This window comes from Seriola dumerili, unplaced genomic scaffold (genome assembly GCF_002260705.1).
Source record: "Seriola dumerili isolate Sdu_G_001 unplaced genomic scaffold, Sdu_1.0 BDQW01000086.1, whole genome shotgun sequence".
Classification (NCBI taxonomy): Eukaryota; Metazoa; Chordata; class Actinopteri; order Carangiformes; family Carangidae; genus Seriola; species Seriola dumerili.
In genome coordinates this window covers 543,725-615,813 of record NW_019174341.1, presented here as the reverse complement: position 1 = coordinate 615,813, position 72,089 = coordinate 543,725, and the positions used below count along the sequence as shown (strand labels likewise).

General features: G+C 41.9%; 3 protein-coding genes across 6 annotated transcripts; 2 read left to right on the top strand and 1 right to left on the bottom strand.

Moving 5' to 3' along the window:
- Positions 1–26,740: 26,740 nt before the first annotated feature.
- hand1 (heart and neural crest derivatives expressed 1) lies at positions 26,741–31,816 on the top strand. 4 transcript variants are annotated; one of them, XR_002665087.1, is made up of 3 exons: positions 26,741–27,564; positions 28,673–29,074; positions 31,206–31,275. XR_002665087.1 is itself a non-coding variant. In XM_022744675.1 (3 exons), exons 1-3 carry the CDS (start codon positions 27,085–27,087, stop codon positions 31,398–31,400), a joined length of 714 nt encoding a protein of 237 aa, XP_022600396.1. In that variant the 5' UTR covers positions 26,741–27,084; the 3' UTR covers positions 31,401–31,816. The 4 variants fall into 4 exon arrangements, 3 of the variants coding, with proteins under 3 accessions (XP_022600396.1, XP_022600395.1, XP_022600397.1); XM_022744675.1 differs by having other exon boundaries at positions 28,673–28,711; positions 31,206–31,816; XM_022744674.1 differs by having other exon boundaries at positions 28,673–28,741; positions 31,206–31,816.
- sap30l (SAP30 like) lies at positions 31,534–39,143 on the bottom strand. The gene is made up of 4 exons (XM_022744677.1): positions 38,408–39,143; positions 36,507–36,629; positions 36,007–36,105; positions 31,534–33,650 (listed from the first exon to the last, which is right to left on the bottom strand). Exons 1-4 carry the CDS (start codon positions 38,591–38,593, stop codon positions 33,522–33,524), a joined length of 537 nt encoding a protein of 178 aa, XP_022600398.1. The 5' UTR covers positions 38,594–39,143; the 3' UTR covers positions 31,534–33,521.
- Positions 39,144–41,200: 2,057 nt separating this feature from the next.
- LOC111221326 (tubulin alpha chain-like) lies at positions 41,201–44,039 on the top strand. Its single transcript, XM_022744687.1, has 4 exons — positions 41,201–41,308; positions 42,420–42,642; positions 42,744–42,892; positions 42,994–44,039. The coding sequence occupies exons 1-4, from the start codon at positions 41,306–41,308 to the stop codon at positions 43,972–43,974; spliced, it is 1,356 nt and encodes a 451-aa protein (XP_022600408.1). The 5' UTR covers positions 41,201–41,305; the 3' UTR covers positions 43,975–44,039.
- Positions 44,040–72,089: the final 28,050 nt, after the last annotated feature.

Genomic DNA, 72,089 nt, shown 5'->3' with positions numbered 1-72,089 from the left:
GGGGGGGGTGGGGTGGGGGGGGTCATGAGGAGGAGTCGAGCAGTGAAATTTTAAAATAGAGACGAGAGCAGCAGCCAAGGAGTGAAGAATCTCAGAAGAACATAAAAAGGTGAAAGTTCAGGGCGCGTGGAGACATGTTCATTTATTTACTTTTCATCCTAAAGCATAAACTGATAATAAGTCACTCAGCCGGGACCTTTGGATCTCCTTCCAGACGTTTTACAGTAAAGGATTATGGGTCATTAAAAAGAGGAACTGGATCAAAACAATGTGTTGGGATGAGAAATGTTGACGCCTCCCAGACGCGATGTAGCAATCAAACCGAAACGAGATGTCCTTCCGTGACCGACCTCGCGGAACATACACGCAACGCCCTCGTACGACTATGTATCCCATGATTCTTTGTGTCCCATTTCTTGTAAACGTCAGTGGTGCAGAGACAGTGGTGGGGGGGTGGGGGGCATGGTGTTAAATCCTGCAGAGGCTGAACCCCGCAGAGACATTTTTCTTCCGCGCTTCACCTTGTACTGAAAAGTAAATGTTTAAGCGAGCTGCGATAAACACCCTTAAATCATCACCGTGAGCCGCGAGCGCACACCTTATGGGGGAATGGAGGAATTCTGGGAAATAAAAGTTGTCCTTTGGCTGTATCTCTGGGGGTGACAGAGCTGAGGTGTGTGTGTGTGTGTGTGTGTGTGTGTGTGTGTGTGTGTGTGTGGGGACAGAGACAAAGACATGAACACACACACACACACACTTTAAAAACAGATTATGTTTAAAGGTTGGAGCTGCCAGCCTCCCGCCCGCCGATGTTTCTGATCATGCCAAGATAGGACAGCAGGTCAACGCGTCTCCCAGCCCGCCGTCTCCGCAGACCCTTAATCCTGGCGGCACAAGATAGAGCTGTGGAAAATTGGTTGAAATTTATTTTAGAAAGCGCACACGTCTGTGGGAAACACTATCTTTGTCCGATTCATAATGAAAACAAATGCCTGCCTTCGCTCGGGATGTAAACACAACCATCGGACTTTTTGGTGTCTTCCTGAAACCAAAACAAATCATTACTGTAATCGCGGTTTTTCCCCTGTGTGGCCGGGAGGTTAAACGCCACAGTTACAGTAGGAGACGAGAGTTCCTCACGGCGCCTCCGAAGGCCACAGAGCACAAAACATCATTAAAATATTACACAGAAATTAAGGGAGGACAAATATACAAGCTTAAAAAGAAATAATTAAAGACTAATTTTCAGGAATCTTTTATTTATTTGCACATGCTGGAGCCTGAGTTCATGGATTTAAAGATATAAACAGATGAACATGCAGCTGTTGAAAGTGTTAAGCGTTAAAATTATGTTTCTGATAAGGAGCAAATCATCTTGGCCGCTCCATCTGGGTCTTTTGAAACCACAAATATCAGCTTTAATATTGTTATTGTTGTTTTTCTGCCAAACTCCTGTGAGCTGGAACGAGCCAGAAATATGAAATTTGGCACAATGACTGGAAATCATGCGCATCTGCCTCCCAAGAAGTATGAGCTCAATTCGGCCAGATGGTGGCGCTGTAATCGAAGGGTGGTGGAGTTGATTGTCGCTTGACAGGAGCTTCAAACTTTGTTGTATTTACAAGACAGGAGGTTATAAGCAGCTGTGTCGCCAGGGCAGATTGGAGGCTACAGTGTGTCGCTATCAGAAAGTGAGGAGGTGAGCCGCGGCTAGCTGGTTAGCATGCTAACTTCAATAGAAGAAAAGACGTGGTTGAGACAAGAGTTAACGAGTTTGTTTCCACCTCTGGAGACAGCTGTTGGTCAGTAAAGGAGTGAAGTTTGATGCTAAACCTGCATTTCTTCCACATTGGTAAGTAAACAGCTGCTAATGCTAATGTTAGCCACGTAGCAATAGCAAGATATACAAATAGCTCCTTTAGGGATCCAAAGTTTGTGTCTGATTGACTTGAAATTTGACACACAAGTCCAGCTCAATGTGCTCTACGAGAAAAGCCTTTTTTATTTGCTAATTAGCATGATGTGAAGAACAGTGTAAATGCAGAGGACTTAATGACATTAGCGACACTAAATCTGGTGGGACTGAAATGCACATTTCTATTTCCTCATGTTTTCTGCGTGGATCGTGATCATATGTACATTATACAATAAAAAAAAATTTACAAACAAATTTTAGATTACAATCATCATATTACAAAAGAAAAAGTCCCAATGTTTTATTATATTTTCATTTATGCAGCTACATGAAAGTGTACTGGATGTAACTGGATGTTTTGCACAGAGCACACAAAGACAACAGAAAACACAAGTCTGACTAAATAGTTTGCACTTGCATTTTAACTAAAACCTTATTGTTTGAGGTTTTTTCAAGCAAAATAAAACGTAAAAGTCTCGTGGATTTTCTGCCGACCTTCGTCTCAGGATAATCAAAGTCATGGCTCGTCCTCACCTCGGACACAGCGGAGTGACACACCCTTCGTGGTATTATTTTATTTGGCAGTCCCCCTGTATGGGCAGTACAGGGCACAGGGCGTGCAACCCCCACCCCTTCCCGACACACACCTCCCCACCAGCTCCCCCTCAGTATCTCTCAGCTCCCAGGAAGCTGCCGGGCTTGGCTGGAGCCAGAGTTCTGCCCCATCCATCATCCTTATCAGGGAGAGTCTGGCTGCGCTGAGGAGAGGAAAAGAAAAGAAGAAGAAAAGATGGAGATCAGCTCTGGAATTAAAAAGAAAAAGTGTTTTTTTTTACGAAATGAAATAACAAGAAGAAGCAAACATGATATTACAACCTGTGTGATGCACCAAGAGGAGTGTGGTGTGTGTATGTGTGCGTGTGTGTGTGTGTGTGTGTTGGGGTGGGGTGGGGGGGTCCTAAAACAAACAATAACAACAGGCACCATCCAGCCACATCAAAGCCCCCATTTAGATTGAGGTTCTGGCTGGTGGTGGGTGGTGGGGGGGGTGCTCTGCAGTTACGGTGGCTCATCAAAGCCTCGGCAGCAGTCTGACCCCGCACCTGGGCGGTTTTGTACCATCTTTTACAACTCCGTCTCAAATAAACACGACACGGCGAACAACACGCAGACAGCCGAGGAGGAATGTCCAAACCCCGAGCTGATAAAAGACTTTACGGTCTGCGTTCGGAGCAGCGGCGCAGATAACTGTCAGCCTGTCCTCAGATGTCCGAGGGAGCGCCACACACTTTTCGCCACGAATCACTGAAGATGCAGGATGTGCTGCCTTTTATCCCCATGGTGATAACGATCTCATCTGTGTCGCAGAGATGACTTTAAATTACATTAAATTATAAGATAGTAGCTGCGCCAAAGACGCCAGGTGGAATTACAAAAGGTGCACAGTGATGCAAAAATGGTGAAATTTACATTTGAATAATTCACTTCAGTTAATTTGGGAAACTCTTTCTAACGTCGTCATATTTCTGTTTTCAGATGAGCTGTTTGTGTTTGAATTATTGAATTAACTTATAACCAACTTGAGACAATATTTCATGTCCCTCTTCGTGCTGCCAGACAACTCGAGGGCGTACATGAAGTAAAGTGAAGTAGCCTACATGTACATAAGGTTTGTAGATTTATCACAGTTTTATGTTGAAGACTCACCCTGCGGCTCTGTGGTCCAACATGAACCAGAGACAACACGGGGAGCTCAGCTAAAATTAATTAAAACTGCAGCTTTAAGAGCAACTTACGCATCAGAAACGACCAAACACGAACAGATAAACATCCAGCTCCCTGGGCTAAATGAGGTAAAGTGATTTTGTTTTTTTGTTGTTAACCAAATGAATAAAATATAATCTGTGTTTATGCCCTCCTGATTCTATAGAGATACTGTAATGCAGGCACCATCCCCCCCCCCAAACACCAGCGCCAGAGGGAAACCTAAACTCATTCATCTTGATGATCACAAAACACAAGAGCAATCCATCTCTGTGCAGATGAATGGGCTTCTCCAGGGCTGGAAACGTAATAAAAGTGGCCCTCTAATGGAGTATAGTTGTATTAGGGCCCCGCTTATAAAAGCCATAAGGCCCATTGTCAGGCAGGCAGGGAAATACAGCATCATTACAGCGCCACACAGACGTGGATCAGTCTCTGATAACATTAAAGCAAAGCTTCCTTTGTGTGGCGGCGGTCTGCTCTCCACCACCGTAACTGGTTTTGGCGTGAGCCAGACGAGCAGCGGCTTTGAAGCTCGCGGCGCGTTGCAGGCGGCGGCGGCGGCGGCGGCAGCAGCAGCAGCAGCAGCGGCCGAGGCTCAGCTGATGGCGCAGAGCGGCGCAGCTGACAGGATGAGTGTGGGCTGTTTGAGCTTGGAGGTGCTCGCTCGCCGCGTGATGTAATTACAGCAACGTCCGGGCCGAGGAGCTGGTTCCTCTGACAGAGACGTAACGAGGAGCTGTTAGAGATTAAAGGGCCGAGCCACCAGTCATGCGTTTCTCTATTGATTTACTATCAGGAGCAGAAATCTACAGTTTGTCCTGAGGGAACGGCGGCCATTTTAAGACGTCTCCTCAGACTCAACAGCGTCTTTCACCTCAGGTGTACGTTCACCTGTGTGAAGGGAAAAAAAAAACTATTTAAAACTAAATTTGAAGCAGCTGAAAGTTTGGATGAAAACATTTTTAAAAATGAGATTTTGTTTGCGGCTGAGTTCAGACAAGCTTCAGCAATAAAACCCACCACAGCTGGAGTTCGTCTGGATCTGGACTCACCTCAGTTACTGAAACGCTTCCAGCATCTGAACACCACCCAACTGGTCCAGTCCACACTGCACTTCTACTATTAAAACCTCAGGAATTAAAAGATTCTGGTTCATCCAGTGAACTGGGAAGCGAGCCATGTGACCTCCCTTTATCTCCCCTCCATGTTTCCTGTCTCTCTCTCTCTCTCTCGCTGTAATCTCAGTCCCAACCAGAGCAAATGCCAAAAAAACTACCTCCTATCCTGAACCAATTAATATAAAAACCAAAAGAAGCAACTGTCTTATCACTGCTAATGTCCAAAACCACCTTGTTGCCTAGAAATTCCCCTCTGAATCACAAGCGTTGTTACTGAATGCATCTTAATTCATGTTTTTCAGTAAGATAGAATAATAATATTGCAAGAAATAAAGTCACTTTTAATGGGATAAAACCTGAAAACATGTTTTTTCTTCAGGAGGACAAAAGAAACTAAAGTGCAAATGTCCAAAATGTAGATTTCATTTCTCCAGCTGCTTTTCCTTTTCCTAATCAGCTAATCAATTAGTTTAGTCATTTAGCTTCTCTGTGACGCTCCGGGCCTTCAGTGCTGTAAAACCAGGCTAAACAATTGGCCGTGGGACGTAAGAAGCTCTCTGATTGGTTGGAGAGCTAACCCAGTGGGTTTTACCAGCACTGAAGGTCACAGAGAGGATGACGGGAGAAGCTAATTGACTGAGCTAATCGATGCTAACAGGAAAAGGAAAAGCAGCTGGAAAACAATGGAAATTGAAGATGAAATCCAGCTGTGTCCTGTTTTTAAAATTTCTGTAAATCCACTTTTAAATCTTACGTATATATTGATGGATTAATTGTTCATTTTTTAAAATTCTTTCAACAATTCCTGTTTTTAAACAGGAAAGAAAAATATGAAATTGAGGAAATGCTTCATTACTTTTCCCGTGACACCGCTGGTCCTCCATAGAGATGCTCCGTGACGATACAGCAGAAGCCGAGACATGGACGAGCATCAAGAAACCGGGTCTCGTCCAGACCGCGGCGGCCTCGCCTGCTCTTGTGCCACTCGTTGTTTTGGGTCGGGGGGGGGGGCGCTGCAGCTCGGAGCCCCCCCCCCCCCACAGTTACACAGATGTAATTGGAAGCGTCTGGCGTTGCGTGTCAGCCCGCGGCCTCAGTGCTTCTGTCTACACGTACAGAGAGATTCCGACCTGTACACACACTTAAAGTCGAGTCACAGTATATCATGACCCGACGTCACGGGTTCGCTCTTACACTGATCTATTGGCTGTGAGAGACCGTGGGAGAAGGGAGTGGATGCGCGTCTGCCCAGAAGGCTCGTCCACATTTGGTTATGAAGTAGTAAAAGAAAAAGGTAAAGCGCTGAGGAACGGTGAGGTCTGTGTCATTTTAGATTTAGAAAGTTTTATTTCTGTGCAACACACAGAAGACGTAGGTAAAGGTTTATACGGAGGATAAATCACGTTCACTAAGACGACTTAGAATTTACTGAAATTTATGTATGTGATGGTTTGAATGTAGGATTTACTACACTGTACATGCAGCGGTACAAGACACTAAGACTGTGTGGGAAATTTGAACTCGTTTAAATAAAATTAAAGCCGTATTTCATCACATTTACAACATGTCATTCCAAAATAAAGGACAAAACGCGATGTTTCTTCTCCAGAAGGACACGTTTCTGATCGGCTTCTTCAAACTCACTGCTGGAACAATGAATCAGTTTAACATAACGATGGTCACAGTCGGTTTCAGGTATAAACGCGACCTGATTCAGTTTCACGAAAAGTCCTGGTTAAGGTTTTAAGATTCCAGTTTTCACTCGTCTTCCTTCTTAATAAAACGCTTTGCAAGAACTGGTTTGTAGGACGTGCTGTCCGACCACGGCCGGGATCAAAGCCGCTCCTCTCTGGGAACGTGTTCGATGTGGCGTTGGTGTGAATGTCGGATCATCAGTTTGTGAAAAGTTAAGAGAAACGAATCGGACAGACCTGAGTCTGATCTGATACGGCGTTGGAAAGGAGCGGGAGGAAGGATGTTTCTAAAGCAATCCAACAAGACGTTCAGATGAACAGACGATTCCTACAGCCAGTGAAGGCTCCGTCACTTCGGTCTCGTACGTTGGGCTCGCTGCTACCACACCCCCGAAACACCAATACCATGAAACTCAAATGTGCTGCGTTAACTCTCGATATATAAACTGTGAGCTGAGGGTCAATATGAAATGCGGCGGCTGCGACCAGGGTGAGCAACCATCCTGAATCAACACATGGTGCAATTTATTCCATATCTTCGCCCGTGTCATTTCATTTACAAACCAAGTCCTCAAAGTGCGACTTCGACAGGTACAGGGAGAGTTACAGCGAACCTGATGCACGTCATCCTCTCTCTCTCTGACTTTTCTGTTTGCGCCACACAGAAACTTAAGAGAGATATTATCAGTATTTAAACAAAGTCATTTCATGTAAGTTGAAGCTTTAACAGTTAAAACCAAACAAAAGACGTAACGTCATTTTTAAAATCTAATATTTTACAGCAATTTCAGAAAATACGGGAAGAAATTTTACATCGAGGAAAACACCAGGAGTCACATTTTATTTCCTCTCTGAATATTTATTCGTCCAAGTTTCTTCCTGCTTCATCGCCGGAGACGGCAGCGGTTCACACCTGCAGCACGTTGCACAAAGTCAAAGACCATCTCGATACGCGGCGTTACTACACTTCAGCAGAAATCCCAAAACATCAGACGGGACGGTATCAGCATGAGATCACTGATAGGGGAGCGCTGGACTAAACAACATGTGACACGAGCAGAGCGGACCATAAATCCCGAGCAGGGCTCAGCGAGAATGAGCAACAATGAGTGGCTGGAGCGAACGGCCAGATGTGGAGCGGTGCTGCTGAGGAGGGAGACAGATTTATGGCCTCTTCTTTAATGAGGTAACATCCTTTTCACTCATAAGACTTTTAAGAACTTTTTTTTCTTCCTTTTCTTTTCTCCCACATGCAAGAAAAAGGCAATTCCTCTGGAAGCGAGGCGAGGATGTAGAGACCCGGGAGGAGGGGGTGAAAGAAAAAATATATATATATATATAAATGTAAAATTCAACTTCTTTTTTTTCTTCTGACGTCAGTGAGGCAGGAGGGAGTATCAGGAGTGAGAGGGAGGATGGACAAACAGATAACACTTTAACAGCGACATAAACAGTTCGACATGATCTATAACGTCTTATTGTGTTGTGTGTGAACGCAGTGACTTAACGTCGGGATTTAATGTTGGGAAAAATACAAAATTACGGACGATATTCGGACGTTGAGTGTTGAAAAATAAAAGAAGTAATAAAAACTTAAGTGAATATAAAATAAAAACATGATCCGGCCTGACTGTCGAGGTTTATGTTCATTATTGTGGATTAAATCAACCTTACACTGTAGAAACACTAAGAATAAAGTAATCTGATTTAAAATAAAATGTAATTAAACTAGATTATGACACAGACCAGGACCATGACATGGACAATTCACACTGAGGCTCTGGGCTGGGAGGCCCCTGGGCCTGTGACCGGGAGACCCCATTTACATGCTGATCCGCGCACATTTATGCTGCATTACTCACAAACCACGAAGGAAGTTTTACAGTAAAAGATAATAAAATGAAACATCACATTTCACACACGTTATTGAAATTAGTTTTTTCAGTTTCCAGCTGTTTTCTTCCTCCAGCTGTGGCCATTAAATGAATCAGTCCCTGCCCTCAGCGTCACCTCTTATCAAACCAAAGCCTCAACTATTAAAAAAATCCAGAGGAGTGATTAGAGCGGCAGCAGCAGACTGCACCGCATTAAACTGAAGCTTGTTTTTGCTGAGGCGGTGGGCGGCCATTTATGAGCTGCTAACATGAACGAAACAAGGTTTTAAAACAGAGTAGGTAACAGAGGATTTGTGTGGCTGCACTCGAGGGCCCCGGCCCCTAACACTGCTGCAGATTGTGCTCGGCCCCTGAATGGCAGAGTCATCACCCTCTAACTCCTCTGCTCATTATACAGCCTCTCCACTTTCACTGAGCGGTGTTTGAACGGCGCTGAAGGACCCTACAAGAATGAGAAACACCGATTTCATGAATGGGCACCTCCACCCCACCCCCTTCCTTCCTTTCAAAATAAATCTCAGAGAAAAAAACAAGGTGGGTAAATACGGCGGTGACTGAGAGCGACGAGAGTCGAAATTGAATTTCCGTGGAAGTGATGTAATCTGCCGGCCCGGGTCAGACCGAGATGTTATTATCTTAATTTGGGGTTCATTAATCGCCGGTGCGGCGGGCTGATGACAAGGTTTCCACCTTGTCCCAGCTGCATGGAGCTGCCAGCTGATTTAGGACGGCTCCCGGCCTCGGTATGTAAACCATTTGCAGCAGGAATGTATAAGCAAGCTGTAAAAATAGGATTTGGCCTGAGACATACAAGACAGATCACGCTGTAAAACAACGCGCTCCATCTCCACCGCAGCCTGGCGGGGGCGGGCGAATTGTTCTGGGAGGGGGGGGGTTGGATTGTTGGTTAGTTCTCACAAGCGGAGGGAAGCCCGCAGGTTCAGAGTTCGGGCCTTTGGCGACAGGCCGTAGATTTGAGGAGGAGGAGGAGGAGGGGTGTGTTTAAAACTGAGAATGGATTATAGGCTGCAGAACGATGTAATCCTCCTCACAAATAAACGATATATAACGCTCAGCTCTCACGAGGGGGCTTAACAGGGAGGAGACACTTTCACACGCAGGCGGCCGAAACACACCCACACCTCCATTTGCATCCGTGCACGTGCACATGCACAGCGAAGAAGAAGACACCAACAAAGAAGAAGTCGCTGCACTAAATCTGAGCCAGTAAGAATAAACCCTGCTCACTGAGACACCAGATCATCAGTATCCAGAGTGAGATAACGACCTGTGACAGCGTGATGCGAGGCAGCAGAGCAGCTCTACATCAGCTTTCTCAAATCAGGGTTAATTAGATTTAAAAGGCGATGTCAGCTCGTGTCCAGGTGCGTGAAATAATCTGTTGGTTTTATCTACCAGGACACGAGTCCGTCCATTTATTTTGTGTCAGTCAATGTGGGGTTCGTTCAGAGAGTGAAAGAAATTTAATTTTGTGATTCCTGTTCTTCACTTGCAGTTTTTGTGACAGAAAATAAAGATTTACAATAGATTATATTTTGTGTTCCTGGACACAAACTGAGGTGAGACTGCGTTAAAAACACATCAGTATCATGTCTCTGCAGCTTCAGGTCTTTCAGGTTCATGGTCCCAGGCTTCAATTTCTAGGACCCCAGTTTTTAATCACACTTTTCTTCTCTTATGTTTTATTATGTTGTTGTTGTTATTATTATGTTTTATTATTAAGTGTTGATCCATCAGAAGATATATTTGTGGTGTTAAAAACCAAAAACCATCTCAGTGTAGTTTTACATCTCCTCTCTCAGGCTTCTCTCTGGAGCTCTAGTAACAACAGGTCGGTGAGCCAATCAGAAGAGAGGAGGCTCTGAGCCTCTCTTCTGATTGGCTGACTGTTTTCTGAGTGATCCAATAAAAATAAAGCAGATTTCAGGTAAAAACACTCAGAGAAACCAAATCCTGCAAGGTTTGGATGGTGGGTCCAGGTGGGCGGGGCTTGGTGACTGCTTTGTTGTGACATCACAAAGTTCCAGAAGTCCTGACGGCTGGTTTTAAGGCTCAGTTTCTGAATACAGGCTGTGTGCATTTCTCTGTGGACTGAGGCTTTGATACTTTCACAGTATTAATATAGAAGCTAGAGCTGATCTATAATCACACTACACATGGACACAGACCTTTACACTGGATGGGACCTTTAAGTGGTGCTGTAGCGAGAAACTAGGGTCCTGAAAATGTGGCTTTAGGACTGTGGTCCTGAAAGTCCTGAAACAGCCTTCAGTTCTCCAGAAACATTATTGACACGAGCGTAAAAAATCTAAAGTGAGATGATTTATACATTGATCACAGTCCTGGAGTTGACATGATGAATTGAGTATAAGTTTAAAGATTTATAAACTGACACATAGCAGACAGACTCTGACAGACTGAAGAGGAATACATGAGCAGACGCGCTGCACGGATCTCAGTTATGTCTGCACAAGAATGTTTAAGAAACAACGACTTAACTTTAATCCTAAACCAAACAACCCGAAGCAAACCTCGGGCTTCTTCGACATTAACAGTTTTCTTCACCATGTTAACTGATGAAACGTCTTGGGGACGACGGGACGACGGGACGTTGGTTTTGTAGCAGAGGACATGAAGTGATCCCTGCGGTTCGTGCGGTTCAGCCGACAAACATCCGCAACTCTTCATTCGAGGTTTGATTCTCTGACACATTTTTTAAAGCTGCGTATTTCATTCCTCGTGCGTGATTCACCAGCTGATACGGAGCAGCGGGGCTGGAACCAGGACTTTAGAAACACTGAGGTCATGAGTCTGAAACCAAAGTGGACAGTGTCTCTGGTGGAGAATAACTTTTATTTCATACTTTTAAATTTAGTTTTTGCACATGTTTAAAGATCATACGAGAATCAGCTTTGAGAAGCTCAACATGTGAAAAGGTGGAATGTGAATCTCTCTGTCATTAACCCTCAGGAAACATCAGAGGACACGACCTCTGCGGTGGAAAAACAACAGACCTGCAGCGTCTGAGTACTTCAACAATTATTTGGTGTTAGAATTTTGTATTTTATTAACCTGTTATAATGAGCACTTTTGCAGTTAGGTGGTACAGTGTTTTTTTAAACCAACGCTATTTAATACGAATAAACAAATACAAGCAAAAAGCAAAGTAAGTAAATAAATAAAACTAACAATAGTAAATTAGCGAGTGTCTTCTGTTTGGGTTTATTTTGCTTCCCTGCAGTCCGTCTTGTCGTAGTCGACCCAGAAACACGAGCTGCCGCAAAAAGAAAAAAATGTAACTAGACAAACTGACGAGGGCAAAGTTGAGTTTAGATTTTAAAGTGTACCAGGCACACGCACGTTTGAGGTTCATACATGTCAAGACTTGAGCATTCATCACATCGCCGCGCTTCGTGTGTGCAGACGATATTATCCAAACAGCTGAGCATGTTTTTCTTTTTCTTTTTTTGAAGGACAAAACAAACTAATGTAGATTTGTAAGGGTTTACGTCGAGCGCCGTGTCACTGATTTTATCTGGTGCATCGTTTTCAACCGTCCTCACTCTCCTCAGCTTCCTGTTGTTAGGACTCGACATTCAGTCCGTGGCGTGAAGTGTCCACCGCCGCTCTTTCATTCAAACACTTTACTGTCCGAGTTTTAGATGAGCTGCGTGTCTCATTCTGTATGTGTGGTGATGATAATAATAATGATTAAAATAATACAGTCAGGACGGAGGAAGGACTTTGTGTCTGGAGAAATTCATGTAGAAAATTTGTACAGAAATGATCCAGAGACACAGTGTTAAATTAAAACAATAAAATTCTGCTTTAAATACATTAACGTTCCACAAAAGTTTCTGTTTTTAAGGACAAAATATTTGCCTGTCCCTTGACTAGATTCAACAGCAGATATTTTAGCTTTACGTTATTTGTCTCCTCTGTACGTACGACATCTCAGGCCGAATCCCTCTTTCATGTTGATTAATCAAGGCCTGTAAATTGATTTTTCCGAGTTGGTGAAATACTGAAACTTTTGGATCTTCCCAGAAATGTTGCACATCTCCCCAAAATGAATTTCAGATCTCGCTGATGAATCTGTTTCATTGCTTTCTTGCATGTGCAATAATAAAGTTTGTCCCTGTTTTCATTCGCAGGAGTTTATTTTTAATTAATCCTGTTTGAAAATCTGCTTATCTTTAAGTTTAGTTTACTTTTATTGTCAGAGTTTATCACATTTCTAGTTCTATAATCCAAATAAGTTCTGCTGCTCTTCGTGAGATTTCTGGGAGTTTTTCCAAATGAAGGGTCAAAGGTCAGAGAGTCCCATGTGTTGTACAGATTGGATTTTTGGCTTTTGAAGATCTTTCCTTTTTCTTCTCCGTCACATTTGCCTGTTACCTGGTCAGTGGTTCTGTCAGGGACTGTTTAGGAGTCAAAATGGCAGCATTGACCAAACAGAGAGGCCACAACTTGACAAAAAGCCGCTCTGCTGTAATGAGCTACTCCCCAACTTCCCAGCATCGCTCATAATTCAGCCTCCGTTATTTAGATTGAGAATAACCGCCGGTGTAATTCGTTCGGCTCGGCGGCAGGCAGCACAAATGCTTCTCATGCAAATGAGGTAAATGTGTACACCAAATTACAGCTTGTCATCCTGCATAACGCGACAGCGAGCCGGACGATGCACAGGGGCTGCCGTCCAGACGAGGCAGCACGAGCGGAGTAAGGAAAGAGCTGAATGAAAATCTCCACAAGGCAAAGATGATTTCTTGCTCTCTGAGGCTGCCGTTTGATTGGATTACAGTACAAATGTGTTTTGCAGAGAATAAATCAAAACGCTGTTATCGCTGCTGAGAGCTGGCAGAGATGAAGGTTTGGGGAGCTGGACTCCCCTCACAGACAGATCAGAGCAACAATACGCACGATCCAAAGCTCAGTTCCTGCTTTATCACATGCTGTTCTTGTTTTATTTTGTTGTGTATGGACGTGTACATGCAGTCTAATGCATGGCAGAGGTCATGCGTTAGAAGCCCTGCCATAAAAAAAGCCCAAGGGCATAAGGGGGGGGGCGGGGTAGAAGAAAGCCGGCAGTGGAGAGGACGGGGGGGGGGGGCGGAGGGGAGGGGGCGACGGCCAGCCAGAGGAGGCGTCTGTTTTTCCTCAGGAGCGTTGGCTGCAGAGCGAAGTCGACATGGAAAAGCCGGGAAATGGGAAAATGGCGCAGGGAGCGTTGGGATCGCGCCTCAGCCTCAGCTCCCAAACCCTGCACTCAGGTTTTACCGGACTCAGCTCTGCCGGGCCGAGTTCTGCTCTGATCAGCTGGGATCCGGTCGACTCCGCCGCTGCAACAGGTTTGTTTCAAAATCCCCTGAGACGAGTGTGAACTCTCAGATCTCTCCCAGCGCTCAAGTGGTCGCCACATGAGGTGGTCAGTGCTTATCTTTTCTCTCACATGAACTACACATGAGAAAAAAGAGACCATACGGTAGAAAATGATATTAAGATATGTCTCCAAACAAATAAGAATAAAGTGTAATGTATGTGCCTGTGTGGGATAAATCATAGTCATACCTGATATTTGTCAGTTTTCTCACAAGCTGCTTTGTGGACTGGAAAGATCAAAAGTCGTCCTGGGAAATGTAGGAAGTAGCTGCAGAAACAACTGTGACAGAGACAGAAGGAAAATATTCTACAATTAGCATTAAGCTAAAGTCTGCGGGTCCAAGGCTGCACCTAACAGCTTCTGGTCTATAAAATAAAACCCATCACAAAACCCAAAAAGATCATGAAACAAAAACAAAAGCAGTAAATCATCACAGCCCGGAACTGGAACCAGTGAACGTTACATTACAGTTAATTGATCCTAACTCTGTTAATCAATTATCCTGACTTGTTTTAGCGTAACAGTCGCTGTATTTCCTCCTCTCGATTCTTCAGTTTTAAAATGGCAGCTTTGAAATTAAAGACTCGCTCTTTGACGCTGAGGGACTGACACCAAAACCTCACATTTACGTAGTTAGTTAGTTTAGCTTAGCTAGCTAGCAAATGTCTAGTTTTGGTGTTAAGCTAGCAAGCTAACAAACTAACTACACCAAAACTTTATGTTTTAGTAGTAAACCATCTACTGAAACATCAGGTTTTAGTGTCAGTCCCTCAGCATCTAGCTAGCTACCTTTTTTCAAGTCATACTAAATAAACCAGCTACACATGGGATCACAAGACACTCGTGTCCACATTAAAAATATACTGTAACAAGACACACACAAAACCAAAAGCATCATAGCTGAAAAAGCTTATCTACTGTTTTCTTTTAGCTAACTTGCTTTATTGTCTCTTGACTTTCCACTTCTCTCCCTCTGACAATCAAACGGTTCGTCTCAGCCTCCTGTCTGACTTTGGTTTAAAGGTGTTTTCATGAGTTGAAAACTTACCTGATGCCATTACCTCTTGTGTTGCTCCATGCAAACAGAGTCTCTCTCTCTCTCTCTGAGACCATGTTTGACCTGGGTCTGATGTCAACACTGTCTCAGGGTCTGTCAGGGGAACCAGGGGGTCCACTGGCACCAGCAGGGCTTAGCCCAGATTGACCCCCAGTCTCTCATCTCCCTTTTCCCACAGGAGGACTGACCTGTGCAGCCACAAAGTACTCATGGTCAGATTTATGTCCCAGCCACAGAATCACACCCCACTATTCTGCAGCCAGCTACGTCTTATGTGCAGTTTAAAGCAGTAATCATTATCTTTAGAGTATTTCAATACAGTAAAGCTTCATAATAACATTAATAATGTGGTGAATTGTTGTTGTTTACAGCCAAACTTCTTCCCTGAGTGACGAGCTTCCAAATTCTCCTCGGTCAAACCAAGGGGCAGTCGACACCGTTGAATATTAAAACCAGTGCTGAAGTGCTTTAAGTAGGTAGTAACTTTGAGATATTGTCCCATTAAGAAAATATCTAAGTGGCACTTCACCTAAAACCCATTTTAATCCATTGTAATCAAACATCCATTTAAAAAGCTAAAAGCTTATTTTCTCAGAGAACTACAGCTGCAGTCAGTTAAACTGGATTCACAGTTTTCATGGTTAAAAAAAAAAGTGTCAAATGTCTTTTTTCAGCCTCTATTTTTTCACATTTTGGAAAAATCAACTATGAATTCAGCATTAAAGCTTCCTGTTTGAAATGCAACTGTAACAGGCGGGTGTAGGTTTGTAGTGACTTTTATTTATACGGAGGCTGTGGTTTGTTTACTGGCTGAGTGTGATCAGGCGCAGCTGTGTGACCAGGTGAGGGGGGCGTGGCTAATACAGGAAAAATGACTGACCGTGAGCCGGATGACAGGGAATGCTGAAGTGAGGCAGGTGACCTGAGATGCAGAACTGTGACAGGTAAGTAAGTAAGCGGTTGGATGTTGGATGTTCATCAGTGATAATGATCTTCTCAGAAAGTCTTAGTCGTACTGAATCTAACACGTCTTTTTGTTCAGAATCGGACGGTAAGTCCTCCAGGAGCTGTGCGTCTGCGAAACTACAACCGACTTCCTGTTGCAGCATGCACCTGTCCCTTTCACATTTCCCCCTCTCCACCTCCCCGTTTAAAGTTATATAACCAGACGTTTCGTAGGTAGAAACTACTGGTACAAATAGTTTTCTGAATTATACCAACCCACCTAAATCAACATTTACCCTCAGTATTAAACCAGCATAATTAAGACTCATAGTTTTAGCTAAATAAGATTAAATATGAACGAGAGACGACACCGTTAGCTAACATCAACCAACACCCAGCTGATCAGCTAACCGCTACATCCAGAGGCAGATTGCAAATGATTGACAACATATAACATCTTGATCTCTCACCTGGACGACTTCACAGACCAGCGGTGTGAGCAGCAAGCGACGGATGAACCGCATCGTACAGGTTCGGATGAATTAATGTGTACGTAGAGGCCGTTAGTCTCAGAGCCAGAAGGTCCAGATCATCAGCCGCTGAGAGAAACGTAAATACAACACAGCTTTTGTAAACTACGTTAAACACAGGTCACACTTACAGTCAGGCAATGCAGCACATTCCTGGGAGCCACAGACACACACACACACACACACACACACACACACACACACACACACACACACACACACACACACACACACGGTGAGTCTCAAGTGATGACATCAGTCAGACTTTGAAGAAATCCAGAAATCAGACTTACAGTTTAACTGTTATTTGTCTCTGAGCTTAATGAACACGTATGTTGTCACATGCTTCATGCAGGTCAACACGACCCATACATGTTGTATTTACCAAAAAGTTGCTCCAGTTTGTGGGATGAAGATGCACCATTGTTTTCTAATTTAACTGCAAGTTATTTGCTCAAGTTAAATAAATATAATAAAGCGTTGCACCAAAGACACTGAGCACAAACTCCTCCGATGCTTCAGTTTCTTGGTGCCTGAGACACAGACGGTGTCTGAAGACAGATGTCTCTGTGTGGGTTTGTAACGACAGCACTCGGTATCCTGATCATGTGACTGTTTTTCATGTGGCTGTGCAGTCGACCGCAGGTTCAGGTCAACATCAGAACCATAAGAACAACAACATCGGCTCCAAAGACACATTCAAACAGGTTTTCAGTTCGAGTTTGTCTCTCAGCAGGATGCCGCGACACAAACCCGACTATAAAATATGTTTTTCTCAAACTAAAATCACCTCAATTGTTTTATTTTTTACTTTTGTTGCTTTACATTTTGTTCCTTTCCTGTTTGACTGAAGGATTGAGATGATAAACCACTGAAATAACTTCTTTATTTAGTATTTTCTTTATCAAAAATCACTTTGACCACTAACACCAAACTCGTGCACAAGAAGCTTTTCTAAGTGCTGACTTGTAAACCAGCCCAGCGGCCATGTTGGAGGTACTCAGCAAAGAAGAGGCCTTCTCTCTTCAGATCCATGATGGTGTAAGATACCGTTGGCATTTTTTAATTTAGCCTTTTACCTTATTTTCGCAAAGTTTTCAACTCTGCAGAGCGTCGGTTAGTCTGATGATAAAGGTGTGAAAAAAAAAAAAAAATACCAGGGAAAATCCGGCCGAAGTCACCTCGCCCTGCGATGGCATCCCAGGCTGATACCGTAAAGGTCACTGCATGAGCCAACAACAGGATACGGTCATGATAAGCATCCATTCAGAGCTCACGCTGCTGTGATAAGCATCCAATCTGAGTCTGAGAGCTTGTGGCTGCATTCCACAGGCTGATCTGACACTATCATGAGGCCTGATGCCAGCTGGGACATGGAGCTGCGAGGCTATTTTAAGGGTCTGCACAGATAGGACAGAGTTTCGGCATGGCTGAGACAAACGGAAAGAAATCTGACCGAGCCGCACTTGAAACAAGGAGCTGTGTTCCTTTAACCCTTTCTGATCTGAGCCGAACTATTTAAAGGAGCTATTTGTACGTTTTGCTATTGCTACATAGCTAACGTTAGCATTAACAGCGGTTTATTTAGCAGTATAAAAGAAACGTTTTGAGTTCAGCATCAAACTTCGTTCCTCTACCCATCAACAGCTGTCTCCAGAGGTGGAAAGCAACGCCAACGTTAACTCTTGTCTCTATAACGTCTATTCTTCTACTGAAGTTAGCATGCTAACACGTTAGCTCCAGTCCGTTTCACTGCTTTCTGATAGGTAATCACTGTAGCCTCCAATCTAAGGATGCTAACTAGCTAGCCCCGACCCGTGTCGTTGCTTCCTGATAGCTGAAGACGTAGCGCAGCTCAGACGACGTATTATAACCTCATGTCGAGCGACAATCACCACCACCCACCGACAAGAAACCACGTTTGGCGGCAGAGAAAACTCACATGTAGCCCCTTTAAGAACTTCAAGGTTCGCCACTAACTAATATAAGATACGTTAATTTCGGAAAACTGATTTTGGAACCTGGCTTCATGGATTTGCTTCCACTCACACCCAAGAGCATGCTGGGTGATACGACCTGTATTCTGTCCGGCTTCAAGACTCATGTTAGACCATGAAAAACGGGTACAGGTATGTGGACGAGCGACACATGGACTTCAATAATAACTTCTAATAACTACCTTCTTTGAGGATCTGTGATTCTTCTTCCAAAAAACCTGTTAAAAGAATGAAAAACCTCCGCTGAGGATCAGCGCTGGAGATGTTGCTCCTCACTTTGTTCCTGTAAGTAGAACCAGGTTTAAAAGATTTGTTTGTCGGCCAAAGATTGATGCAGGACTTTGGAAACACAACCGTCAGATTTGTTAAAAAAAAAAAAAGCCAGTCTTTGAATCTCTGAGAGCATCTCCAGAGGACGTCTCCTGGCCAGCGGCGTCTACGAGCCGCAGCACGCTCTCAGACGCGCTGGGGATGGCCCCGGCGCGGGGGGGGGGGGGGACGGGACACGAAACCCTCAACCTGGTGTTTAACTTCGCTTCCTTTAACCTCACCTCTCCCAAACCAAAGCTCCTTCCAGGTAAAAGTAATGGGCGACTCCACATCTGTGGCCCATTCACTGTTTTAATGAGCAGGGGAGCGAGGAGGTGCGGAGAGCTGAGTATGAATGGACAAGCGGCAACTTTTAACTAGCTGCCTCTGCCATTAAGAGCCTGAGGGGCAATTATGTTACCGAACACAGTGACCTCAGCACCACTGCAGCGTGTGACCGTACACAACAGCCGTCTCACAGATGCAGTTCTTCATATACATCTCTTTCCTTTTAATTCTTCCTGTTGCTAACCAGCTATACATACTCCAGTTGTTGCCATGGATATAGTCGTTGAGCGCGTATACGACGACTTAAAACTTTGTGGTAGGTCTGAGAGGAAATGAAAGGAATTTTTTTATTCACTTTTTTAATGTTTCATTTCCTTTTAAAACATTTAAAAACACTATGTTTTTATTTATTCATTAATTTTCTTATAATTTCATTTTTTCACTTGCAGTACCTCCGCAGCCCACATGTTGGGAACCACTGAAATATTCCAAACAAATAAACGAGCTTGTTTAACCCGTCAATATTTTTATATATGAACATATACATATATATGTATAAAGAGCATAGCTATCTCTGTTGTACTGAAATGTAGCTGAAAATTAGCAACAAGTTCCTCCAATCTGAACAACCATCGGAGCGTCTCCTGAAATAAAGGCCAGACCTTGGTTGTCATGGTTACAATAATAAACACACGGACTGTACCGACAAAGGCGTGTCAGCTTTCTTCACCATGGTTTACTATAATGACGGTCTTGGCTTGGTTAGGTTTAGGAAAGGACTGTGCGATTTGGGTCAGACTATCTTTGTCGTCATGGTTACAACAGCAACAACAACAACAAACGGTTATGGATAATAGAAACAACATAAACAGCCGGTTTCACACGGGAATCGAACACCCGCTCTCCATCCACCCCCACCTCCTCCTGACGTGTACTACGTCACCGACACGTTTCCCCTTCGCTCCTGTCATCATCACTACGACCACTAGATGTCGCTTAGCAACAAAACGTAACTATGGGTCATAACAACCTGCTGCACAGACGAACACTGGGCTGGTTTTTTGTTTATTTTTACGGGGCAGACTCTAAATTAGCACAGCGTCTGAATGCTGAGGAAGTCTTTCACCACATCTTTCATTCACGTTCATAAAAATCATATTTATTCTTTTAAAACCAAACTTTGCATTGTTCTGCAACTCAAGAAAATACTGGAAAAAGAGAAGATCAGTAAGAAAGAACTGATCTGAATGTACGAGAATAATGAGAAACTAAAATCAGAAACTTTAATGATGGTAAATAAAACTCGAAGGGGAAACTGTGAGAAGCTGCCGTCCCCGCTCAGGTTATAAATACAGTTCAAGGCGTCGGTCTCTTCAGGTATGAACAGCGCCGCGGCCTCGACAGTGTTAACGTGCTTTCAGAGGAGTCGGTCCCTGAACCGTCTCCACCTCCACATTTCTCAGGGTCAAGCCTTCGTGCCGATGTTTTGACTGTCAGACTCTCTGAAGCCTCTGGGGTCGTCTGACACAGAGCAGCCGCCCTCTGTTAAATCTGCTGCTGTGAAATCATTAGAGCCCGACCTGCCGGTGGTCCACGGGCCCAGAACCTGACTGTGTGTGTGTGTGTGTGTGTGTGTGTGTGTGTGTGTGTGTGGCTTTGGTTTGATGCTGTGTGAGTATAAAGTGAGGATCAACGTGGATAAGTGAAGCTTGTTATCGACACGTGACTGATGGTGTCACTCCTGCTTCTTAGTTCAGACTGAATTAAAAGGACAAAATAATGATTTTCATTATCAACTAATCTATTATTTATTCTTTTAATTAACTATTAATCAATCGTTTGATCTTTAAGACATGAAAAACTGGGTTTATATATGGCTGTATTTATATGCATGTATATTATCTTCACTTGCACTGAAAAGCATTTTACAGAAACAATATACCAAGAATGAATTCTATGTTTATTTAATTCAGAAGAATATATGTTTTGTTGTTGTTGTTTGTTTTGTCAAAATGTCTTAATGAAAAATAATATGAGTAATAAAAAACAGAAGTGAGTGTCCGTCATGTTTCTTTTCATGTTAGAAGTTCAAATAGTACATTTTTTAAATGTCTTATTTTTTCTGAATCATGATAAAAAAAATCTTCAAAAGTTCAAATATGAAACAAAAAGAACTTAAAATATTTAGTATTGCAACTTGATAAATTGCCAAAATGATCAATTGATCATCAAAATAATCACCATTTAACTACTTGATTATTTGAGGTATCGTCATCACTAATTAATTATTTTGGGATAAAAACAGGAAACAGTGAAAGAAACACTGAGTATTTTAGCACCAACAGAAAATCAAGAAACATCCATTTTTACAATGAATTTTCCCAGAACAAACATCAAAACGTTTCCTGTGCGTCGTCTTGACAACTCGTCTTTATTTTCTCACTGTGAGGTGAAAATCTGTGTCTTTAAACTTGTAGCCTCAATATGTTTCTGTCATGGGTGACGTGCATGTATATATACTAGAACATAAACACACAGCCATGCAGTGTATATTTATTTAATTTACCATTGGCTTAATTATTATTGATTAAAAAATGCAGATACTGGATGAAGATCTTTAGACGTCACCTTTGGAAGTTTTAAGTTTGACTTGTTTGTTTTGCTGCTGAAACAAGTTTCTCTTCTATTGATGATGTTTAAGTTTCTGATTCTTTATTTTAATTTATATATATATATATACACACATACAAATATAACACTTCTTTTCCTTTCCTTCTTTGGGAACTGCTGCAGCTGTGAACTGTTTATAGTTTGAATGAGTTTTATTTTATAACTGACATTATAAAAAGTGTCCAAACCATTTGTCAGATAAACAAGAAAAGGTAAAAAAGGTAGTTACGGGACGTGTTGGCGTTTACGTCCCTTCAGCTCGTCACTGTCACCTCTCCGCTCCACATTCCAGCCGTCCCGCTCTTATCTTTATGGGCTGAGGACGGGCAGAATTACAGCAGTCAGAGGACGGTTTGTGGAGCTCGATGACCAGAGAGAGCAGAGGGAGCAGACGCCGGGTGGAGACGACAATCACTTATCAATGTAGAGATGACAGAGGAGAAGACGGTGTCCGACAGAAGAAAGCAGCAGATCCAGTCGATCAAAGACGCAGAGAGAGTGAGACAGAAAGAGAAGCTGCAGTAAAAGTCAACGGTCTGGTAAAGCTCCTGAATGACAAACAATAAACTTTAACTGGAGTTTCTACTGGAGTCAGCTGACGTCACTCGGAGTGAGAGACCGAGCAGCAGAAAGCATCTGCCTGTTAATATCTGATCAACAGCTGCGATTATAACCAGGTAAACGACACTGCCGAGGCCTCAGAGGATGGATCTGGTCATGTGATGTGATCATGTGATCCGCCACATGATGGTTAATGACTAGTAACTTAAACATGTGGTGAAGCAGCAGGTACAAACGCTGGTGACGGAGAAAACAAAGAGATGTGAGGCTGAACGGCCACTATTTGTTTGTGTTATAACAGCTTATAAATGATCATTAATAAACTAGTTATACACCATTCATAAATCCTGGATAAGCCGAGTCTTATTGTAAAGCTAAAAAGTTACAGTTACAGAATTTAACAATGAACCAGTGGCTAAAACTTCGATGTGAAACTCCAAAATAATATTGTGTTAGCTGGATGAGATCCGACCTCAGTGTGACCTCGCACACAGAAGAGGAAAGATCAGGAGCCGGTGACACACAACACCTTCAGTTTTCTACTTAACACATGAAACTTAAGATAAGAAATTTGCAGCAGTGAAAGAGATTTTACAGCAGTAAAATTCTACTGTTTCCATGGAGACACCTGTGATCTCATCCTCCTGTTGTTTTGAACTTCACCAGGTGAACTTTAAGGTGCAACGGTTTAACTGAGGTAAAGTGATTCTCTAAGTTTAAGACTAAGATGAGGAGAAAACCTTAAATTAAATATTTAAATGAACATTTTAGAGAAACTTTAAAGAGAAAACTGTGCAACTGTTTTAAATCTAAGGACACTTCAACTCACACTTAGATCTTAACTTGAGGTGTTTTGTCCACCCGGCCTCTGGGTAACGCTGCTCCACCGTGTCCAGAGCCACAGAGGCCTCGGAGCGGGGGTTTCTTCTCCCATCATGCACTGGGCCTCTGAGGAACTCCTGGCGTGACCCACACATTTCCCAGAACGAGGAGGAGCCGCCACGACTTCATTCTGCCCGGTGGGTTCAATTAGCCTTAGCGTGACGGCGTCGCCGCACGCCAGAGGTGGATGCGTCCACTGTTCTGACAAAACACTTTGGTCTTGAGCGTGCTCGGCGGCGTTTTCCGTGCCGAGCCCGAGGCCCCCCCCCGGCCTTCGGAGTGGCGGGAATATTTGTTTGGAAATGTGGAGTTGAGGGTAAGCACTCTGAAGAGGAGGGAAGCAGCGACTGTTGAAAAATCTACATGATGACACAAACAATTATGAGGAGAATTCATAACACGGCCAAGATGGCTCCTCGTGACCTATTTTGGATGTTTCCCCTGGCAAAGCAGCGAGGAGAGAGAGGGGGGGAGGAGAGGGGGAGGAGAGGGGGAGAGATGACTGGAGTCTATTGGGGTTGAAAGCAAAGTATGAAGAGACTATTACTGCTGCTCAGGTCTTTCAGCACGTCCAGCCAGAGCAGGTCCGGAGGAAGAAAGAGAGAGATCAAAAAGAGGGAAGGTTCTGGTTAAAGGTTCGAGGAAAGCGATGAATTGAAAAGAAAGAATGACGAGAGAGAGAAAGAGAGAGAGAGAGAAAGGTAGAAGAAGAAGTGGAGAAAGTGGTACAGAGAGAGATGGAGAGAGTGGAGGAGGGAGGAGTATTGTATTTCATCTCTGCGTAGTGGACGTCTTAATCAACAGTGTCAGGTTTTCTTTCAGGAGGCCGCATGGTGTTTTTCAGGCTGACAGCAGAGGCAACATGACGGAGGAGGATGTTCCTCCACCAGCAGCAGAAACATGGAGGATAAATACAGTCACCGTCACCCGAGAGACATCCTGCGTCAAACACATAAAGTGTCCGTGTGCAGGAGCTCCATTTCCTCCCTTACAAAATAAAATAAAGTCCAAAAGTTACACTCATATTATATATTTTTTTGACTCATATTACAGTTTGTGAATGTGAAATCAGCACCAAAAGAATTCACATTATTATAGAGGAATAAAAGAATATTATAGTCACACACAAATGCGATAAAGTCTTCTATCATCCTTTTCTTTTACACTCTTGTATTTCACGTCTGAAACTAAAATCTTTGCAGGTAAGTTAATGAAATTAAAATATTCATGAAGCATTTCTGTGCTCTGTCATTTTACTGGTTTGTCATGAATTTTATTCTGTTCTTTCCCCTATGAAGCGCTTTATTTTGAAAGACACAAATAAAAGCTGTTGTTAAAAGGTTATTATTATGTTGTAATACATCATTAAAAAAAATGGTCCAATTCTGCTTTTCAAACTGTTACTGGAGTAAAAGTCAAAGTTAAACTACTTACCTTTAAATTACATTTAAATCTGAGTCTAAGCAGCTCATTCAAAAGGAAAATAAATTAAATGAAATGTTGTTCCCTTTAATCTCTAATAGTGGAAACTAAGTTTAAATAATCACGTTTCACTGTCTTTACAATTTACAAATATGTGCTTAATATTTACATTATAGTCACATCACAGTTCCTCATGGTCTTATAATAACATGAGAGATTAAAAAAACATGTGAGATAATGAAAATGAAAATACTGAAGTATTATAAGAAACATGAAATTGTATTTATTGTAATTTATTTTGTATTTTATCTGACTGTGTCCTTAAAGGCGCCTTTAAATAAAATGTGTAATTATGAAAATCTATAAGATCATTAAGTAAAGTTGTGATCCTGTTGAAATATCACAACAATACTGAGCGAATGTGAAAGAACACAACAGAGAAAGAGGTAAAAAAAAATAAAATAAAATAAAATAAAATAAAAACGTAAACATGTGACAGTGTTAGAGAGAAATAAAGCGACAGAAAGTGACGGATGGTTCTTTACGGTTCCTCGTGGAGGTTGAGCTGAGCTGTAAACACGGAGCAGAGCAGCGGAGCTTTATGGAAAACACGCAGCACGTGAAGGTGACACCTCCTGATTTATGGCTGTATTTAGATAAGACTCGCTCCTAAATGGTTTCTAAATAGCGTCAAGGTCATGTAATGTAATGGGATAATGTTTTTTGGGCGATGGAGATAAGATGATGTGTTCAGTGTGTGAGGAGCTGTGCGGGGGAATTCGTGCGGGAGATAAAAACCCGCCGCCGCCGCCGCCGCCGCCGCTGCAGAGGTATGACGACAGCAGGCCGCGGGAAAAGAACCAAATAATTCATCAAACCTTTCATTCGCACTTCTCACGGAAAATCAGATCGCTGATGATAAATGACTCAATTCAGCCGCTTGGTGCAAAAATAAAAAATAATAAAACACCAATTACGCGTTTGAGAAAATATGAAAAAAATCTTACAAAACAAGCATCAGGTCGAAGGGAAATATGGGAAAACAATCTCTTATTTCCAGAGTAAATTAATTAATTATCGAGATAAAATGAGAACGTGCCTCTATAGAAGCATATAAAGTTTATTGATACGTAATATATCATCGTTTTTATTATTATCTTTTGTCAATAGCAACAATCTTTAAGAGGTCGGTTTTTCTTTCTCTTTGAAATCGCCATGTGCACCTTAAAAATCTTATATTTCGACACTTAAATCATACAGAAATGTAATATATGACATACAGGCCTATGTCACCTATAGCCTTTATATCTCTGTGTATCTCGAATTTGCCCTAGGGGGTAAGTAAAGTATCTATCTATGAGCGGATATATTATTATCACATATAAAGGCCTACATCCTCTGGATTTATGAAGATTTAAGTTTATAAACTACATGAAATATAAAAGTTGTACGTGTACATACATTAAAACTATATGATTAATTTTTATATGGTATAAGATGTTGTAAACATATATGTTAACAATATATATTTAGGCTTAATTTATATATGTAAGTTAATTAAAACAACTTCTATATGTTTATGTATGTTTTTCTTATTCATTTTAAACGTGTCTATCTCAGACTTTTGGATCCTCGTGTGTATAATATCAACATCATATATATATCATCATGTACTGACAGACTCTGAGGTGGATATATATTTCTGTAGCATATCTACAATATATAAAACATATATATTTGTATGGGCTAGACACTATGTTAATATATGAAAATAGTTCCAGTTTCTAACAGGTTTTATATATGATTTTTACATGTTTTTTATCATATATATATGTATGTATATATAAATATATATAAATATATATATATATACACATATATTATTTGTATGGGGTTGCATTCACGGTCCAGTTCTCCACCTCATCGGCCTCGAGCTGATGAGTAAAACAACATCATTATTCAAACAGCAGCCCCTAATTAAACAGGTATGTCCAAACAGATGGTGCGTAAAGTCCGTGCGTAAAACCTCTCCAAAACTAAGAGAGGACATTCAAACCAGAGGTGTTCTAACCCCCCCACCCCCCACCTCCTCCCCACCTCCTCCCCAGCCTCCACCCCCCAACCAGTAACCGACTCCAACCAGTCAGATATCTGCTGCTTGAGATTCTGGCACCATGGCGCATGTTAGTATTACAGACCTCTCCAGACTCTCCTCCCATCCTGGGCGCTCTCCTCTATTGGCTGCCTCCTTTCCACGCTCACATCCAAATCATATAAACCTGGGGGCCTCACACCTTCAGCCGGGGTCAAATTTCTCGGGCGAATCGGAGCAGCCTCTCCGGGAAACGGATCTTCACGAACCAAACACACAGTGGAGTCCAGCGCGACGCCGAGACCCGCTCTCTGGATGTATACGGTTTTTCTGCGGCCTTTCTTTCCCCTCCAGAATGACGACGATGTAAAACTCGGGGTCTGGACTCGTTGGTGAATCCAGGAGGATACAGATTAAAGTCGTGAATGAGTCCCGCTGGCTGCAGATCCCCGAGCAGTGACCGTTTTGGGGCCGCAGCTGAGAGAGACCGAGGGCGCCGGACAACGCGGAAACTGCAGTGTTTGCTCCCCCGCTCGACATGAACCTCATCGGGGGCTACCAGCATCACCACCACCTGATGCACGAACCATTCCCGTTCGTGCAGCGGTGTCACCAGGACGCGCCCTACTTCCAGAGCTGGGTGGTGAACCACGGCGAGGTGCCCCCGGACTTCCAGATCCAGGCGCCCTACCCGGCCGCGGAGCTCGGAGCGCCCGGAGCGACGCACGACGCCCGGCTGGAGGGGCTGCAGGCGGGGATGGGAAAGAGGAGAGCGTCGGGGCCGAAGAAGGAGCGCCGGAGGACTGAGAGCATCAACACGGCGTTCGCGGAGCTGCGGGAGTGTATCCCCAACGTCCCCGCGGACACCAAACTGTCCAAAATTAAGACTTTACGCCTGGCGACCAGCTACATCGCCTACCTGATGGACGTCCTGGCCAAAGACTCCGGGGAGACGGAGGGCTTCAAGGCCGAGATCAAGAAAATCGAGAACCGGGATCTGAAAAGGAAACGAGATCTGGTGAGTCGGTGTGAAGCCGCGGAGGAGTCCGAGCTGATCCAACAACTGATCCGTTAATTCACATTAATGTCTCAGTGTAAACACACCTGCAGGTTTGATGCCTGTCTAATTTTTATTTTATTTTATTTTAGGTAGAAGTTGTTTTTATTTTTTTATTTTATTTTTGACTAAATTTAAAAACATATATTTTTTTTGAACCACTTTGAATTAAATTGACTTTCCCTACAAAATATAAGTAAATTACATTTTCAGGACTTTGATACAAGAGTTTATAAACAGCAAATATAATTAGATTTTTTGTAATTATGTAGACTATTGTAATGTCATTCATTATGGAGGTTGAATTATTTTAAAATCAACGCTTAAATTAACAAAATAAAACTTCTGGTCCAACCTATGCAAGTCCTCGGCCCGAGTCTGGCCCATATATACCTCCACACCTGGGCAGATTCTGGCCTTTATTCTTTCTGGAAAAGTTTTCTGTGTGTGCGCCAGAGTTGGCCCAGATGTGGAAGCAGCATCTGACAGTCATGGTGTATTTTCGGGCCAGATTCGGGCCGTAGAACCGGGGCCGACAATGGCCGGTTTTATTTTTACTATTGTCACAAAAATAGAGGTGTTAAGGAGTTACATTACATCTTTCATACGCACTGACGTCACACTCTTTCACTTTAATGTAGCCTATAGTTAAAACAGCTCATGCACAAAGTGTTGCCAGCAGCTAATCACCATGACAACCACCCCTCACCACTTATACAGTTATAAATACATAGTTAACATCCAGGTTTTTGTTTATAACATGTTCATCTCACATCCTGTGTAAAAAAAAAAAAAGTAAAATTCAGTTTCACACATGTAGCTTTAAATTTAGATTTAAATTATGAATTATTATTATTATATATAATATAATGTATATTATATAGATTATAATATTATAACTATATTATTATGTCATATGTCTGGAGAAATATTTTCTACTGTAATAAGTGATATTAACATAACATGTAATGTTCAAGAAAATATTGTTAAATGATAAATATCCATATAATATATATTTATATGAGATAAAAAATACCCAGTACTAATGCCCCCCTCTCCCCCCCAACAGACTGACGGGCTGCAGGACTCTTTAGGAGCCGAGAAGAAGGTGAAGGGCCGGACCGGGTGGCCGCAGCAGGTCTGGGCTCTGGAGCTCAACCAGTGACCCCCCTCCCTCCTCCTCCTCCTCCTCCTCCTCCCCCTCCTCCTCCTCCTCCTCCTCCTCCTCCTCTTCATCCCTAAAACCGATTCAGAGACTCTGGATCAGATTGTTTTGTTGTTTGTTTTTTTTAAAAACCACTGACTGACTGAACTTGAACACACCGCTGTGCACGTGCAATGATGCGCAAAAAAAGGGGGAGAGAATGAAAGGAGAACACAAACTGCGGACGCAAGCACCGCGGTGGACGCTCGTTTTGTTGACCCTCGTTTCTCCTGGTGTGGTTTCTGAAGTCCACTCACAGATCTGACTGTAGGTGTTTGCTATTTGTGGTATTTCTGCTTTGTTGATGTTTCCACCCCTCCAGTACTGGAGACCACATGTTGCCATTGTGTCAAAAAAAAAAGTCAAAAAACATCTGTCTCCCCCTGAAGAAAACGTGTTGACCTGGCTCTGGTGTGGTGGCTGTTTTCCACTAATCTGATGCCGCTGAAGCAGAAAAAGAATAAATGATGATAAACGATAAGTGGAGTAAAAGCAGAGTAGGGGTCTGAGAAAAAACCGCCGATGCAGAAGTTCAAAAACGACCTTTTCTTTTATTTGAACTTTATTTATGGCGCGTAAAAACCCGCTGTTTGGCGCTAATTGTGTCAGAAATAACACAAACACAGCACAACAGATTTCATTACTCATTATAAACCTTACTGCTTCTACTGGTGGATTGTTGTGCAATCAGAAACCAGCTCAGTTATCTTAAGTCTTAATTATGTTTCATTAATTTCAACATAAACAGCTGTGTTCTAAATACATCGCCTTCTATTTTAGCGTGTTCGAAGTTGTTTAATTTCCATTTGGCATTGGCCGAAATAAATTATCACGGCGGGAAATATTGTTGCACAAATCCTCCTATAGGCTAATTATTTTGCAGTTAAAAATTTACAAGTGATAACATTTATATATATATATACGTATGGCATAAATGGTCCTATATAGGCCTATAGGCCATGATATAAATGACAGATAGTTAGGATTTGTGCAAAAATAAAGTCTATATATATATATATATAACAATTACAGTGGAGCATAAATGACATATACAGGATTTATCCCAAAAAAATAAAAAGGACAATGAATAAAAATACAAAAAGATGATCTTAATTTTACAACATTAATTAATTGACCACTCAGTCAGTTAACTAATACCTGATAATGACTAATTTATACCGTAATAACCGGATATGTTCGATAGGGTTAGGTTACGTTTTTCTCTGACGTCATGCCGTGTCAAAATTGAAAAAATAAAATAAAACAAAATAAAAAAAAATGTAAACACTGTATCTGGCGGGAACACAGAGTCCAGTGGAAACACATTTTGAGGGGAGACTTTTTTTTTTTTCATCCCACTGAATTTGGCGCAAAAACATGTAAAACACGTGACGATGATTATGAATCCAGTCAGTCGCAGTCAGATCTCAGATGGAGCCCGGGCTGTGTCAACTCTTGAGGCTGTTGTTGTTGTTGTTGTTTGCTGTTTGTTGTTTGTTGTAGAAAATGACTGAATATACTGAACTGAACTGAATCTACCTCAAATTTAAAAATGTCACTGTCCGTTTAGAGAAGAGGGAAAACAACATTTTGACACCGGATGTTGAGTTGACGCACAAACACGACAACAAAGAAGATTCAAGGTTTATTACTGTGCGACATGTTGATGGCGATGTACATTAGATGTGAAGTTATATATAGTTCCGTAAATAAATGAATTATTTTAAGACACTCGAGCTGTGGTGAAGGCGACGTCTTCATTTCTTCTTCTACGTTTTTGTTGGAGCCACTAACTGAACTGACGGAGAAGGAAAACACGAACCTGAGACGTTTCATTATTATTATTATTATATATTATTTTTTTGTGACTTTTTTTATTATATGAATTTATTCTCATAACGGTCTGTATTTTTTCTTCGCAATCCGAACTGTTTTTAATATTCGTTATTTTTCACTTATTTTCTTTTAATTTACAACATTTCTAAAGATTTTTGAGGATGAATTTTAATTTAAAACCGATATCAGGAAACCTTTTTTTGTTTGTTTTTTAAAGTCCTGTTCTCCTCAGTGGCTTGTTGTCATTTATTATTCATAAATGGCCAGAAACTCAGAAAACTAACAGCTTACATCATATTTGCACTTTTTTTGTTTAGTTTGTTTTTTATTTCCTATTGATACATCTATAAAAATGTATTTCTAATCCTCCTGTGCTGATTTGTAGTGGAAACATTTTATTAAGGGTGGGTGGAAATTAAATAATAACAGAACTGTTCTGTAAAATATAAAAAAAGAGATTTGCTTTCAAAAATAATGTCTCACCCCCTGTGATAAAAAAGAAGAAAATCTATTCTTACAAAATGTTTGACTTCACCTTCTGTTGATCCTGTTTCCTGTGAAGGTCTCCAGGTGTTTGAAAGTCCAGAGTCCAGGCTGCCTTCATTTAACAGGAGGATCCACAGTGACACCTAGTGGCCGAAGTCTGTTACTGAAACAACAGCATGAAGAAACTGATGACAAGTTCTTTTTAGCCTTGATTCTAAAAGATTTAACACATTATTTCCACATTTATTCTGTATATGTACTAAAGGATTAAGGGCCACATGTGACAATTATACATTAATACATAATAATAAACAATAATATAATTCTGATAAATAAAATGTGGCCCCAACTCTCCGCTGTAGTTCAGACATACATACCTGTGTAAAAAGACAAAGGAGAGACTGTTGCTTCTGCCTGTACAATACATTTATTATTATTATTATAATTATTATTAGGAGCAATAAGCAGCCATATTTAAATATGTTCTTTTCTAATACAATAATTAGGTTAATGTGGCATGGCCTATGTGTTAATAAAGTTGGATGTTATCTACATGACACTAACGAACCTACAAGCAAAACTGAAAATACAACAGACGCTAAAATGATAACCTTGTCGAAAGGAGACAAACTCAGTGTGGTGGACAGACTTAAATATGATGCGACAGAAGATGGTGAGAAAAAAAAAGAAAAAGAAAACAACTCCATGTAGTCACAACCATTAAAAACAGAAAAAAAGAAAAACAGAGTTGGAGTTGGAGAGAGGAGGAGGGGTTTTACCTGGAGGTGTCAGCAGTACAATGAGAGTTTAAATCAACTTTTGGATGCTTCATGTTACATGTTAACGGGTCACTGATAGTTTCTCATCACGTCGTTTGGCTCAATATTAATGAAATTTTTTTAAAAAGTTTCTCTCCTCCACGTCACTGAGAATCTGTGTGAAGACGAAGCCTCACAAACTTACCAATTAATCAATGACAAATCGATTACAAATCAAGAAAATAAATCATCAGTAGTTTTGACAAACTTTTGGTGCCGAATTAGATTCACGTTAGACTTTTTACGACAAACATAATCAATGTGCATAAAACTGTGCAACTTCACAGACATGGAAGTAAGGCGTCTGGAAATTACGGCAAATTCTTGCTTTAATTTGATTAATTATTCGGGGAAAAAAACCCCCCAAAAAAACAACTTGTCAATCCAGCTTCTTGAAATACATCCACGCTATGATGAGAATCAAATCAAGAGTTGAACCTTTACTATAAACACTGCTCTTAAATATTAAAATGGCGCTTATAATTACTCTTTACACTCCTGTCACTCACACGCACGCACGCGCACACACACACGTTTGATTTCAGGTGGGAAAAAAAGGACGAAGAAAAATAAAAACAAAATCATAAGCAAATAACTTTATACAACTTGTAAATTAAGGCTCAACTAAAGAGGAAGGAAAGAAACTTGTATGTTTAAAAGAAAAAAGAAGTAGCTCCCGACACCTGCGATGCACAGAGAAATGAATCAGTATGACAGTGTTCATACGCAAGGAAAAGACTCACTACAATCGGTCTTTGAACGCATCACATCCAGCTGGAAAAGGGCGACGTACAGATTGAGGATTCATTCATTTTAGACATTATTAAGAAAGAAGGTTTTTCTAAGTGAATTTTGCGCCTTCAGCAGCTGGATGTGGCGTCAGTGAAGGTGGCACCTCTTTCCTACAAATTCATTCATTCACAATAATAATAATAAAAACAAAAAAACAAACAAAATCCCACTCAGCATCATTCAGTTCCTACACGCTTCTGTTTGGCACAAGCATTCCTCACGGGCGGTGGATGTGTTAACAGTCAACTCGGCAAAGAAAAAAAACAAAAAAAAAAGAACTAAATTTACCAAAATGTGTTTTGCTTTTTACTCTTAAGGCAGCTATATCGTACATTGCATTCAACCAGGTTACTTGAGATCGGACGCGGTTTCTTTTGTACATATCGACAAGTTACATTACAGCATGACGACGTAAAAACCCTGCGGAGTGAGTCCTGGTCCTGGACAGTCTTTTTAGGGACCCGGGCGAAAAGAGGAGGATCGACCGTCGCGACGACATGTGCTCAGACTGTATTCGTGTGAAGCGGAGGCGGGGGAGGGCAGAGACAAACTCATCCCTTCCTGGATCCTCCTCCAGTTTTTCTGTGAAACGTCCTTTGAGGACAGCGAGAGTTCAGGTTCTGGTCTGACGGAGGAGTGGGACGGTGGCAGGGCTGCAGGAGGAGCTGGTTCTGGTGGGTGGAGCTGTTGTTAGTGGTGTCCAGCTTGTTGTTGCCGTTTGTCACTGTAGGTTCTGCTGTGGCTACTGCTGCAGTTGTTGTTGTTGTTGTTGCTGTTGAAGCTTAGTCCAGCGGTTTGCCGCCGTCCCCTTTCTGGTCCAAGCGGCTCTTGCTGCTCTTCACCATGTAAATAAAGTAGGTCAGAGTCTCCTTCTCGTTCACCGGGATGTTCCTGAAGTGACGACTCACCGTCTGCGGAGGAGGAGACAGTGACGGTTAAACACAAATGTTTGTTGTCATGATCTGATCTCTCTGGAGACCAGTTTCAGAATAATGATCCATCTTAGAAGTTATACAACAGTTAGTTCTGACTAAGTCATTTGATTGGACGATTGGAGTGCTGATATAGAGCATAACAGCACTGGGATTTTAACTACATGTATCATTCTCTTTAACCGTTAACAAGCGTTACGTTAATGGTCGTTATCTATGATAGATTGTAACGGACTTCAGCACACACCTGAGGTAATGTGTAGACAAGGGAGCTAGCTAGTGTGCACTGTGCAGCTCAGGAACATGCATCTTGTTTAACTAATATGGCGCTCGCAGAACTGTGACTGCGTCCTCGTACCTACGACCGAAACACAGCCGTGCTGATATTCAGTACATCACTCCCAATATTACACTCTTGAGTATTATTGCTTAATTAAAGCTCAATATTTTACACTTCCTGTGTTCTATATTCAAGTATTGAAGATATATTTGTGGTTTTAAGAACCAAAAACCAAGATCAATATCTGCCGAGCTGCAGTGACAGTGATGTCAACATGATCTTGTGTCATCTGCAGCCATTAAACCACCAACAGAAACTGCCGTATGACTTAGAAACGACCTTTCCATTTCTGTGATGGTGGATTTTCTTCTTTAACTTCAATCAGTTCTTAAAAAGCAGGTAACAGCTGAGAAACGGTAGAAAACTACTGGATACTGGATCCAGTAGGAGACAGTTAATGTGGCTTTAACTGGAGCTTGAATAATGGCTGTTTGGATTTTATAAAGTAGCATCAGGCAGAAGAAAACAAACATCCTGTGTGCAGCCTCTCTCTCTCAGCAGCCACTGGTCCTCCTGAACGGGGGCCGAGCCCGGGGGCCGCAGCTGCAGCTGGTTGTGGGGCTGTTGACTGGCACTTTATTAATGATGTGGGAGGCTCATTAATAGCAGGGTCTGAACCTGAGTAAAAGCCTGGGGAAACATTCAACTTACAGCCCCAGTTTCATTCATTCCTTAACTCTACAGCCTGGTCACATCAGACCACCCCCCCCCCTCCACCACAGGCAGACTGAGAGCGCTACATACGGGAGGGATTTGTGAGGACGAGGGCCGAGCCAGCTGCACGAAGTCCACCTGTCGATTTGGCAAATTAAGTCTAACAACCTCTGTATGACCAATTACTGCGAGCGAGGACCCGCGACACTGCGTTTGTCACAGTAAATGAGTAACATGGAGGCGAGGGGTCGAGAAGACGGATGCAGGGAACACCTAACGAAGGCAGCTCAGGCGCCTTTAATGAACTACTGGTCTAATTATTCCACAAAGGATTCAGAGAAAAACCAGTTTCCTCCCAGGACGCTGCTGAGGTTTCTGTTTCTCTGTCAAGTTTTTAAACCGACGGTAGAGAAGTAAATGTTTTAGTACCAACATAATATCATGATTAAAAAAACATTAAAAAGATGTACTGTTCAGGAAACAGGGTCACAGTCTCTTCTTCTGTTCCTCAATAATGGCCCGAAGTGCTTTTGCTGAACATTATGATGTCACAGTGAAGCTGACCTTTGACCGTTGTCATCACTTAGCATATTAATTCTTGAGCTGCGGCCAAAAACGTGTCTTTGAGGTCACAGTGAACTTTGACCTTTGACCACTAAAATAATGTTGTTAACCATAATAATTGTTGAACAACATTAAGTAATATTCATTCATATTAATTGATGATTTTGTTCAAGGCAAACCAAAAAGTAAAATGAAAGTAAAGTAAGAATTGGAGGTGGAACTGTGATTCATTTTTTTAATCACAGATTAATCTGGTGATTATTTTTCAGGGTTTCAACAAGTTAAATTTAAGACTTTTTAAGACCTTTATGGATGAAATTTAACAATCTGAAATTTAACAATCTGATTTATGATTATTTAAATTTCACTATTGAATCAACAAAGTTTGTCTCCATGTTCTGTCTCTCTTGTTCCCTCGTGTTTTTTTTACATCAGAAAAGTTGCTTTTAATATCAATAAACTCAGATAAATGAAGCTGTACTCATGTTGCAGCCGCCTGATTTTGTGTTCGACCAATCGGTGACATTCAGAAAACCCAGCCCTGACAGTTCCTGGGCCATTAGAGGGCACCATGCTCAGAGCGGGAAGTTTCAGGACTAACGTAAACCCCGTTCCCTCTGGTCAAAATGTCAAAACACAGGTTAAGGTTCCTGAGTTCCTGAAACAGTTCCTACTGTGGAAACAGACGTGGTTTCATGGTCCACACTGAACAGAACAAACGTTGTGTCGCCCATTAGTCAGCAGGTAGATACGGTGAGTCGGTCAGCGTGCTCTTACCTCTGCCAGCTGGGCCTTGTTGAGGCCTGGTCTGGTCTGCAGCTTGTAGTGTCGCTTGTAGCGTCTCAACGTGTTCACCTGCAGCTGGAAAAGGTCGACCTGAGGACACAATACGAGCAGGGATGTAGTGAGACACTCAGTTCAGAGAGAGGATCGTTTTTTTTAACTCCGACACATCTCAGTGATTTACTGAAGGCTCGCAGCTACTTCTGCCTCTTTTCCAGCTTTTAACGAGGATGAAAATTTAATGATCTCTGTGGAGAAATTGGGTCATTGCAACAGTAAACACTGGAAACCCCACAAGGAGAGCTAAATACAGACGTGCTGGATATGAATTTCTTTAAAAGAGTAATGGTGGTTATGTAAGAATATTCTTATTTCACCATGAGCTGGTGTTTTTAAGCTTTCCTCTCTCTGTCAATGTGTTTTTACTCTTTCTACACCCAGGTGTGACTCTGTCCCTGTTGAATGTTGTGAGTAGACACTTTAGTCCACGTTACCTCGGGCACCTCCACATCATGATCTGGGGATTCCCCTCCGTCATCGCTGGTCTTCCTCTTCCTCTTGTTGCGGACGCTCTGGATGAAGTTCTTGTGAAAATCACAGATGTAGAGGTGTCGCACCTGTAAGGATGTTAATGAGCAGTGAAGGATTAAGTTTACCACGTACATATACCTCTGTCTCCCAGGATCACAGCAAAACACAAGTCAGACTGAGCTGGATATCAAGTTTAACAAGTTTCAATCTTGGTGCCACAAGAAAACTTGAAGGAGTAAATTAAAACCTAAAATCAAAGCAGTAGCAGAGTTTAATGTCATCTTAGAACAACTAACCGTTACAATAACTTCACTACTTTTTATACGTTTTGTTTGCAACTCAAAATGTATTGAGGTATGATGCCCGGCCCCGACAACACATTGGTACTGAAGTCAATAACTGAAAAACACCTGCAGCCTGCTGCCACCGCTGAAAACCTCAAACACAAAAAGGCTTACCTCGTTAAGACATCCTTGAATTCACTGATGACTCTGCTGCGTGTTAGGAGGCCCAGGAATATATTCCTGCATGTGGCTTCAGGTTTGTTATCGTATTCTATTGTAATATTATTTTAGGGCTGCACAATATGCAAAAGAAATAATAAAAATATTATTGTCATTTCAGTTGGAATCATATTTTTACTAAAAAAATTTATAAAATGATTATGTGATTTTTGTTGGTCTGTTCCAAACAAACATGTTTCCTCTGGAGAACATGATTTTATAAAAGCTTATGGTGATAACAACGCACAACAATGTTGTGACACATCTTGCCTTTATCAGAAAACTGCAGCTGCTACTATTTGGATATTGCACTTAGCCATATTGCAATTTAGATTATATTTTGTTTAATTGTGCATCCCTACTTTTTTGTTTTTAATACTGTTCAGAATGTGTATTATTGAGATGATCTTTACTCCACAATTTTCACAATTTGCGACTTTTTTCTGTTTTACACCACTGTAAACTAATCAGTTTGAGATTTGAACTGTTGTTCTCACATCACTCTGGGCTCTGAGAAACTGTCTAAATCCTAATTATAGACAAAATGATTAACTGAGACAATAATCAGCAAATTAATCATTGGTTGTAGCCCTAAAATGTTGCATCAGTGGTGCTTATTTCCTAATAATTTATATACAGAAAAGTTCTCTAATTAACTGCCACAAAGGGAAGACAGGGACTTTAGGCTGCTAAAGGTCTGAGGCCTTGAGACACCTGCCTGGTGGGTGAATCACCTTTCGATACCTGTCAGTTTCTCTCCCTGACACTGGAAGTGAGCCACTGAACAATACAATCAACTTTGCCGTTGATAGCAAACCAGTGAGACTAATTCAAAAACCTATGCAAAAGTAACCACGAGAAATAAAACTGTAGGGCAGAGTTGAGTAAAACTGTCTGCTACTTCGACCAATATTTAACTGGTAGTTCGTTGTACTTTGAAAAAGAGAGGCCGGTTGTTGTAACCGGGCAGGAGGAAGCTTCCCTGGCAACAGCCATTTTGGAGGAAACTGTTGCACTGCAAGAAAGTTGATGCGGGCAGGATCCTGCTGTCCCGCACGTCGTCCAGGTAGCTCAGCTAGCTCAGCTAACGCTAGCTTGACATTTAAACCGAGTGAGAACAGATTTAACTACAGACAACGCGGACATTCCCCGCTACGGTAACGCTAGCAACTAGGGGGACGCTATGAATGTGTCCTTTTTGTTTACTCACGTAAACTAACCTGCTAACTAGCTTTAGCTGACAGCTGAAGAGTCTGAGCAGTTTACCCGGCAGCTAGTCAACTTCCAGTCGTCATCTCGCACTAACAATCACTGATTTAAGTGTCACAACAGAACTGAAACTGTATTATAGTTCCACTTACACTCTTGTCAATGTCCAGTTTCAGTTTCTTCTGCGATATGCTCTTCTGGATCCTCTTGCTGAAGGAGGCGTTTCCAGCTGACCGGCCGCAGCGCTCCCCGTCCTCGATCAGACAGCAGCTCTGTCCATAAAACGGCGGAGCAGGCGGTCCATCGTGGCTGTCTTCCTCTGTGCTGAATCCATTCATTCTGTACGGTTGTAATGCTCTTCGTGCTATAGCCCAGGCGAAATCACTTAAAAGCCAGCGTTATGTTGGCGACCAAGTCTCTTGTTCACGCGTTGCCCCCTTTGTGAAAGACAATCCGGTAGCGTTAGCTAGCTAACTAGCTAGGTTAAGTGGTTCGGTTCGCTAGCTAACAACTCCTGGTGTTTTACCCTGACTCCGGCGACTTATTTCGAAAAACGACAGCCTCTGGTTAAATACATATTCCCGCCGATGTCGGTTAGATTCACACTAAAAAAACAGCTGCTGCTAACGTTAGCTAGCCTCGGTGCTAGCAGGACCGCAAGGTGGCTCAGCTGCCGCTAACGGACAAATTCCTCTGGTGAGACCGCAGCTGTTTGTCCCTGTAACAACCCGCTGCTTTTTGATACGATTCAAATATGACAATAGTCTCACGCGACTCTAAGATAAAAGGCGTCAACCGGCGGCAACAGATGAAACAACTTTGAAGAAATCACGCATTTAACAGCCTGCACCGCAACAATCGCGGCACTCTTTGAGAACAGCTCGTACAATGGGACATGCTTCGTTTCTGTGGCGGAAGTTCTCATCCCGAGCCAGGATTGGCCAATTTTGCATGGGGGCGGGCTTAGCGTGCAAACCTTGCTTTTCCATTGGCTGTAAGAAACATCGATATTCAAGCGGCTTCTTCCTGTATCACTCGGCGTCATATGTTTTCTACAATGAATAGGAGTTAAAGGTGGCGTCGCAGCCAGTTGAAGTAGCTTGTAACTGCCCAGCAGAGACTTGGCGACCTTTATACAGAATAAGTTAGAAAGAACTAAAGCAGCTCGACTACCTGTTAAATTGATTTAAATACACGTGGATGAAGTTTTCAGATAGACCAACTGTAGTCAGATTAAGGATGAAAGGAACTGACAAACCTATTAATTAAAAAACGTATTTAAACTTATTTCCTGAATCTTGACGTATGCAAATAGAAACTACCAAGTAGTAGGCCTATTTAGGATTACTTCATGTCCTTTAACTTTCGAGATGATACAAACACTTTCTTCCCTTGTAAAGATCAGACGAAGATCCTAGAAAACAACCAGTAACGAATATCATCGCAAAATACATACAGTCATAAAACAACTGATGAGTTGACTCAGTGTTTTCATTTAGAAAATACAGCAGTTACAGCCTAAGAAATTCTCTTGTGACATATATTCCTGTAGGTTTTAAAGTGAACTTCATTTGTTTTTGGTGGAAATGGAGTTTGATAATTAGTTTTCATAATCATTTTTTGTTTGATTGAAAGGAATACAATGCATCCAAATAAGATATTTTTGAAGTTAAATTCGTGAAATCATGTCCATTCACCAGGAGCCTAGGTCTCTGCCTAAGGGGTCATTGGAGCCATGGACTGGGGCGTATAGAATTAAGGATAATGCAGAACTCTTTATGATGTCACAAGATTTCATCTTACTTAGAACTCATGACATAAAAACCTTCTTTCATTTATCATGTGCATCATAGGTCATATTCCTTTTTCCTTTCACTTGTTATTGAGCAGTGATTTGTTTAATTTTCACAGTTATCTTTACCTAACAATATCACAATTTTAAATTACTCAATAAACTTACTTAAGTACATTCCTGTCAGTGTTCTATTTTTATGTTATACTATTAGATTATTTTTGCTGACCATGTTACTGACGCATCAACATGCAAGCAGCATTTAAATATTGACTGAGGTAGAGCTGATTTTAATCATTTATATACTGTCAGGTCGCTTAATTTACTGTTTAAGAATATATTTGTTTTAGTAATTACATTCAAAGTTCTAATCTTCTGTAGTACAGCAGAGTGAAAAGTAGGCCTACAATATTCCCCCCTGAAATATTGTGACATTGAAGTAGAAAGTAGCATATCATTAAAATACTCAAGTAAAGTGCAAGTGCCTTAGAATTGTATTTGAGTGAATTTACTTAGTTACTATTTTTATACTCTTTTATATTTACATAATTTGTTACCTAAGAATGTTACTCTTAATGTTTTGTAACTTTTTTCTTTCTTTCTCTCTTTGTCTTTATTGTGTTATTACTTGTATGTATTTTCTTTATTATTATTATCATTATTATTATTATATGGTTTAAGTATAGAGTACAAGTAATTTATGTTTAAGTCTACGGGATGTATGAAGTTAAATAACCTTCTAGGAGGCGTGATACACTCTTATCTTACTCAGTGTTACTTGATATGTACAACAGCGAGGTTGTCATTGTTACTGCACTATGTTTACAATATAAATATTTGATTTAATAAAAAAAAACTTTGATGTGTCACCAACAGCTAGCTCTATAAATGGAAGCATATATAACCTTACATCGGTTTTATATGCTACACAAAATAACTGAAACACCGGGATAGTTAGAGGTCGACAGCCGGTTCATACTTAGGGGGTTAAAATAAAACACACGAACACCCCGGCACCAACTGTCAACGTTTCAAATAAGATGACAGTTTAATTTAAACCAATAGGAAAAGGGCTACGTGACCCTGCCGACCAATGGGATTGAGCAGCTCTTTTCCGAGAGTATAAAAAGCCCCGCCTAGCTGCTTCGCATTTCAGTTACGTCTTACACAGGATTCTTAACGTCCAAACAGTGAGAGCTAACGTTAGTTCTTCCCTTTTCTTAATTCGACCGCTACAGACTCCACATCTTCGGTAAACATGGTGAGTGGGAAAATACAGGTTTTGTTTTATTCCTCATATGTTAATTTAACCAAATTCAAAACGTGGAAGTCGAGTTTTATTCATAAAACCACGAGCTAAAATGTCGGACGGGTAACCAAACTTAATTTTCAATGGTTTTTTGACGTTGGAGAATTAAACATAACTCGATAGGATGCAGTCCAAAATTGAAGTTCAGTCGCGGCTGCCATTTTCTGGGTTTTCCCCGTCGGCGCGTTGACCCAGTTAACGCCTGTCATTGTCCTTTAATTCAGCCTGAAACATTCCTCTGTGTGAGGAGGCCCGGCCATTATGAATCTGCAACCCAAAACCTATTCAAGAAAAAGCTTTACGGGGCTTTCATGTTTAATCTTTGTGTAAATCTACTACCTCTTTTGTATGAAAATATTGAACTAAAGCTGTGTTTGCTTTGTCTCACCACACCGTTTTGATGTTAAAATGTTTGTCCTCAACCCATGATTATCTTTCGGCCTTAAGCATCCTTTTTATATAAGTATCTGAAATGCCTCTAAAGCCTTTTTGAGTCTGGCTCTCACGATTCAACACACTGCAATTTAAGAAAACGCATGCAAATGGACAAAAGGCAAGCAAATAATGGCCTAACTGTGTTAAGCATTTCCAGTGGACACTAAATAGTGGTTGTTTTCTCACATGTTCTCAAATGTGTGAGAATGCTTTTGTGTATTTGCATGCTTTCCTAAATTGCAGTGCAATGAGCTAGTAGGCCACCGTAGTCGCCCAAGTTCAGAGACTAAATGAATGTGCAACGTGTCGGTTGACTTTAGTCATGGTGGTCTGGTATTGGCTTCTTTACAAAAGAGGCCTTTTTCTCCTCTCTGGATTTTTGCATTACTTCCAGAGCAGCCCTCAACATGTGACCAGCAGCCTTCAGCATCTAATGTCATTAAAAATGACATAAGAACCTTATTTTTTTACCCCCCCTCCCCCAAGCGGCTTTTCAGCCAACCAACAGCTCTTAAATCAGCTGTTTGCTCATTTTTAAACATGCTCTATAAATAAAAAGCCAATTGATTATAATTCTGTATGAGAACTTGTAGTAATAACTTTATTTTTATTTTTTCCTCCCTCATAGCGTGAGTGTATTTCAGTGCACGTTGGTCAGGCTGGTGTCCAGATTGGCAATGCCTGCTGGGAGCTTTACTGTCTGGAACACGGGATCCAGCCGGATGGACAGATGCCCAGTGACAAGACCATTGGAGGAGGAGATGATTCCTTCAACACCTTCTTCAGTGAGACTGGAGCTGGGAAGCATGTCCCCAGAGCTGTGTTTGTGGACCTGGAACCCAGCGTCATTGGTAAACTTATTACATATGAATTTTAAAAAATAGCACTAGTTTCTCATGCATGTTTTTTCACTCAGTCCAACCATCTTGGTATTTATGCTAATTTTCTGTAGATGAGGTACGAAGTGGGACTTACCGCCAGCTGTTCCACCCTGAGCAGCTGATCACTGGTAAAGAGGATGCTGCCAACAACTACGCCCGTGGGCACTACACCATCGGCAAAGAGATCATTGACCTAGTGCTGGACAGGTTGCGCAAACTGGTGGGTAACTTTATCAGGAGGGATCTATTCCTAACTTTGACCTTGCATATCAAACAGAATCATATCATACCCTTATTGATCACTGTCTCCTCTGTCCTCAGGCTGACCAGTGCACTGGTCTTCAGGGCTTCCTGGTTTTCCACAGCTTTGGAGGTGGCACCGGTTCTGGTTTCACCTCACTGCTGATGGAGCGTCTGTCTGTCGACTATGGCAAGAAGTCCAAGCTTGAGTTCTCCATCTACCCAGCCCCCCAGGTGTCCACCGCTGTGGTGGAGCCCTACAACTCCATCCTGACCACCCACACCACCCTAGAACACTCTGACTGCGCCTTCATGGTGGACAACGAGGCCATCTACGATATCTGCCGCAGGAACCTCGATATCGAGCGTCCCACCTACACCAACCTGAACAGGCTGATCAGTCAGATCGTGTCCTCCATCACTGCTTCCCTTCGCTTCGATGGTGCCCTCAATGTTGACCTGACAGAGTTCCAGACCAACTTGGTGCCGTATCCTCGTATCCACTTCCCTCTGGCCACCTACGCTCCCGTCATCTCCTCTGAGAAGGCGTACCACGAGCAGTTGACGGTGTCGGAGATCACCAACGCCTGCTTTGAGCCAGCCAACCAGATGGTGAAATGCGACCCTCGCCACGGCAAGTACATGGCCTGCTGTCTCTTGTACCGTGGAGACGTGGTGCCCAAAGATGTCAACGCTGCCATCGCCACCATCAAAACCAAGCGTACCATCCAGTTTGTGGACTGGTGTCCCACCGGTTTCAAGGTTGGTATCAACTACCAGCCGCCCACCGTGGTTCCTGGTGGAGACCTGGCCAAGGTCCAGAGGGCCGTGTGCATGCTGAGCAACACCACCGCCATCGCTGAGGCCTGGGCTCGACTCGACCACAAGTTTGACCTGATGTACGCCAAGCGTGCGTTTGTTCACTGGTATGTAGGTGAGGGTATGGAGGAGGGGGAGTTCTCAGAGGCCAGAGAGGACATGGCGGCTCTGGAGAAGGATTATGAGGAGGTTGGCGTTGACTCGGCTGATGGGGAGGGAGATGAAGATGGAGAGGAGTATTAAATATTCCCTTGTGTTAATCTCTAATGTGAGATTTAAATGTTGAATAAAGCTTGTTGGTTAACTGATCTATTGTTTGGTCTCTTTAATGATGTCATTCTACAGGGCAGAGGGAGGGGAGACGGGCATGGTTCATGTGTCTGTATCTTAAGCCAGTGTTTTCAAAACTTAATACAAACTAAGTTGCACATCTGCCATTAAATCTCACAACACAAACACAAAATGTGGTTTGGTCTCAAATGCAGGGAGTGAAATGTTACAATCCATCCCACAGTTGTAATGTAACATGATGTAATTATGACTAAGTTGATATTGAAGCTTTGATTTCAACAGTTAAATTATATTGTTAGTTGCTGTCAGTGACATTTGTCTGGGTTACTTGCATACAGACTCTTGTGGCCATGAACTGGGTTAACTAACAGCCAAAACATCAGCACTGACGACTAGCATGAAAAATATCCAAGACTCTCAAACATGACTTGAGTGTGACGAGTTTAATGACAAAGCAACTACAAAAATAAACTCGGAGTGGGTGGAAGATGAACTATAAACAGACTGACAGACAACATAGTGGTTTACTCAGCAATCCCAAATAAGGACAAGTTTTTCCTTCTAAAACAGTCTGTACCTACTAGGTTTAATCCTTATTCCATGAGGAAGTAGCTCCCTGTGACAGAGTGAATCAGGTGATTTGTAACTTGTTCCTGATTGGAGAAAAGGGAAGTGTTGCAATGCTTCCCCTACTGTAGCCATGTTGCTAATAACAGCATCTTTAATGGAGCTGTGTATGTTGTTGCCCCGTTTCCATCACTAATGCTAAAAGCACGCTGCCCTCTCTCTGCAGGATCTCACTGGATTCAAGTAGTTTTTTTTTTTAGTGATCTTCTAGAGAAGCTGTTACTCTACTCATGCTCTGCTCTGAGCCACAGCTAAACATTCAACACACCCTCTCTGCTGCTGAGAAAACACCTGCTTTGTCACAGAGAAGCTCTGATAGTTTGACAGTGTGGAGATGATCCTGCTGCTCTACTCACTCCTGTCACTTGGGGGCAGCGGTGTTCAACAAATGTTTGGACTCCACCGTGATGAAGCAAACTCCTCAGTCAGAAGTGTTGCAAACACTAGGTGCAGCATTTAGTAAAACTAAATGACTCTTACAACACCGGACATTTTCAGTACAAAGAGCAGATCACACATTTACTAACTTAAGGTGTGATTTGTGCTTTTCCCTGTGAGAACTGAGAATGAATGTTTTTTATTACTGTTATTAATCATTACATTAGACATACAAAATAAGGCTTATTTAAAGATAAAAAGGCTGAGATATCCTAAAGTCCCTAGTATAGGTAAAGCTTCAAAAATTCTGGATCCTACAATTCCCATAATGCATTAAAAATTCCCTCATCTTTCAAAGTTCCCCCCTCTCGTTTAAATGTAACTGCAGGTTTTCTGTCCAATATTCAACATCTCCAGCTTATACAGTAAAATGTAAGTATAAAAAGTAAAACTACTCATTATGCAGCAGAAAGGTCTCTGTCTGTGTTATTGTACAGTATATTTATTATTACTAATTCATCGAATTATGCAGCAATTTTAATGTTTTAGCTGGTAGTGGAGTTAATCTTACACTGCTGGGCAGTTTTATCTATAACCTTGCATTGTGCTTTGTCAGGTGTTGTATGTAAAATATTAATTTGCAAAAGAGTAACTGTATCTCAGATCAATCTAGTGGAGTAAAAAGAACAATGTTAAAGAGGAGGGGCGTGTGTAGAGCTGAGACGGCTGGTTTTAAGGCTCAGTTTCTGAATACAGGCTGTGTGCATTTCTCTGTGGACTGAGGCTTTGATACTTTCACAGTATTAATATAGAAGCTAGAGCTGATCTATAATCACACTACACATGGACACAGACCTTTAGACTGGAGAGACCTGCACAGAGCCATGACCTCAACCGTATCCAACCAGACCTCATCACCCAGCGTCAGTGTTGGGCTTCACTACAGCAGCCAGGCTCTGAATCGTGTGGAACGCCTGAACCCAGAGGGCTGTTCCAGCAGACTGGACCGGCCCACATTATGAGCTGTAATAGTTAATTTGGAGAAGCAGCCAGTCAGCAAATCCAGACACTTTAAAAGCCCACTTAAATGTGAAGCCATCTGTATTATGTGGGTTAACTAATGATGCTCTTTGTTTGTCGTCATTCGTCTAATGTGATATTTGCTCTCGTGTGCAAACACGCTAATAGCTGAGGACGAGGATGAAATACAGAAAGGAGGGAAAGATGGAGAGAGACGGGATCATAAAAAAAGTATTAAAAGGAGTAAAGACAATTGGATTACCTTTTTTGTTGGTAATGGTCCTGAGACCAATAAAGACTTTTTAATGGATATCTCTGACAGGACACTGTGGGAATGTAATAGCCCTTGTATCTCTCCTCACCCATGTATGGCTCATAAGTGGAGGGGAATACTGATTGTGTGCTGACTGACTGACTTTAAAAGAGGAAGATGATGGAGTGCCGAAACATTAACAGGTTTTTCACTTTGCAATTTAGAGGTTTATGTCATCAGGGAAATGTCTCTAAGAGGCAATAACATGTAAAGTGGTCTTTCGATGTATTCAAAGTTGTCCCAGCACCTCTCTCTCTCTCAGAGCCGGTGTGACAAGTTGAGCGTTATGACATCCCAAGAGACTCAGGGAAATGGGCCACACCGAGGAGCAATATCACTTCAGAGATGAATGAATCACTGCTGGCTAAAAGCTATCCGAGCTTGGTGTTGTCAGATGAAATGATTATGAGATTAACATTTAGTAAAAGTGTGTTTTAGTGCCATCAGTCACGGAGATGATTAAAGTCATAAAAAAAAAGAGGAAAAACACATAAGAGGTGACAAGAGAGGCGAATCAGAGAGCTCGGGGCAGGGACGGGTTCCCAGGATTTATTTAGGGAAGATAATAATAATTATAGCTTGAATGAGCAGCTTCTCCTTGAGTGGAGCTATAAAGTAGGGATTATAAACAAAAAGAAAAACCCAGCGTCACATGAAAGAGCGTTAGGAAGGCTATCAACCTGTCCACTCAGGTTGTAGTGCAGTGTAGAGGAAATGAGGTTTAGACGCAGTCGTTTTTTTTATCAAGTTAATCACAACTTCAGGTTTTAGTTTTGCCCTGGATGTCACAAATTCAATTTCATTAAAAAGCAGAATCACCTCCTCATGGTTGTATCCCTCCGCCACTCAGACTAGTTTCAGGTTACATCTGTGTAGTGTTTTGTGAGGTCACCCTGACCTTTGACCTTTGACCACCAACATTTAATCAGCTCATCCTTGAGTCCTAATGAATGCTTGTTCTAAATTTGAAGAAGTTACATCAAGGTGTTACTGATGTATCGCATCCATGACAATGAGACTGGCACTGTGATATTTACCTGTGACCTACAAAGAGAATTAAATTAGCTAAGTTTTGCTATTGCTACATAGCTAACATTAGCATTAGCAGCTGTTTACTTACCAGTCTTGTCAAGAACTCCAGCCATTGTTGATGTTGTAATACGTCATCTGAGCAGCTCTACTTCTTCGGGTCAGACTGAACACTACAGTGACTCGGTATGGGAACGTTACGGACCAGAGCTAGCTGGTTAGCATGCTAACTTTAGCAGAAGAGAGGACGTCATACAAATAGAAGCAAAACAAGAGAGTTGTTTTTCACCTCTGGATACGGCTGTTGGTCAGTAAAGGAATGAAGTTTGATGCTTAAGTCACAACGCTTCTTCTAGACTGGTAAGTAAACAGCTGCTAACGCTAATGTTAGCTATGTAGCTATAGCATAAACTTACATACATATAAAACTTTCTGCATCAAATCGTCTTTTGAATAACTTGCTGTCATGGTCACAGATCAAATATGCAGTTTAATGTAAGAATGAGTGAAATACTATAGATTATATACAATACAATATACAATATAATTAAATACTATAGATACATACAAGGCTTCATGAAGGCCACCAATGTCGTGATGAAAACACTGAGAGTACAGACGCTCTCTGCCTTACAAACGCTGAAATTCATCCGGTCACACTGTCTTCCACACACGACTCTTTTGTCCCATGACTTCAGCTGATGTGACACAGCACTTTATGAAAAGCATGGCCTCTAAAAAGCACCTGCTTCTCCAGTGGAGAGACTGTGACTGAAAGCCAATTATCCTGCCTGTCACAGAGAGCAATGGAAAATTTCCACCACTGACTCATTTTCTGACAGTCCGTGGAACGTGAAAGGACAAACAGGTCCGGTCTGTGTGGAGATTATTTTGCGGAGGGGATCTGATAAGCTGTCTCAACACTGTGACACGGTTCCTCAGAAACAGACCGGGACAGGGTCTGACTCAGCTCCGGCTCCGAGCACACGTCACATTATGTTCACTCTCGAGGAGCCGCATTGATCAACATGGAAAAACAAATCAATTGACAGGATTTGGTCTTGATGCCAAATGAAGTCTTTAAGGGACCAACCTATAATCATGTATACAGGTGCACTTCTGGTGCTGAACAGATCTGCAAATAATTCTATTTAAATTGTCTCTTTAACATAAAAGAAGCTGAAAGACAAAGCAAACTAACTTCTATTTCACATTTCATACCAGTGATAATACAAAGTGCTTGACAGAGTACAAGCAAAAGGAAGCTGAATTAAAACACACACAATAAAAGCAGTAAAACAAACAAACTGGACAAAAAATTGTTAAATGTGACTGTAAAAAGATTAGTCTTGAGTTTAGACTTTTGTTCATCGTATTTAGCTTTCACCCTGGGAGCAGCTGATTCCTCCTGGTCCAGCAGATTGGATTATTATTTCCTGATTTATTTTGGATTGACTTCCTTTGTGTGTCTTGTGGTTATTTTACTTCCTGTCTTTGTCCTGTTTCCCTCCAATGTGATTGTCTGCCCCACCTTAATGTGTTTACCTGTGTTCAATCACCCTTGCCTCCCTTTTGTATTGAAGTCTCTGTCTTTGTCAGTTTGTCTGTTTTCACCACAACTTTGACCTTTGACCTTTGTCCACCAAATCCTAATCAGTTCATTGTTGAGTCTGAGTGTTTGTGCCAAGTATAAACTAATTTCCCCAAGGTGGTTTTGAGACACCACATTCACGAGGACAAAACAGTGTTTTGTGAGATAATTGAGGCCTTGACCTTTGACCTCTGACCACCAAAATCTAATCTTTTCATCCTTGAGTCCTAGTGAATGCTTGTGGCAAATTTAAAGAAGTTCTGTCAAGGCGTTATCGAGATATCGTGTCCACAAAAATGCGACGGACGAACATACGTATGCACGTAGGGACAACCCGAAAACAAAATGGCCTCCGGCTCTGACTGTTGCCGGCACGGAGGAATAAGAACACACAGCACATACTGTAATTCTGGCATCAAGTGCATTTCCCTCAGAATATAACTGGCAGAGCAGATTAGCAGTATATAAACACTATAAGACTTGACACATTTGTTTTGTACGAACAAGGTTTATTTGCAGTGACACGACTGTGACAGTAGATTTTGTGTTTGTGCATCACTAGAGGAGGAACTTCATTTGTAACACCTCTCTCTACACAATGAATGTATCACAACTGTAATCAGTAAACGAACTGTGTACATTTCTCATGTTTAATTCTTAAATGTATTAAACAGTGTCACATATTGATTCCGATAGAAAGCCATTAATCACCAGAGATCAGGCCGCTGGGAAGAAGAACACACAGTCTTCACATTCACATTCAGAAAACACGCAGAGACTCAGCTCCCCGTGATGTCGCCCGGTGTGGTTGCCATAGGAGATTTGGGATGGAGCTTGGTGGTCCTGTCCATCACCATGACAACATAATAATGTGACTCCTCAACAAGTCCTGAGATCCTGATGTGACTGGATTATAATTACAGATACGCGTTGGAGGAACTCGTTAGAATGTGATACAGGTCATCAGTACAGCAGAGATGGAACCATTTTTAACTATTTATTGGATTTTTCCAGCAGCTCTCCTTCAGGTTCGGTTGTGGTCATTCCCTGACGGCCGTCGTCAGTCACAGAGAAACACCGGTGTATTGATTCACATTAAAAAAAAACAAAAACGCAAGCATCAATATCCGTCTGGTTCCCGCCTGATTGCCGCTGCAGCTTCAAAATGCTGTGTATTAAAATGTCGGGGGCTGTGAAGGAGCCGCACGGGGGTCCGGGCTCTTCAATCAAACCAGCGACAAGAAAAACACCAGTGACTTAATGATTAATTCCAGATCAATTCCCGTGTTGTGCTTACTGTTTACTGCTAAACGCACCAATGATGCATAAGAAAGCGTGTAAGAGCAGCTACTCTCGCCAAGCACGCCGCCACTTTGACTTATTGCTTTCTGACCTTTCGTGGCATTTGGAAAGGGCAACTTGGCAGACAGATGGTGCATACACATATGCAAATTGATAATGTTAGGTGATGGCGGCGGCAGCGGCGGTGGCGGCGGGCTAGATCAGAGATTCTAATAATTTGCTCAGTGCCTCGATAATCCCTCTCCGTGACAGGAGTGCCACTAATATTTGAATTACGGCGTCAGTTTCCAGGTGCCGCAAAAACATACACCAAAAATATAATCCAAACTCTGTCAGCAAAGTAAAAATGATCCAAAACTCTGAGAGTGAACTTGCCCTTTAAGGAGGACAGACGCTGAATTTTTAATGTGATTAAAATTTTAATGCCTCAGACCTCTGACCTCGCTGTCATTAGAGATTTGTCTCCAGTCAAAGTTAATTTCAGACGCTAAATTAGTGAACTACATATTGAATAAATGCTAATTTCCTCCACTGTGACCCTTGACCTCCACTAACATTTTTAGAGGAGAAGAAAACAGTCCGGCAGTCGCTATGGCTTCAATGAATATCAGTAACGATCAGTAAATCTGTATGACTGTGAAAAGCCACATAATAAGGTCAGCAAGGCCAGTTTAGGTCACATGTTTTTTCAGTGTGGGCGGTTCTTTCTAGAAGGATGTGTCATTCATTAATTGTCCAAAGGTTTAAAAAACACTGAAGGAAAACAGACAAAGTGACACGTGGACGTACAGACCAGAAACATTCCTCTGGCGGGGAGGAATAAAAACATTGGATATTTTAATGATGTGTTTAATGTCGAACTGAAAATGTCCGCAGTTTTTATTTCAGAAATCTGGTCTGATCTTATTTTTAATGTCACCATGAGTTTTCACAGATCTGGGGAAAGCTGCATTTTGAAATCAAAAGTCATGAAATAATCACATTTCATTATAAATTTATATCCATTGAAAACTTTAAGAGCATCATAAAGAATGTGGTACATGAGACATGCACTTGTTTGAGCTCAAATTGCTGTCATGTCGTATATTTGTGGTATTTTATGCTGTACTCTAAGAGTTTGTATCGCTGCTAACTTGGACAAATCTCAGTGGGACTTCCTGGTAAAATGAAGGAAATAATAACATTTCTGTTTACATTCTCTAAATAGCAAATTACATAAATGCAAATGACATGCTCCTTTGCTGATTCTCATTTGGTTTGTCCCTCTTCCTCAGGGAGGTCAAAGGTCAGGATCAGCAACAGAACAGCACAAGAGAAACTTCATCTTAAACAGGCTGAATATTTGCTGAAACAGAGACTTGAGGCGCCAAACATGATCCTAACACGAATTAGCATCTTTTCCCCTCTTTTCTCTTTGCAGTCTATTCCTGGTCGGGACGCTCAGAGAGAGAGAGAGAGAGAGAGAGAGAGAGCAGCTCATTCCTCCTTCACCGGCCCGAGTTGTGACAATTCAATCTGTTCGACGTCTTCCTGCATGAATTATGGATTAACTCCGCCACCTCTGAATGTGGTGGGGATTTACGTTGATTGAGCAGACCTTGGCTCTCTAACTCCACCTGCTCGTGTTTGCAGGCTCAGTGTGGATTTGAAAGAGGTTGGGAAGAAAAATCGAGGTAATTTGCAGAACGTCAAGGTAAGAATGAAATGTGGTATCACCGTATCCTCAAGTCAAGTTTTTCTAAATTTAATTTGGGTTGGAAATACACAGCTTTAATTTGATTTTACCTTTTTACATCATTCTCTTCAATAAAGCTTCACGTCGCTCATTTTATTCAGTTTCAAACATGATTTTCATCCAGATACAAGATTACAAAACAAATCAGTTTTGCTGCTTTTACAATTTGAAATTAAATGATTGAATCATGACTTCTTTTTTTCAACAGATCTATTTTTAATTTGTTTGGTTTTTAGAAAAACTATTCAAAATGAAATGTTTTGCCTTCATTGATGTAAGTATGATATGGTCAAAAGTATGTGGACACCAAAGACTCATGGTTTAGGTCCCTTAGTTCCAATGAAGAGAAGTTTTAATGCTGCTAAATAAACATGAAACCTTGTCAGTACAGAGAGAGAGAGAGTTAGCGTTAGCACACTCAATAACACTGTGTCAGCCACTGCCAGTTACAAGCTAACAAACAGCATAAACAGACAAATAGAAGATGCTAACTGCGCTAACGGTTCTGATCCGTCTGCTAGTCTCTGGTTCTGGTCTCAACAGACTCCTCCTCTGAGTCTGGGTCTGACTGAGGCTCAAACATGAGGCTGAGTCTCTCTGATGTTTCCTCCTCTCACCATCTTCATACTCTCTGCTCTGTCACCTGTCCACCTGGAGCCTGCAGGTGGTGGGCGGGGCTCAAGGCCTGAGTCAGATTTCTCAACCAGGAAGTAAGAGGAGATGAACTTTTTTTTTTTTTTTTTTTACTTTTTATTCGAGAAAAACAATATATATTTTTTTATAGAGTTTAAAACATGTCTGAAGAAACTTTAAACAACAGTGTTCTTCCATCTTTGTGGTAACAGATGGTGTTTTGAGTCTTCGTCCCCATCCAGCACCGTCAGGATGAACTGGATTGTGGACTGTAAGCCGGGCCTCATCGCCCAACATCAGAGCTGGATCTCACTAATACTCCTGTGGCTGAACGGGAGCAAATCCCTGAAAGATCTTTGTGGAAACCAGAAGAGCGGAGGCTGACACCGGAGCAGAGTAAGGCCTGTGGTTTTCGAGAACAGACAGGTGCGACAACTGTGTAGGTGTAATTTTGAGGTGTCTTTATAATTTCTTCAGGTGTCCGCATGCTCTTGGACGTTTTGATGAAAGGCTTCGTGACAGGAAATGTCAGAAAAGCAACGAACACGTTCCAGCTGCAGGTGCAGTCCAGGCCAGTCACTTCAGACGCCACATGAAGGAAGTGACGCCCAAAGATCTGCTGTAACAGAAACCAGAGGAAATATTCAGGGCAGGAAGCTCAAAGTGCTTGGAAGAGTTTAAGCGTTTTAAAAACTTCAAATCATTCACGGAAGCAAAGAATCAATGACCCGACCTGGTTAATCCCTCTTTTAAGAAGACAGAGTTTCATCTGACATTTCCGTCAGGGTACTGATCAGCTATAAAATCACTTTTGAATCCTAAAATTTGACCAGACAGACTGTGAAAGCCATTTTAGTCATTCTGAAGTTAGCACAAAGTTTGTCTGGGAATCTTTTTTCTCTCAAAGCTTTAAACCTTCCTCCTCTCTCTCACTGCTCTCTTTCTTGTTGATATTCAAATAAACAAGAAGGTTGAATAAGTTCAGCCTCCGGTCTGAGAAAATCTCATTTTGCCTGGCTGACATTTATGTGAAAGAGGAGTAATGGCTCGGGGTTTGTGACTGTTCTGTCAGTAAGCTGGGGGGGGGTAAATATTTAGCAAGCTGAAATTGACTGACCAGTCAAGTCAAAGATTCAGAAACGTAAATCCCTGCTCTTACTTTGCTCTGACATTTCTCTGGGAGTTTCAGAATACCAGTTTTGGTTTTGGTGAATCTCACTTAAACCTGCAGGAAATTAGAATCAAAGTAGAAACTGAAACGTCTAATCTATCTGGTTTTGAATATACTGCATGTAAAAATTAAACTAAAACCCAATGCTGCACAAATTCACCAGACACCCCTAAAGTGGACCGTACCATTTCTTAACCTTGACGTTAGCTGAACTGGCTGCCTCACTTCATCAGTGGATCACCTCTTTGAATCTCAGCTCCCATGCTTTGTGCAAACTGTAAGTAAATGTAAGTAGCAGTAGCTAACTACTAGCTTATGTATACACTTTACTTTCTTACTGTCAGTTTCTGAATTACATTGTGTCAAGTATCACGGATGGACGCTAATGTTAGATAGTTTCTAACTGTAGCCTTAAGTTACAGTTTAGCTAACTCATGTTAGCTAGTTTCTAACTTAAACTTTATGTTACAGGTTAGCTAACTGATGTAAGCTAGTTTTTCTAACTGTAGTCTTAAGTGACAGTTTAGCTAACAAATTTTAGGTAGTTTCTAACTTAAACTTTATGTTACAGTTTAGCTAATTAATGTTAGCTAGTTTCTAACTTGTGCATTAAGTTACAGTTGGGCTAACTAATGTTAGCCTTTCATTTCCAGTGTCAGCGAGTCATTTCATTACCAATATAAAATGTCATATGATCTAATGTTAGCAAACACTGGAGCTCAGTCATGAGCAGTGAGACGATGGAGGATTAGTTGCTGTCGAGAAACGTTTTCACATCGATATAGTTTATTAATTCACGTTAATAGTCTGTTGTGTGTCTGTGGTGGTTTAGTTAGTCTTCTACCATGTGCCAAATGCCACATGAGCGGAAATAGTTTTCTTTCTACTCCACTAGATTTATTTGAAAGCTTTAGTTAAACAAGCAAGATACTGAAAGGACTGTTACACTTCAGTCACCTGAAGCACTGCACTGGTTTCATATAATTCACACTGTGGGTACTATGAGCTTTTCAGGATATGATGGTGCCTGAACACTAAGGGTTTTCCTCCAGGGATCAAGTACAGAGAAGCTAACATGGGAGAAACATGATCTCTCTTCATGGTTCTGTGATGTATCTGGAATGAACAGAGACTCAGATGTAGAGAAATACTCAGGAGACAAGGGGAAGTTCAAAAAGGCAAAGTATTTACTGAGTTGCCAGGTAGTCAAACACAAAAGTCAATCAGGGGCCAAAGTAACGAGGTGTCAACAACAACAACAAACGGATGGTAAGGGTTTTATATTCTGTTTCGCAGCTGGCAAATCAAAGTAATTTCCCACATGTTGTGTTGTTCCTCTCTGGCCAAAGAATGAATGCCCTAAATTATACCAATTTGGCACAAAAGTGCTCAACAGAAGACACTTGTGACAGGCTCGAGATTTTTATTGCTCAGTGAAGCTGCTGGATAAATACAAAGCCTGCATGTGTACAGCTCTGCTACGTCTGCAGAACGGGAAAATTAGATTAAGTTTTTGGAGGTTTAGTGGGAAAAGTGTGAAAGTCAGTTACAATAAGAAGCTCAGTCAGTCATTTATAAAAGCCAAATATTGCATTTCATCACTGGAGAGAAAGCAAGGCGGAGATAAAAAAATTAAAAAAATAAATAAAGGAGAGAAAAAATCTGACTTCAGAGAGTGTGTTTTCGTACCACAGGCTGCAGCTGTTACTGATTGTGTGCAGAAGCTTCTCTTCTTTTTGCCCGTCGGGGATCTGCTGGGGTCAAAGCCGGGGCAGATACTGGGAAAGGGTCACAAGAGGTCGTTTGTCAGGGCTTTTTAAAGGACGTATACGACTGTTTTAAAGAACAACTCTCATGGGCATTTTCTGAATCTAATATGTTTGAGAAGCTAAAACTACTTTTTAAAGGTGGGACAAAGATAGTTCACTAGTGATTATGCATTTCTTTAAATGTGTAGCTGTATGTTTATGGATTATACACGATAGATTGGTTTGGTTATTTATGTAGATACATTGTCATATTAATAATGTAGAACATCAATCATATTTATGAAATTATAAAATAAATAATTATCTTAACCTTCAGCCACAAACCTAAGTGAATGGATGGAATATTAGCATGATATTAGCATTATTGCCTTGTTGGCCTGAAGCCCCCCTCCCCCCACCCGGCTGGTCGAACCATGGGAGCTGTTTTTCAAGCTTGAACCATCAACAGCCTGCGATGAAGTTCAAGAAAGAACCAGTCAGTCAGATAAAAATAAACCTCCTCATCTCTCGTCTGTCTGCGATGTTTCATTAAAGCTGCATCTCCGTCGTAACCCGGCGATTTGAGACGTCGTGAAACTCAGTCAGTTAGCGATCGCTGCTGAGCTGATGGAAACAAACCCGAGCTCGCTGCGAGGTGCCGCCTCTGATGTCCCATCAGCGCCACTCTGCGAAGATTAACAAAGCTGAGAAAGTGCCCAGAGTGGAATGAGTTGGCTTCAGCATGGAGCCGCGTGATGGCGGTGATTAGCGGAGCGGAGGCAGGAGATACGATGCAGCACGGGGACGAACGCACATGGTTGTGTTTGCTGATTAGACAGTGAAAGCCTCCCCTGTGACAATGTAATGTGGGTGATTACACAGCAAAACAGCCTGTTCTCATCTCGACATATGAGTACAACAACAATAAGGAATATTTTTAACCCAAACTTTCTATATTTTAATTTTATCCAACATCCACCTCTTAAATTATTCAAAATTAAAATGCAAAATAATTAAATAAATATTCAGCCCTTTTTGTAAAAGGGTTGTAATAATCCTTGCCATTTTGTTAAATAGATAAAATGTTGTTACTGTTGGAAGAACCACACTGAACTGTAATGAAAAAATGAAGCTCAAACTCAGATGATGTTTGATGTTGTTCCTTTAAAGCAGAAGCAGCGTTTATCACCGTGACAACGTGTTGACCAGCATCAGACCACACAGGTGTCTGTGGACGGGTCGAGGGCTGAGGCCGAGCACAGCGCTCCATGACCATTAGGACTAATGTGGTAATTTGACAGAGAGCTACTGAGCGCTCCACTGCAGCGCCGGGTTAATGTGGTGTCCAGTTTGATTTCCTGGTTATTAGTGCTGAATGATTACGACAGCTTTTCTGGGAGTTAAATTCCCACTGCTTTGCTGCAATGTGAAACTCTCCACACACATAGTTTCCTTCCTTTTTCTCCGAGTCATTAGAGCTTTATCCTCGTTTCTCACTTCCTCCTCACTTTCTGCTTTCAAATCTCAGTTGCTTTCATTTCCAACCAGAGTATGTGCACAGAGGAACAAAGAGGAGAGTAAAGACATTTTGTACAGATATTGAAATTGAAAGAGTTTTTGAGACTAAATGGGGTTTTGATTGATCATAAACTACCATGGAAACAACATATTGATAACATTAAATTGTTAATAACAATCCTGTATAAATGTAGAGATATATTAAATTAATTTAGTGCTCACTTATAAATCCCTATATTACATATGTTATATTATTGTTTGGAAGTGTGGGGGTCGACCTTTAAAACAAGTATGAAAAACAAGCCGCACGTATTATTAATAAGGATGATCACACTAATCCATCATTTTTAATTTAATGTTTTAGTATATTATTATAAAATAATGTTCAGAGCTGAATCAAAATCACTCTAGACTGTGAACAAAAGACAAATATGATCTGAGAGGTGATTGTAAATTCACTATACACAAAGATGAAAGGAGATTAAAAAGGAGATGTGTTTCTATTGTTGAGGTTAAATTATGGAACAATGCTAATATGAATTTAAAAGAACAATTGACTAAAAATTGAAATGTGACTTTGTTTTTTTTGTGTGTTTTCAGTCAATACTGTTTATTTTTACTGTCTTATGTGTGATTACTGAATAAATGCTACACCACATTCATGCCCCCAGAGGATGAAGCCTACTGACTGTTGATCTTCTGACTAACACCTTTGTTTTTGAGTGAAATGTCCTGACGACTCTTCCACACAAGCCCCTCCCCTTTTCCCATTTTTGGATTAGCTGGCAGATTGGGGGCGGAGTCAGACACTGCCAAGACGGTGACGGTGGAGCAGCTCACTCTCAGCTTCAAAACCACTCTTCAGAGACCTGTGGGTGACGTAACGGAGCCTGCGTCCATCTTTATCTACAGTGTATGGTTTATTCATGGATAGCTGGTGTAGTGTGACTTTGGATGTGCTTGTCTGACAGCTCAGACTCTGACTCATCAGGATCTGAATTTCTGTTATTTTCCTCCGTTATCTTTCGTTTCAGCCTTGTCTGTAATTTCATGAAGTGGAGTCGTACACTTTGTGAGATAAAGACGACATTTTCCTCTAGAACTGAACCACTCTGCAGCTCAGTGTTTGGTCTGAGCACACTGCGACACATTTCACATCTAATGTAAAACTATCACTTAAGAAAACAGCTTCAGCTACACGACAAACCTAAAAATGACAGAATGAGGAGGCAACGCAACGAGACGTATTTCTACAGCCACAGGAAAAGCATGGAGACTGTAATGCAGCTGCAGCAGACGATCCCACTGCCTCCTACTAAACCCACGTATTTCATATTTCATATTGTTTTCGGGTTGTCGGTGCGTATGTACGCACGTCGCATTCCTGTGGATGCAATATCTCTGTAATGGCGTGAAGGGACTTCTTCAAATTTGGTAAAAACATTCACTTGGACTCGAGGACGAACTAATTCGATAATGGTGGCCAAGATCAAGATCAGTGTGACCACAATAAACTTTTGAGTTTATCTAGTCTGAGTGGCGGAGGGATACGACCACGAGGAGGTGATTCTAGTTTTATTCTCGTAGTAATTCCTCAAAGTACACACTCACACATCCAGCCTCCATGTTGGCTATATGCCGTGTTTTTCTGTTTTCTATTGTGATGATTAAGGCTGCTGTCTGATTAATCATTTTTCTCATGCAGTCAGCGGTATCGTTTGTATTTAAAATGTTTCACTAATTGCCTCCTCCCATCGAGCCAATTATTCCTCCATTGTGCTGCGATCCTGTAATTGACAAGCCTGAGTCACTGAAAGTCAATCAGTGTGGAGAACGACTAGAGGAAGAAGAAAGAAATAAATAAAAGCTTCGGCTTTGTGACACCAAGAGACGGTTCTCCGCAGGAAAATGACAGAATCAGTCATTTCAGCAAATTCCCACAGACGTTGTGTTTATAATTGGTCGTACAGTAAACCCTGATATTTCCCTAAACCCATAACCAAGTCCTGTTTGTGCCTAAACCAAACCACAGCCTCCTGCCAGGGTTGTAACAACCAGTTTTATTTTTATTCATTTTTTCACTTTATAGAAACCGACCAGTGTTTGTGTCCCACTGCTAATCTATACTCAACAAACATATAAATGCAACACTTTTGTCTTTACTCCCAGTTTATAAAACATTTTGTAAACACAAAAGAAACACATGATGATCTGTAACAACACTTCTGGCCATTACTTAGTGCTGTGACTCAGGAAGGAGAGACTGTGACCACGTTTCCTGCAACTTGGCCGGTCGGTGGAGGGAACCACCACGAGGAGCTGATTCTGATTCTGCGGCACACCTGTGCAGTCATCAGGCTGTGTAATCAGCATCTGGATGTGCCACACCTGTCAGGTGGAGGGAGGATCCAGGAGAAGGAGAAATGCTCACTAACATGGATTTAGACACATTTGAGAAGAAGGTTTCTGTGTTTTCAGATCTTCAATTTCAACTCATGAAACATGGGAGCAAAAACAAAAGTTTTATATTTTTGTCCAGTGTGGTTTGATTTCTCAGCTTCTCGACATGAGTTTGTGTCAAACAGTGATGAGCAAAATGCAAAACTGCTGCTATAAAATAAGACAAAAAGACAAAGAAGAAATGAATAAACCCACACACAGCACCTTGTACTTTACCTTCCTCCTGTTTCTTTCTGCTCTCAACAGCCGAATAAATCAATGCTCTGATAACAGTTCTGTGGTCATGAGTAAACACAGCTAATCTGCTGCAATAAACATTTATTCAGCTTCTTCTCTTTTCTTTTTAAAAAAAAAAAAAAAAAATCTAATCAGGGACATCTGCTTCTTTCCAAACATTTTTAAATGAGAGTTTATCTCTGAAGTGAGTCATTGAAAGTTATTCTCCACAGAAGAGGGAGATCATTTGTGGCTAATGGAATAACAAACACCTTTTCATGCTCTGTGTGTGTGTGTGTGTGTGTGTGTGTGTGTGTGTGTGTGTGTGCGTTAAGGTTAGACCAATACATCATCCAGCTGCCACATTTGTTTTACTGACCTCTGATATTTTCTTTGTGCTGCCTTAAAGAAATACTAACTTTAAAATGCAGTAAAAGTTTCTCTGCTCAACTAAAGATTAATGAAATGACAAATATTTAAAAAGATAATTTGTGTCTATGTGTTATGATGGAAGTCCCCGAACACCCTCTGCGTTCAGGCGTCGGCAAAATTTAGTTTCCTTATCTGACATGCTGCCAAACCTGCCTGTTAATCACTGGATCAACTCTCATAGAGTCACATGAAGTTCAAATGAGGCTGAACAATCCTTTGAATTTATAATAGAAAGCATTTAAGAATTTTCAGTTTCTATTTAGATCAAAAAAGTCAGGACGATCACCCTTTTAACATTATATTAAAATAATGAGCAGGGGGCCGTGAAAGCTGAGGCAGATTCATTAAGGTGAATTTTCTGCACTAAGTTTTAGCCAAACCCTCGGGACTTAACTGGAGAAGAGAAATAATTCAGCCACGTTCTTGGTGAAGTGTCTCTAACTATGAAGCAAAAATAACCCTGCACTTTACCAGAGGATACCAGCACTGAAGACATGACAGTATATCTGTATCTGTTTATCTCAGGGCCCATGTCGACAGGCCGGAGCGAGATCTAGAGATTCTGCGTCTCGCCTATTTGTCACGTGTGACGCGTCTCCCAGCAGAGAGAGAAAAAATAAAGCACCTGATGATGTCATAATGACATCACAGCGGCAACATGGCCATAACTGCTTGTAGGAGCGACCATCAGAGACTCGTCTGTTCTAACTTTTGTTCAGCGTTGATTCTTTTCAAAACTTTTTTTGTGTTATATATTTTTTTCTAAACCAACCACTAGAATAAATGAAACAACATTAGCAGCTGTCAGTCTCCCTCTCCCCGTGACCCGAGCCGTCACTCTCCTCCCTCGTTTCCTGACACCAGCTATCCAAGTCTTGTACGACCTCTACCTCCTCGCCTTTGATGCCTCTCTCTCTCTCTCTCTCTCTCCGTCTCCTGCGAGCAGCACATTTAAATTTAAAAGGACCCTGAGGACTCTCGGCCCCGGCTGGGTCGGGCTCTCTGCCGTCCTGACCTGGATAATATGTGGCTCCTTTAATAACAGGTAATGAAACGTACCACCTCGTCACTTAGCACTGATCTCTCCCTCTCTCTGCCCTTGTCCGTTATTCTTCTTCACTTCCCTCATTTTTAATTCTCTTATATATTTCAGTTAATTCCCATCTCTCTGTCTCTCTCTCTCTCTCTGACGAGTCTGTGGATGGTAATCTCTCTCTCTCTCTTTCAGGCTAGTCTGTCTGCCTGAAACACACACACACACACACACACACACACACACACACACACACACACACACACACAAACATGTCGCCCTATCATTTTATTCCATCACTGAATGACAGAGGGTGAATCACTGCTGCCCAGCGAGGACTGATGTGACACAGTTAACACCCGCCTGTCAGAAACCCATCACTGTCTCTTCACTTTTACTGGTCAGACGGGCCGTCCCATCCCCGCCGCCGCCGCCGCCGCCGCCAACGCCGCCAACCCACCCTCAGCTGTCTCCGCCTGCTCCGTAGGTGGTGTCAGCCTCGCGGTGACGGATGTGTTGGGAGTCCTCAGATCTGGTCCTGACACATTACATTTCTCTGCAGAAATTCAAGCCGTTGTCACATTCGAGGTCTTTAACTGTGGCACGTAGAACTGTCCTGACTGAACTCCGCCATTTCTTTCAGTCGGTTCAGGGGAAAGGTAAAGTACTGAAAGTTGCAAGGAGAGACTGTCAAAGTTTGTACGATTATCTCCATTTCTACAATTCATCACCTCTGTCCCGCCCTCTGTGACGGCAGGACATGTGCCTGTAGAGAGAGTTCAAACTACAGGTACGTGCTTCAGTGACCTGAGGTGTTTCTCACACATGTATTTTAATATTGTTCAATGAGCCAACAGGTAAAACTCCTGAATCCCTGAGTGAAAACAAAGAGGGTGACTATTATAAAAACTAATGTTAAAGGTAAAAGACTGAACCACCACATGAAATAATAAACTCTATATTGATGTGAAAACGTTTCTCTACAACAACTAATCCTCCATCGTCTCACTGCTCATGACTGAGCTCCAGAGTTTGTAACATCAGATCATACATGACATTTTATTTTGGTAATGAAATGACAAGCTAACACTGGAAATGAAAGGGCATGCTAACAGCTAGCTTACAATAGTTAGTTAACTGTAACTTAAGGCTAAAGTTAGGAGCTAGCTAACATGAGTTAGCTAAACTGTAACATCAAACTGTTTGAGAATTGATGGAAACATTTGGGATAATGTAAGAACACTGGTCAAGTTGTTTTCAGACACTTTAGTGTGGAAAAGTTACAGATTATAACTTTAAAAGCAAACTGCAGCCTTTAGCTTAACACAGTCTGAATGTTAAAGTCATTAAATTTAAAAAATGTAAAAGTTTAATGTGATTTGATCAGGTTTAAATTTGCTTTTATCACAAAGCAAGGTCAGCGTGTTCTGGCTCTCTAAGTGGTTAATGGACTGTGTTTATAAAGCACCTTTATCCAATGTGCTTCTCATTCACACATTGTAACACACACACACACACACACACACACACACACACACACACACACACACACACACATTCAGATGGCAGTGGGGCTCCGATGCAAGGTAGCTGTCTGACCATCGGGAGCAATTTGTGGATGATTGTCTTGCCCAAGGACATTTCGACCTGCGGCCGCGAGGAGCTGGATCAAACCACCAACCCTGCAATTAGCGGATGACCTGCTGTACGTCCTGAGCCAGAGCCGCCGCTCTTCAGGCCAAACTGGCTCAGCGACGCCAGGTTCACATAAAGAGACGGAGAGGATTTATGCTAACAAGACCAATTTTTGGAAGAAACCCACTTAATTAGACGAAGGCTGCTGAAGCCCTTTGCTTAATACGTGTTTGCATGGAACAAGGACTTTGGATTCTGTCTGTCTCTTCATGACCACTGTGAAAGGGAGGGATGATTAACAGGGACCTATCACTCATTTCTTTGTACATCTGTGCATGCAAGTATTAAATTAAGACTCTGCAAATTAAATCTGAGCCTATTCTTGGAGCCCTGTAACACGTGGCCCCCGGGCAGCCGCGAGATGTCAGGCTTTGTCACAGGCTACTTCCCGAACGTGGAGCCACGGGGCGTTTACAGGAAGTGTCAGGAAAAGTGAATTTATGGCCACATTAAACATCCGCAGACCGCTGACTGTCTAGTGTATCATACAGTCAGGTCTGGGTGATCGCCAGCTGCAGCAGCCTTTACGTTTCAAAGAACTTCTGATTTCTTTAGCAGCCGCGGTGGTAATGACACCTACTCAGATCTCATTTCATCACATTACACAAGGTACCTTTTCATGTCTGTATAGAGGGGGTGGGGGAGGGGGGTGGTATTGTGTAAACAGGGACAATATTAGGTGCTTTCTAAACCTGCTGTTTGAGTCTTGCCTGCTGACGGGCCGGGAGAGCGTCTCAGGGATCAGATGTTCAGACACTTTTTAGCCCTAACTCTCAGACTTCAAACAGCAATTATGACAAAATTTTACACAAATGGTTCATATTTTATTTGACTCTGGATAAACAGGGATGTGACCTAAAACCAGTCTGAGTGGCGGAGGGATACGACCACGAGGAGGTGATTCCACGTACGTGCGTATGTTCGTCCGTCCCATTCTTGGACGCGATATCTCAGTGACGCCTTGATGTAACCTCTTCAAATTTGGCACAAACATTCACTAGGACTCAAGGATGAACTAATTAGATTTTGGTGGTCAAAGGTCAAAGGTCACGTGACCTCACAAAGCACGTTTTTGGCCATAATTTGAAATTCATACACTAATTGTGACACGATTTAACTTAAATGTCTTTAAGGATAAAATTAAGTAATGACATTTATTTCCAAAAGGTCAAAGGTCAGCTTCACTGTGAATACTTCTGGGCATTATTCAACGCTGTAGCTCAGGAAGGAGAGACTGCGACCATGTTTCCTGTGACTGGTTGGTGGATGAAACGACCACGAGGAGCTAGTTTTGTGACTCAGTAACTATTAAAATAAAAACAGACACAACAGTCTGCAGTCTTTCTTTCAACTCCTTTGTGCTCCTCATATAAAAAAAAAACAGACCTGTCTCTTGACTTGTCCTTATTCCACATCATTAGAAGTGGATCGTGTTTTACACAGCAGTAAAACAACTCTGACGCGCCCTCGTTTTCCCTCTGAATTAAAGAATCTCACCGCTGCATCCGTCGACGCCTGTTCCTCCAAACCTTATGAAGAGCAGAGCGCTGCAATGCAACATCAAACTGACGAGGATCAGCTGTTAAAACTATGATTCACATCCATGTCAGTGACCATTAAATATGACTGTGATATTTAGTTTTTCTCTTTGCCTCTGGTCTCTGATGGCGTCCTGCAGCGTTACTCTGCCCAGTAACTGGGATGGCGAAGAGCCAATGGGAGACGTCACGGCCTTACACCGAATAAAAAAACTCTTATATCTGAAAGAGAATGTAATGAATAATTAAATTAGGAAGGAGAAGGAGATGCTGGTGGATTCAGAAAGGACAGAAATGGGAGAAGTAAAATTAGATCATCACTCTTTGTGAGTCATTAACAGGCTCTTTTTTTTTTTATTTTATAAAGGGAGTACCGTCTGTTTCTCTACCACACCAGCTCTGTTTGCCCTCCTCGGCTGCCTCTTCATACTTTTGGGTGGGATGATGCATATTTCATGGATATACGCCTCTTTTAGCAGGAAATTATATTTGGAAAATGAATAAACAAAAGGGATTTGATTATCCAAACTGAACTCCAAAGGGGAACTCTACAACTTTTTATTTAGAGAACACATACTGTGTGTGTGTGTGTGTGTGTGTGTGTGTGTGTGTGTGTGAACCTGTGTGTCTTCGAACTGTGTCCTTGTCATGTAACATAAAGGCAGGTAGTGAGCGTGTGCAGAGAATATTTCCCACCTTTTCAATTCAGGTTTCTATAAACAGGAAGAAGAGTCTGTTTGTGTTAATTAGGTGCACATATTAAATTAACTCCATATTTCTCTTTCAGTCAGTTGGAGTCACGGTCAAACCTTTTATTTTGTTTTGCTTTTTTATTTGTTGGTAAAATTTGCTCACTGAAGAAGAAGATGTTTCTCCCTTTAAGAGTGAATGAGAGGTGCACGCGATGTGTGGTAGATGATTACATCATGTTTAAGACATGTGACTGATGAGATGCGCTGTGATTCGCTGAAATACATGTCAGGGGAAGAAGAAATGCATTATGGGAAATGTAGATGTAGTAGAAACCTCATGAAACCTCATGAAACCTGGTCCAGCCTCAGAGAGAAGAGACACGTGATGAATTTTACAGAAGGAGATGACGACGCGCTCGCTCTGACGATCTCTCCTCGAAGGTGTTCGGAGTTTGAACGATCCCGCCTTTTACCTTTCTCGCACCTGGACAAGCAGCCGTGTGAAGCAGGTGTTGTTGGATTGTCTGTTTCTGAAATTAACAGAACTGACTCATCCCTCCAACATTTGAACCTGATCAGCTGACGTCAAGTCAAGAAATGGTACGGTCCACTTTAGGGGTGTCTGAAATTGTATTACAAGATCCTTCCAGGCATGAATGTGGGAAAATTTACAATTATAAGTAAAACAGATATATAAATGTTCCAACCCCCGAACTGTTGTTGTAACCTCTTTTAGGGATATAATATATGTATATATATATGTGTATATATATATATATATATATGTATATGATGTAGTACTAATATAGACTTGGTTGATGTAAGCTGTGTTTACGTATATCTGGAGGATTTCAGCTGGTGCCAGCTGATAAGACTGCAGAGCAATATGTAAAATAAATTTAAAAAGTCAGTTTGTTTGTGAATGATAAAGTATGTTTTCTGGGTTTGGGGTGTGTGTGTGTGTGTGGTGTGTGTGGTGTGTGTGTGTGTGTGTGTGTGTGTGTGTGTGTGTGTGGTGTGGGGGGGGTGGGGTGGGGGTGGGGGGGGGGGGGTGTACAGATCTCTCAGGATTTATGTGCTCCCTCAACCACCTCTCCTTTTTTTCCTCCTATACATAATACTTTACTGTCTGCATGCATAGGAATTTGTTTTGCATTTCACGCCTCAGCACTTGCACAAAACAAACCAATTCTCTTTAGTCTTCTTCCTCTTCTACCTTTTTCTCCTGCTGTTGTCACTGCTATATTTTTACACTCTCTCCACCCCTCCCTCATGTTCCTCCTTTATCTGTCTCTCCAAGCGCCTCTCCTGCTCTTCTTTTGCCCCATTCCAGTTTTAAAAGCCAGACATCTAACGCTTGCTTTGCTATATTATTTTACAGTGTGGCTGCAAAGCCCGGAGCAGATCTGTAATATCTCTTATTGCTGCCTCAGTAACTATTTACCCTGTGAGCTGTGTTTTTCTGTTTTGTGTATTCAGTGCCAGCGCTGGCTCGGGTGAACTAAATCCCTCACGGTGAAAGAGAGGCAGAGATGGAGGGAGAAAGGAAGGGAAGTGAGGCCTTTTAAAATCCCCCCCTCCAGACCAGCCTGTATCATCCTGGTAGATGCTCCCTCAACTGACCTTTTTTAATGACATTAAAAAAAACAAAACAGCTTCCAGTCATTGCAGGGTGACCCGAGGACAGGGGCGAGAGGGTTTGTAATGGAGTGCACAAGTGCAACATTTAGCTTGAGGAAACATTTTTGAGCTTCACTAACTGGTGCTGAGAAAAAGTGTCCAGGTGTGAAAGTGTCTTTGTAAAACTAACGTCGCAATTTGACATGAATTTAATTTAAAGACGATGTGTTGAGTCAAACTAATACATCATATCAACCAGAATTAGCTTAGATTTACCGACTTCAAGAGTTTGCTTTTTAGAAATACGCTTGATTTTTCTCTTGATTTTAGAAGTATAAACTTTATAAAGCCCCTTTTCTACTGGTCAAAAAACCTGCTAAGACCCACTAACATTGGGCTTTGTCGGCAACGGAAAAGGGTTCAATTGGCATTTATTGGCTCCGCCTCCGATCGGCATTGGTGTAACGTCTCTCAGAGACACTGTGAACACACCTGTCACCTGTCCAGCTTGGTGCTGTCAAACCAGAGACACGGAGCTCAGGGATGAAAGAGTGAAGCAGCAGCCCAGAAATAAGTTTTAAAAACACACAATCGAAGCGTCTCGCACGGAGACAATGTGGTTATTCTAGTACAATTTGGTCCCATCTGCTGCCATGGAGGGGGCGGGGTTTATGACCTGTACCGCAGCCTGCCACCAGAGGGCGATCACTTCTACCGCCACAACTTTAAGTTTGCATAGTGAAGTTGCCACATCAGAAATGAGAAGTATCAAACATCACTGAGGAATTTGTTTTGGTTTGTAACACAATTATCTTCAGAGTTAATATGGACAGATTAAACGTTAAATGCATCACATCTCATCACACTCTCGCAGACTTGGAGAATATTATTTGGTTTCTTGTCATGAAACCCTCACTCAGTCTGTTCATGAGCCATGTGGGGACACTATCATCCAGACATGTTGAATCATGGTCAAATAGTGTCTGGAAATTGTGAGAAACGCAGTGTGTGTGTGTGTGTGTGTGTGTGTGTGTGTGTGTGGAGCAGGGACACAAGAGGCAGAAGCAGAGGAGCTGCCGAACAATCAGAATCAATTCCTATTTGGTGAATTAGTCTACTCTCTGCTCCCAGTGAAACGACCTTCATCAGTGCAAATCCAATTTGAGTCACGAAGATTTTCATTTTCATTGTGTCTGACTGACACTGCTGCAGAGAGAGGGAGGGAAGATATGGGACAGAATGAGACAATGTAGTGACAGTTTTCATTTTTATTTGTGCATCCTGACGCGATGCTGAGGCCGACGTATCGCTGAATAACCTCGAACTGCAGCACTGTATGTGCGTCAGTCTCTTGGCCATTAAATGCAATCTGAATCCCCAGAGCAGAGTGACTCTCACTGAATCATGGGATGTCGTTAGTAAGTTTGTGGAGGTTGTTGACTGAGGGGAGGAAACAGGGGCGGTGTGAGTGGATGAGGAGAAGGAGAAGATCGACGGGTGACTGATGGTGTGTTGTGTTTCTACGAACGTGAAGCAAATCTGCGTGTACAGTTTAAATCTTTTCCTGCTGTTATCAAATCAAGAAGGAAAGACTCGTTCATGCACTTTATTTTTTATCTCATTTTACATTCATATTTTAAATGTTTTACATTTTAGATCAAAGCTTTTAACAATGTTTTATGTTCATTTTATGTCTTTTCTTTTCATGTGAAGCACTTGGTGCATGTCATTTCTTGTATGAAAGGTGCTATACAAATAAAGGTTTACTATCATTATTTTTTTTAGCCCTGTGTGAAAAGGCTGCTGATCATGATCATTGTCATCGTTATCTGATCAGTATTTTAGTTGGATGTTCCTCTGAATTTTTCAGGTTCAGTTATTCAGTACAGCGGTTGTGAGGTGTGGTTGATCTTTGTTTGCAGGTGTGAGATGTTGGTTGATCAGCAGCTCAGTCAGGTGAAGGGGAAACAGGTGTGTGTCGTCAGGTGATCTTGTGATGGGGAGATGGGTAGAAGTGTTCAGCAGTAGAAGACAGTGGAGTGAAACTTGTGCTCTGATGAATAATATCTGGTGCTGATCGTAGAGTGGGAATTGTGAGCAGTAACAGGAGTTAGTACGTAGAGGTGGTGGTGGGGGGGGGGTTGGTGTAGGATTAGCTCACCCCCATACTTACCTGAGCTGGTGGTACGCTCCAGGTGAGAAGACAAGATGCCAGTCAGGAGTCAGCAGAGAGAGACGCTGTGAGGCTGCTGGTTTTATTTCTTTGACGTTACGGTTTCAGTGATGTTGTTTGGTAATATTTTTGTAAATAAAATCACATTTACTTTGGAACTTCCCTGTTAAAGTTTCCAGTGTCCAAACAGCGTCATCTGCCCTTTGTATGGGGCGGTGGCACGACACCCTGATTTAAATAAGCCGACAGTCTCAGCAGATCTCAGGTGTTCAGGAAGCTTGTTCCACAGGTGGGAAGCAGAGGATCTAAAAGCTGCATCTCCTGGCTTAGTTCTGGTTCTGAGAACAGAATAAACCTGTGAGGGGTCTGGATGTTCAGATCGTACACGTAGATCAGAGATGTGTTTGGGCCCAGGGCCATTTAGTGCTTTGTAAACCAGAAGTAGGATTTTAAAATCTTTCCTTTCATTGAGACCTGTGAAGACAGGAAGAAAATAAATGCATGAATAAGTTTTTCTGTTTCCTGTTTAGACAGAAATCCTTTAATTCTTGCTGTTTTTTAGATGGTTATTGGCTGATTTTCTAATTGTTTTATGTGGCTGTTGAAGTTTAGGTCCAAGTCTGAAACTATACCAAAATTTCTGGCTTAATTTGTAGGTTTTAGTGTCATGGATTCAAGGTGAACTCTGACTTTTAATATTTAAACTGTTCAGTTGTAGAAGAACTCAAAGGAGCTAATTGTAACGTTAACATTAATATCTCTTTGCTTAATAGTCCAGGAGAAACACATCAATCATTCATTCCTTCATGGTGGAAAGCAACCCTGTTGTTTTGTTTCTATCTCTATCACTTCTCTTCTTCTACTGAAGCTATTATGCTAACCAGCTAGCCCCAGCCTGGCAAGCCCCTTCTTGTCACTTTCCGATACCGAGTCACTGTAGCGTCCAGTTACAAGGCGTGTTGTAACCTCCTTAAATGCAATGATGGCTGAAGCTAAGTACACAGCGGTTAATGCTAACACTAGCTATTTAGCAACAGCAAAACTTACAAATGGCCTTTTTTTAATAAAAACACCTGACGTCGACGTCGATAGAAATCTGTCTCAAAGATACGGCTTTCCTCCCGAGGTCTCGATACGAACCTAAACTTGTATCATATAATTCAGGGAATTCAGATCAGTTTTTCCTCCATGTTGTCCTCGGTGCGTGGTTCGATGCCTCGTTTCTACTGACCACACAGAGGTCACAGTTCAACTAGGTTGATCTTTAGTGTTTTACGCTGTGCGATCATGGACGTCCGCTCACCGTATTTCTCTGCACCAGCGTAAGTGAGACACATTAACATACATTTACTCGTCTTGGTCAATGAACTGACATCAGTTCTGAACCTATTCTTCTTCCTCCTGAAGGAAGAACGGCCTGACAGATTGAGCTCCTCGTGGCTCCGCAGACGGACGTGCGCCTCGCTGTAAATCATGATGAGTAACACCCGGGCGCTTCTCACTTTTCTCCATTAGCGAGTTTTTGAACGAGTGCCTCTGGTCCACTCGCACCAAATCAAAAAGCCTTGACAAGGACAGCTGCCAGAGGGCCTCGTGTGATTTGCGGCGATGCCATTTCCCTCCTGGCAGCGAATACAAATCGCGAACCATGACAGAGATTACGCTACAATTCGTCTTTAGATTACAGTAATTAAACTGTCAGAGCTCAGAGCTGCAATAGTTCAACTGTGGAAACATGGAATTCATCAATGCTGCATTAAGAGTTCACTTTAAACATCTTTAGGGTGACATCTGGGACAAAACAGGCTCCAATAACAACAACACAAACACAATGAACTGTTACATGTGCAGGGAGTGTGTGCGCACCTTAAGGCAGTTCCTTTTACATGAACCGCATTTAAGATCTTTGCCTAAAGGTCACAGGTTTAACTCTAGGAAATTCAAATTACATCGATCATCCACAGCACCATGTGTGTCGCCTTAAAGTGACCTGGCATGCATTCGTTCCTTCTCCGTGAGCATCAGCCGAATGTTTAGAGTATAAATATCCTGATATCCTAAATAAAGGCCTGTCTGCCGTAGTGACGTGAGCGTGAGGAGCAGCCCCGAGGCAGCAGCTGGCACACATCTGCTTCTGGACCACTTATAAATTATTAAGCCAAACGTCAGTCAGCCAGCTGTGGCTGCAGCTGGTGGGTCAAATACTCAGGAGAGACGTCCACAACCACATCGATACTGGTGGGATTACTGTGTGTGACAGTATCTGTTCGGGCCTTTGTACATGGAGTGTCATGGTCTCAGCCTGGAGGCTCCAGGGTTTTGGTTTTTTGGACTTTCTTGATGATTTAGTTTTCTGTGTTTTGGGTTTCTTTTCTGGGTTTTGAGTATTTCTGGTTTGGGTATTTCTGGTGTCTAGTTTAGTCTTCCCTGTCTTGTGCTCTGTTTCCCCGTGCACTTCCTGTTTTATTTTGTAATTTGTTTCTTTGTGTGTCTCAGTGTTTTGCTTCCTGTCCTGGTCCTGTTTTCTGTGTGGTGATTGTCTGCCCCGCCCTAATGTGTTTCACCTGTGTGCAATCACCCTCGCCTCCTGTGTCTATATAGTCTTTGTGCTTCCCTTTGTCTGTGTGGGTTCGTCTGTTTATCTCTGGGTTTGTCATCATCTGGTCGCGTTGCCTGTTCATGTCCGGTTGTCACCCCCTGTGCTTCTCGTGTTTTGGCCTGCTGTTCCTCGTGGTTCCATGTGCTTGTTTTTTAAAGTTCTTTTGTTTAATAAACCTGTCTGCACCGTCTCCCAAGTGTTGGCTGCATTTTGGGTCCACCCCTACTTACCACAGACCCTGACATGGAGAAGGACAGTGTGTGTGTGTACTCATCTATAATATGTGAGAGGAAGGATGCACTCAAAAGTTCTTCTTCTGCCTCTCAAACAGCACATATATAGCACTGTTCTTGGACTTAATTAACACTGATTATCATAATGATTAATTGATGCATCCTCAGAGATTTGTCCGCTTCGTATTTTGCAAATAGCAGTGGTCAAAATACAGCATCTGGTCAGTATGCAGACCACAGCCCTCATCCATCATACTAAGACAAACATATTAGCCTATGTTTTTGACTTGTGCCTCAGTATGAATTATTCA

Excerpts from the sequence above, each read along its gene's own strand:
- hand1 (XM_022744674.1), top strand. The coding sequence starts at position 27,085 with ATGAACCTCATCGGGGGCTACCAGCATCACCACCACCTGATGCACGAA. Across the intron at positions 27,565-28,672 it reads TGAAAAGGAAACGAGATCTG|ACTGACGGGCTGCAGGACTC; the intron begins GTGAGTCGGTGT and ends CCCCCCCAACAG. Across the intron at positions 28,742-31,205 it reads GGACCGGGTGGCCGCAGCAG|GTCTCCAGGTGTTTGAAAGT; the intron begins GTCTGGGCTCTG and ends TTTCCTGTGAAG.
- sap30l (XM_022744677.1), bottom strand. The coding sequence starts at position 38,593 with ATGAATGGATTCAGCACAGAGGAAGACAGCCACGATGGACCGCCTGCT. Across the intron at positions 36,630-38,407 it reads AACTGGACATTGACAAGAGT|GTGCGACACCTCTACATCTG; the intron begins GTAAGTGGAACT and ends ACATCCTTACAG. Across the intron at positions 33,651-36,006 it reads ACAAGGCCCAGCTGGCAGAG|ACGGTGAGTCGTCACTTCAG; the intron begins GTAAGAGCACGC and ends CCTCCTCCGCAG.
- LOC111221326 (XM_022744687.1), top strand. Across the intron at positions 42,643-42,743 it reads CCTGGAACCCAGCGTCATTG|ATGAGGTACGAAGTGGGACT; the intron begins GTAAACTTATTA and ends AATTTTCTGTAG. Across the intron at positions 42,893-42,993 it reads TGGACAGGTTGCGCAAACTG|GCTGACCAGTGCACTGGTCT; the intron begins GTGGGTAACTTT and ends CTCTGTCCTCAG.